This window comes from Canis lupus, chromosome 7, assembly GCF_048164855.1.
Source record: "Canis lupus baileyi chromosome 7, mCanLup2.hap1, whole genome shotgun sequence".
In the NCBI taxonomy this organism is placed as follows: domain Eukaryota; kingdom Metazoa; phylum Chordata; class Mammalia; order Carnivora; family Canidae; genus Canis; species Canis lupus.
Window position 1 is genome coordinate 70,404,848 of NC_132844.1, and position 64,970 is coordinate 70,469,817.

The 64,970-nt window shown below is 39.5% G+C and overlaps 2 protein-coding genes, 1 long non-coding RNA gene and 1 pseudogene across 4 annotated transcripts; 1 reads left to right on the forward strand and 3 right to left on the reverse strand.

Annotated features, from left to right (window-relative positions):
* Positions 1-5,646: 5,646 nt before the first annotated feature.
* LOC140637253 (uncharacterized) lies at positions 5,647-17,127 on the reverse strand. The gene is made up of 3 exons (XR_012034483.1): positions 16,356-17,127; positions 9,641-9,833; positions 5,647-6,640 (listed from the first exon to the last, which is right to left on the reverse strand). It is a non-coding gene; the product is annotated as an uncharacterized lncRNA (long non-coding RNA).
* On the forward strand, positions 10,154-22,869 carry LOC140637252 (DLA class II histocompatibility antigen, DR-1 beta chain). Its single transcript, XM_072833548.1, has 6 exons — positions 10,154-10,354; positions 17,459-17,728; positions 20,388-20,669; positions 21,426-21,536; positions 22,002-22,025; positions 22,525-22,869. Exons 1-6 carry the CDS (start codon positions 10,255-10,257, stop codon positions 22,536-22,538), a joined length of 801 nt encoding a protein of 266 aa, XP_072689649.1. The 5' UTR covers positions 10,154-10,254; the 3' UTR covers positions 22,539-22,869.
* On the reverse strand, positions 14,081-16,365 carry LOC140637251 (large ribosomal subunit protein eL8 pseudogene; annotated as a pseudogene).
* A 13,520-nt stretch (positions 22,870-36,389) lies between the features above and the next one.
* LOC140637254 (HLA class II histocompatibility antigen, DR alpha chain) lies at positions 36,390-41,182 on the reverse strand. 2 transcript variants are annotated; one of them, XM_072833550.1, is made up of 5 exons: positions 41,002-41,182; positions 38,728-38,973; positions 37,986-38,267; positions 37,520-37,685; positions 36,390-36,887 (listed from the first exon to the last, which is right to left on the reverse strand). In XM_072833550.1, the coding sequence occupies exons 1-4, from the start codon at positions 41,081-41,083 to the stop codon at positions 37,531-37,533; spliced, it is 765 nt and encodes a 254-aa protein (XP_072689651.1). In that variant the 5' UTR covers positions 41,084-41,182; the 3' UTR covers positions 36,390-36,887; positions 37,520-37,530. The 2 variants fall into 2 exon arrangements, with proteins under 2 accessions (XP_072689651.1, XP_072689650.1); XM_072833549.1 differs by having other exon boundaries at positions 36,390-36,784; positions 41,002-41,181.
* Between the last annotated feature and the right edge of the window lie 23,788 nt (positions 41,183-64,970).

Sequence of the window (64,970 nt, forward strand, 5' to 3'; positions counted from 1 at the left end):
GAGAGAGAGAGAGAGAGCACATAAATAGAGGGAGGGGCAGAGAAACAAAGACCAACAGACTGCCCACTGAGCAGGGAGCTTAACTTGGAGCTCCATCCCAGGACCCTGAGATCATGACCTGAGCCAAAGGCAGATGCTTAACCAGCTGAGCCTTGCAGGCACCCCAAATACTAGTTTCTAATGCATGCCTGGGAATAAAAAAAAAGCACGGTATCCTTTTAAAACATTTTTTAAAGATCTTATTTATTTATTCATGAGAGACACAGAAAGAGGCAGAGAATTAGGCAGAGGGAGAAGCAGGCTCCCTAAGGGAAGCCAAACGTGGGACTTGATCCCAGGACTCTGGGATCACGACCTGAGCCAAAGGCAGATGCCCAACCACTGAGTCACCAAGCTGCCCCAAAATGCATGGTATTCGTATTGGCCATTCCTATAGATCCATTCCTATTGTTATCATGCTAATCTCTATGCCCAATCCCTTGACTTTGGCTCAGACCATGATCTTAGAGTTGTAAGATCAAGCTCTGAGTCAGGCTCCGCACTGGGCATGGAGCCTGTTTAAAATTCTCTCTCTTTCTCTGCCCCATCTCTCTCTCTAAAGAAAAAAGAAGAGAGTCCTGTAGTAATCAGTAATCTTATTTCAATACTTTCTCATTTTTACATTATTCACTAACTTTATTCAATATTGCTACTGAATTATTACTTTATTTTTTGACTAGACTTTGATAACTGGCCTAGGGCACCATTTTGGTTTATTCTCCATATATTATGGTACTTCTATGATTCACGCATGCTACTTCCCATGAACCATGAACGTTCCTTTTTTTTTTTTTTTTTATGATAGGCACACAGTGAGAGAGAGAGAGAGAGAGAGGCAGAAACACAGGCAGAGGGAGAAGCAGGCTCCATGCACCGGGAGCCCGACGTGGGATTCGATCCCGGGTCTCCAGGATCACGCCCTGGGCCAAAGGCAGGCGCTAAACCGCTGCGCCACCCAGGGATCCCCCCATGAACGTTCTTTATCATAGAACACCATGCTCAGCTTCTCCCCCAGCTCCCACCCCCTCTCTCCAACATTTATACGCAAGGAAATATTTCTTTCCTACCTCCCTTTTCCACACTTACCTTCTTTTATCTGCTCCAATATCCACAAAAATATTCCCAGTTCTCCAAGGCCTTTTATTTAAAAATACTGTTTTATTTTTATGCATTTAAAATTTTTTATATATGTTTAGTACTTTATACATAATTGAGAAAATGTCAGGTTGGTGCCACTTTTGAATGCCAGTTCTCAATTTGGTGACAGTCTGAAACAGGGTGGCAGCAGTGAACAGAGTATTGATGGCACAGCTGTGAACAGATATATGTTCTGTACATGTCTCACCTGAGCTGTGCCTCTAGAAGTTATTTGAGAGTTTGTCTTCATTCTCCATACATTTGAGAGTTTCTTCCCTGCTTGATTTCTAATAACTTTGAATTTTTCACTGATGATGAGCCTTGCACCCATTCTCTTACCAGCCATACCACAGATAACATTCTTTATCATAAATAAAGATATGATATTCAATCACCTTTAAAATGGATTCTTGGTATTAAATTAAATCTTCAGGAAAAAAAAGAGTCCAGTGTGTGACTCCAGAGCACCATTACAAACGAAGATGTTAAAAAAAAAATTAAATATATATTGATACCCAGAAAGAGTGCCAGAGAGTTCCTGTTTTGATTTCCTTATTTGGAATTAAATACATTTTTGTTTAATACAGTAGTAGAATTTCTTCATAATATTTGGAATATTTCTTATTACAATATGACTTGGATACAGTTTATTAATATTAAATTAATTGAATTTTTATTATACTTTTCAAAAGGTTACTCTAAGGAGGAAAGGAAAGTTTAAGAGTTTGGGATTTGCTTACTCTTTTGTTCCAAATATCTCTCATTGGCTAGAATTACCAGTGCAATACTTACTGCTACTGGTACTAGTTTGTACATTCTTGCTTCATGATTTGAACAGGATTGATCCCAGGAATCCACATATTATATTCCATTAGTTACTCACTATTGAAAGCAAGAGAGAGACTGAGCCTAGGCCTACATTGTTAAGTGTGATTTGGTGTTAGTATTTTTCATCTAAATAAATAAAATCAGCCTCTTCTCTGCTCTGGAAGACATGATAGCTGATATGGATAATAATTATTTCTGTTTTGAAAAAAAAGAAGAAAACCAATACAAAGATGTTGAAGTGATTTAACACTTTATACTCTCTCTCAATTTACATATTCTTATTTAAATTACATATTATTTTAAAACTCCACAGGATAATTAGTTTGATTTTATAAATTGAGATATGTTAGCATGGCTCATATATTTACTAACTGTCTTTGTTCTTCATTTCATTCCAGACTTTGTATCTGGGATTACCTTCCTTCTGCATGAAGTACATATTTTTATAATTTTCTTCATTAAAATATGTGAGGGCAAATGATCTTGATTTTTGTTCATCTGAAAATGCTTTCCTCATTCTTGAAAAATAGAGTCACCAAGTATAAAATTCATAGGTGGGCAGTTATTTTTATTAAACATCATGAAAACATCACTGTACTATTTTTGGTTTCCATTTTTGCTGATGAAAAGTCAGCAATTAGTCTAATTTCTTCTTTTTGAAGATAAACTGCATTCCTCCCACTTCTGATGCTTTAAAATTTCTTTGTGTTAGGTATCCTATGGTTTTACTAGAGTATGTCTAATATGTTTTCTTTTTTATTTATATTGCTTGGTAGATTTTGAGTTTCTTAAACATAAAAATCAGTGTTTCATTGGTTCTGGAAGCTATTTTCAGAAGAGGTAAGCATCATCATCAGTGCTCATGAAGCATTCTTCAACATCTTCAGGACCTGGTGCTAGTCTGGCTGGCTGGCTGTGGCACAGGTTCATTCAGCTTTTACTAGAGGGATTATTGACTTATTATCAGCTGATGGCTACCATGATTACCACGGTGGAATTGGCACCCTCTAACAAATGGTGATTTCATGTGGCTATAGGATATCTATGTATAGGCTTTTTAAGCCACTGAGCTGACTGATGGCACCTGTTTTGGGGGGTGATGCTGTGAAGAGTAGTGGAAACAAAATTGCCTTGCAAGTTAATAGCTGTTTCTTTCATGTTTGCCACATGTGCTATTTTGAAAATCAGGACACTGTGACCCTGTTGCTTTTGAGCATTATTATAATATAAACATTATCAAAATATATGATCTGCAATGCTCCCCATGTTTGAGATGGGGAAATGAATTGGAGATGATAATAAAAGACAACTCTCAACCTCAGACTTTCCATAGCAGCTGGGATCCAGAGACGCTTCTTTTGAGGAATTTTTATTCCTTTTGCATGAGGCTTCTTAATCTAGAGAAACTTTCATTAGTACCCTGCTGTCAATTTTAGAGATCATTTTTTGGTGGGTCTGGGGGTAATAATCAGACACAGTTAAGGATATTGTCATACTTACCAAGGATATTTTTCATCTTTCTGATCAGGGTGTTTGAAAAGCTGAAGTTTACTCTGTTGTCTGCAGATACCACTAGCACAGCAATCTGTGCAGCAATCTGCCTTCTATGGAACTCAATGTATCTCTGCCCAAAGGTTACAGGGTCACTAAGATATTTGAAGTTTATCATTTTAAGAATATTTTCACTGAACTCTTTGGAATCTATATTGGATTGCATTCTGGAAGGGTTCTGAGTTTCTCCCTGGCTGTAAACTTCAAATCTGGAGGCCCAATACAGAGAGGACTATCAATTTGTGCCCTTATGAAATCAGCCTAAATTTTGCCAATTTTCCCGATTTTTATAGTTGATTGAATGAAATTAAAATCATGGTCACAACTCTCAGCACTTCTTGTTTAGGAAAAGCTATGGAGAGTTTGATTATATCTCTTCACTTTCCCAAGAAGTTTTATATTTAGACTTCATAGGTGACATTTTAAGTGTGATCTGTCAGAGGTGTGCCAAAGATCACAGCATGCCACAAATTTCTGCCAACATTTAATGGCCTACTTGAACTTTCTTAAACACATCTAGAATTTTACAACTCACTTACTTAAATCTTTATCATGGTAGTGATTCTGTTTTTAACTAATAGAGAAACCAGATTCACCTTTAGAAACCTATCTATGGGGCAGCCCGGGTGGCTCAGCAGTTTAGCGCCGCCTTCAGTCCAGGGCCTGATCCTGGAGACCCTGGGTCAAGTCCCACGTGGGGCTCCCTGCATGGAGCCTCCTTCTCCCTCTGCCTGTGTGTCTCTGCCTCTCTCTCTCTCTCTCTCTCTCATTCTCTCTCTCTCATTCTGGGTCTCATGAATAAATAAATAGAATCTTAAAAAAAAAAAAAAGAAAGAAAGAAACCTATCTATGTAAACACTCCAGGGAATTGTCCACAAGGAGCTTGTTTCTGATAGTTTGAAGTCACATGGCTATAAAACTTCAGATTAAAAAGACCATGGTTAATATTAATGATATTGCAATTAAACCAGCAATAGCACTAAAGGATATGTTGACAGTTAAAATAATTTTGTGTTTAACTGCTGTTCTATATGGAAAATAAACCAACAGCTATGTATTTTGCTGCATGTCAGAATCGATTGCCTATAGGATTGATCCTTATTAATCCTTTTGTGGTTTTCATAGCTTAAAAATTGTAAAAGCAATAAGGATCCTCACTTCTGAAGAAGCTTAAACTTTCTAAGTGTCTTTATGTTATCTTCTGTTGTGGTTATTAGGAAACATTTTTCCTTGGTTAATATATATATATATTTTAAATTAAATTAAATTAAATTTGAATTAATATATATATTAATATATTTTTTAAAATTAAATTCCTTGGTTAATATATATATTTTTTAAATTAAATTCCCCTTGGATCCTATTTTAACAACTGACATAATTCATCTGAAAACTTTTTCTTTAAGGTCAGGTACTAAATTCTGAACTCTAAAAACTGAGAGGTTGTCATTGCACCCAAATCAGCTTTAGCATCTTTAGGTGGAAGTGTAATAGCACCAAGTTATGCTCCTTTTCTTGCTTGTATAAACTATGGAATGAACATATGACCAAAATATAGATGCCAGCGATAATTAGTGAGAGTCTTATGTTTTAATGTTCTCAAAATTGCTCTCCAGTATTGAAAGAGTTGGGGTTTTTTTTTTACAGGCATACCATGTAGGAAGAAATTATAATTACTAATAAATTTACTTTCTCAGGGTGGAAACTTGCTTGTTTATAAGGAGATAGGCTGCTGAACTATTAGTCAAATAGCTAAAAGATTTTATTAGTTTTGAACAAAACAGACAACATTCCAGGCACACAACAAGAATCAATGGGCAGTTGACTAATGAAACAACAAAGCAGAATTTTGAAAAATAATATGGCCAGTATTTGCACCAGATAAGAGATAAGTATTTTGCCATAGTACAATTAAAACATGGCCTAGAACAAAAAGAAAGTAAACTAAAATTCTTCCTACATATGATATTAATGACAGGCCTATGAGTACAATTAAAACATGGCCTAGAACAAAAAGAAAGTAAACTAAAATTCTTCCTACATATGATATTAATGACAGGTCTATGAGTACAATTAAAACATGGCCTAGAACAAAAAGAAAGTAAACTAAAATTCTTCCTACATATGATATTAATGACAGGCCTATGAGTACAATTAAAACATGGCCTAGAACAAAAAGAAAGTAAACTAAAATTCTTCCTACATATGATATTAATGACAGGTCTATGAGAATTCTAGTTGTTCTTTCTGTGACTAGTCAATAGCAAACATTCTGGTTCTAAAAAAGAGTGCATGTTAACTATTATAAAACACAGAAAAATTGAGTCAAAAAATGACATTCAGAAGTTGGAGAAGCCCTGTCTATTGACTTAGGTAATGCCACAGTATAAAGACTGGCTTCATCCAAAGTTCCCCAATAGAAGACATCATTGATGAGATCTCACTGGAGAGGGTCCTATCAAGTCTGCTAAGTGCTAATATGACCTGTAAATGGGACAGTCTTCTGTCAAAGATACATGTCTTCCATGGTAGAAGAAATTGGCCGCATTTATCCACTTCTTATTGTTACTATTTTTTCTTAGATAAAGGGACTTCTGACCTGCTTCTCACTTCTCAGTTCCATATTCATGGTCATAGCTGTCTGAGAACTGCAGAGAATATTTTGAGACTACTTGGATAAATGATGGACATTCTGTGCTAACATTCTGTGGATTGCTGATTTCCCAGATATATTGCAACTTTTCAGGCTTACCACAAATGAGTCCCATTCTGTGATAACTGGTAGGACTCAAGACATTTTGTGATGCTGCAAATTTCCACCTGCCTGTGTTCAACAAAAGCTTGTGCTTCTGATGTCTTTTGTTAGTTCCCAAAAGTGTTTTGATTTATTATCAATGAAAACAAACCTATCACTTCATGTATCAAGAACAGAAACTGTAGAACTTGTGTATTGATAACCACTCTTCTAGAAACCGATTTAACCATCTCTTCTTCAGGAAATAAAGTCTTACTTGACACTCCTTATACACAGCAGAAGTTGAGAACTGCTCCTTTTGCTTCACGGGAAGAAGTTCAGCTTAGACACCTGTAGGATTGGTGGTTTGGTAAAAGTTGTTATATTCTTTTACCTGAATTTTCCTTATACTGAAATAATGTTGAAGAAAAGTATGAAATATATAATATTTAAAGCAACACATTTTGTTACTCATAAATGTATGCAACTACAGAATTTAGGTCATAGTTGCTGGCCTACTTTTTTCAAAAATAAATTTGTATGATTTGTAAATTGTCAAACTTATATGGGCAAGTTTTGATAGTATTCTCTTTGATATTTCAATATATTCAATATGTATGTTCTTGACACACAATTACTTTTCTTTGCCATTCCTTTTATCCTATAATTTATGGTGAATTTAAGCTTGACTCTCCCAGATTGTCACTGGTACAGCTAGTTAATTTGGAGTAAATTATTATTTTAATTTCTAAAATTAAATATGGCATTCTCCTGGTTGCAACTGTACAACTTACAATAGAACTGAATTAAAACTGGGGTCTAGGAACATACTTTCTTCTGAAATCCAGGGACAACAATGACTTTTATCCCACTTGTACAAGATACTTTGAAGTTTCCTCATTAGCAGAAATACATTTTTCCAAACTATATGAGATAAAATTTATATCTATTCTTGACTTATTTAAATTTGTAATAAATCATGCTGAGAAATTTGAAATTATGATTGAGAACAATAGATTTTATTTAGTAATTTGGAGCCACTGTTATTTTTAATAAGAAGGACATTTGCAGGAGCTTTGGGAGTCATTGCATAAGATAAACGCATGGTTTGTCATTTTCACAAGATGTTTATGATAGTGATGAGAGGAATCTTTGGGAGGAACTACAATTACCACAGAGGAATTGCCTCAATTTATATAAAGTTCTGTATTCATTAAAAGGAGTAGTCACATAGACATCCATAACCATGAATTAAAGTGACAATAATAGTTTTAACATAATGGTCACTATTCTCATCATAAATTAAATGTGAGGTGGTAAGGTGTAATGGTTGGACGTGTGGGATTTAGACTCACATATAACTTGGCTCAATCTGGAATACACCATTTACTTGCCTTGTGTCCTTGCCAAAGCTTTTTTATTTTTTAAAGATTTTTTTATTTAATTATTCATGAGAGACACAGACAGAGAGAGAGGCAGAGACACAGGCAGAGGGAGGAGCAGGCTTCATGCAGGGAGTCTGACATGGGACTTGATCCCGGGTCTCCAGGATCACATCCTGGGCTGAACGTCGTACTAAACCGCTGAGCCATCCGGGCTGCCCTTGCCAAAGCTTTTTAATGTCATTTATCATTTTATTCTTTCCATCCATAAGGATGCAAAGGGTACTCAAATCACTGAGGTGATGTGAGAATTAAATATAAATATGATGTATAAATAGCCCTTTTATAATCTGGGTGCAAAGCAAAATGCTCAAAATTTGCTTAGTAAATATTAGTCATGTTATTGCAACATGGTATCCATAGTTTGTCACTAGTCCATAAAGGACTTTTTATCAGACTGTGGTAGAATGTGAATTAATGCAGAAGTTTAGATAGATAGTTGTCTTTTAAAGTCCATTCTGGGGGCACCTGGGTGACTCAGTTGGCTAAACATTGGTTCAGGTCATGACCTCAGGGTTCTGAGATCTAGCCCTGCATTGGATTCTCTGTTCAGCAGGGACTTGTTTCTTCCTCTTCCTCTGCCCTTTCCTCCTCTGCTTGTGTTCTTATAAATAAATAAATAAATAAATAAATAAATAAAATCTTTTAAAAAGTCCATTCTGAATCTGAGATATTACATTTATATTAATATAACGTATAATAATTTTCTAAAAGTGGAAATATATGTTTAAAATTATATGGTTATATCAAAGGATATAATTCATAATATTTCCATTGTGTTCTATTTCCTGAACATTCTATAATGTATTCATTAGCACCAGCTTCTTATATGTCTCCTTAAAACAAAGCAAGAGAAGATGCACACTAAAAACATATATCCAGTAAAATGAGGAAAACAGAATGGGATCCAGGAGTATGGATTGAACATATCTGCCACATATATATTAATTATCCGAAAGCAGAGCTGTTTCGCTAGAAGCTGACTTTGAGTCCTTTATCAATCTCTTAGTTCCCTGTAAGTGTAGATTTGGGCAGTTGGCCTTATCACTTTGTTAGGTTAAGTGCTATATGAAGGAACTTTTAAGACCCTCTATTCCACATAGATCATGTTCTAAGCCCTTTCCTTATGCATATTCTGGAGATGCCTCCAAACTCAATGATAGTAATGAATTTTTGGAATATAGGTGAGGTCTGGAACCAATGACCAAGAAAGAATTCTTGAGACGTCTTTGGTGCAAAATTGTGGTTTTATTAAAGCAGGGGGACAGGACCCGTGGGCAGGAAGAGCTGCTGTCCTGGCCCGTGAAGGTGGCTTATTATATACCTGGGAGTTGGGAGGTGGTTAGGGATAGGGTAAGTGTCTAAGGGATTTTGGAAGCAAGGTTTCCAGGACCTTGCTTGGACCTTGCTGGGGGCTAGTTATTGTTGGGAAAAGGTCACTTATTACCGTCTAATAAAACCTGAGTCATGAGACCCTTCAGATGTGTATGGGTGGGCCATGTGCTTGGGGGATGATTGCCAACATGTATCTTTGGGGTTTAGAGATAAAGGAACTCTCTAAAGGAATTTTATGTTAAAGTAGACTTACAGGATCCTGGGGGTCTGGCTAAGATTCCCTTTTCTCCTTAGCAAAGTATGAACATCGAGGCAGTTGAGTTCGTAGAGGAATGTCTCTCTGCCTGTTTCAAGGGCTTGTCAATGTGCTGCCCTGCGCTCCTCTTTGTCCTCAGCCAGTCCTCTGTTCCCCCATCAATTGTATCAGGAAATAAACTTGAAGGACCTTTTAACTCAGGTTAAGTTAATGACTGAATTTCAATTCCTTTAGCTTTACCAGAGACTTCCCTACATATAAGGAGGTAATACTGTACTCTCCAATCAATAGCCATAATTCTTTTATATCATCAGTTACCAGGAGATGCTGCTCCTTGGGCTGTCCAGAGAATCACATCACTTTCCATATCGAAGTACCAGAAAGATTGCAGTGCCTTCATTTCAAGGTTAAGGTTAAATATTTTCCTCAAATCTACAACACTAAGTGATGGTGCAGCAAGGTCCAGAGCAAAGGGTTCTTGACTTGCAATCACTCTCCATGTCCTCAGCTCCTAAAAACATATTACATGGATCAAAACAATTCTGTCTTCAAGAGAGACATGAATACTCTTAGAAGGCTCGAACTTTCGTGCACATCACTGCCCAGCACAGAACTGGCTCACAATAGGGGTCCAATAAAATGTTTCATATACACCTGGATCAAATCTTTAAAGTATTAAGTTAAAACAATCCTTTCAATGAACAAAATCAAAGTTTCAGAAGAGGCTCTTCATACTGAATCTCTGACCAGCAACTGATGATGCAATATATTGCTGTTGCTGATTGGTTCTTATCACCAAGATTATCCAATCCAGGGACAATGAAATGAATTCTTTGGTTAGTGTTATTTAGGATGTGGCCAAAGTAGGGTCCCAGTCTTCACTGAGTGACACCTGACTGCTCCCCTGCACCCTGTCCTTTCTGTTTTCCAGCATGGTGTGTCTGTGTTTTCTTGGAGGCTCCTGGATGACAGCTCTGATGCTGATACTGATGGTGCTGAACTCTCCCTTGGCTTGGGCCAGGGACACCCCACGTAAGTGCACACTTTGGGTGGTAAGATATTGTGGGTTGGAGGGAAGAAAGAAATTAGTTTTGCCACTGTGTCCAGGCTATGTCCCTTAGAAAATTGTGATATTTTCTTCAATAACCACCAATTTTTATTATATATAGACCCCCAATTCTATTGAGAACAAAAGGAGTTCACCGGCTTGCCCTCTACAAGAGTTGCTTAAGGGGTCTTTCATATATATAGGCCATTTCTTCTCAACTCTCCTCCAATAAAGCTTTTCAGGCTTGCATCTCATTCCATCAGGGTCTTGAGAAGACTTAGAAATAATGACTCCAAATTAATTCCCATCAAGTAGTTCCCTTTATTATGTTGAGTTATGCTAGAAAATAGGAAAGCTTCTCTGAAAATTTTATGGAGAATGAAAAAGAATTAGAAAGTTCTCTCTGAGAAGACCCTGTTTTATGTCTTCATTGGATCAGTTATGTTGGTGTCTCTTTCTAATATGTGAGGATGTATCAAGAGGTTTCTCCCATGATCTCCTTTCCTTTCTCCTGAGCCCCAAAGTTTATAAGGCCTTTATCCTATACTGGAGGTTCTCTGAAAAAAGTTGGGGTTAATTTTTATCTCTATATCTCACCCTGGAGCTACAGCAGTGATCTTTAGTACTTGAAATAATACAGTAAATAAGAAGCACATATTGGGTGTTCTTTGGTGTCTTAAAGAACTTAATATCTCTTCCAAGAACTTGGCACAGGTTAATTTTCATTATGAATCTATTTCGAACCTTTCTATAGAGTCACTTTCTCCTGCATATTCCCATTTTGCCCTGAGCCCACAGGAAGGGGTTCAACTAGTATTGGAGAAATTATATGAAATTATGTTTTTGAAAGCCAAAATTAGTCAAATATCAGGAATTTCATGTATTCGAACTGCAAACCCTGAGCAAGGTACAGAAAGGGTGAAGGTTATTTACATTTTATAGGACTGAAAGCCAAGAGCAAAAACTGAACTTACTACCTTACTGAGGTCTTGGTCTCAAATTGCATAGATTCATTCATCATGTTTTCTTTTTCCTTAAATAGCCGTATTTGGTTGCTTCCACTTCCAGTTTGTCACTATTCTTTCCTAACTCTGTCATCACCATTACTGAGAATGCCCAGTGTTCGCACAGACCTTCAGCATTATCACAAACAGAATGAGCTGAAACCTAATGAAATTTTCCTTTTTTAAAAAAATGTTGTGTATTTTTTTTAAAGATTTTATTTATTTATTCATGAGAGACACACACACACACAGAGACAGAGAGAGAGAGAGAAAGAGAGGCAGAGACACAGGCAGAGGGAGAAACAGGCTCCATGCAGGGAGCCTGATGTGGGACTTGATCCTGGGTCTCCAGGATCACACCCTGGGCTGAAGGCAATGCTAAACTGCTGAGCCACCCAGGCTGCCTGAAATTTTCTTTTCTTTTTCTTAAAGCCAACTTTTCTTTATCCGTGATATTTTTTAGAACAGTAGGAGAAAGAGGAAGTTTGTTTGATTTTCACCCAGGAAGTAGAAGGGAAATAATATATCATAAAAATAAAGGAGTGTTGAAGCTTAAAGCCTCTTTTTACTTCCCAGGATCCTTACAGTGACTGATTCTCAGAACACTGAGTTTATTTGTTTAAATCACAGATATTTTTCTGAGCACCTATTTTGTAATGGGTTCTGTTCTAGGCTCAGTGAACTCTATTTGAATAAGATAAAATCACTACCATCATAAGTGGTAGTGTACTGACAGAGTAGAAAGCCCAAAAAACATTTAAAGAAGAAAAAATTTCAGAGAGCAATCAGTGCTCTGAGAAAAACACACCAGGTTTGTGAAATAGAGAGAACTGGATTCACCTGACTACATTGCAAGTGGCTAGGGAGCTCCCCCTGAGAAAGTGACATTTAGTTGAGACATGACTGATGAAGAAAAGTCCACCATGTGAAGAATTTGAGGGAAGAGAGAACAGGACAGAGGCCAAAGTGTGGGAAGATGTTTGCTGAGTTTAAAAGACAGAGGAAGGCTAGAGGGGCACCTGGGTGACTCAGTCCATTAAGCATCTGACTGGATTTCGGCTCAGGTCATGAGATTGAGCCTCTTGTCAGACACTGGGCTCCATGCTCAGGGCATTCTGCTCTATATTCTCTTTCTTCTTTCTCCCTCTGCCTCTGCCTGTCCCCCTGCTCATGCATGCACTTTCTCTCTCTTAAATAAATAAATAAATAAATAAATAAATAAATAAATAAATAAATAAACAAACTTGAAGAAAAAAAGAAAAGGAAGACTAGAGAGGCTGGATTGTAGGGAGGAAGCTGGGGAGTGCTGTTTGTCACCACTACCAAGTTTCCAGCACTCAGGGAATGCCCAACATGGCCTCATTGTCAGTGCTCAGTGTTTTTTGATGTTATTTAGATTTTTATCTCATTAACTCTAGCTTATATTGAAGTTTTGATGTGATTTTTTTTCATTAATGACATGACAGTTTTCAAAATCTTCATCTGCTAGTTCATGCACAAATGAACGTAACCTAAAGGCTGTGCCAAACATTTGTTAAAGTTGTTTAATTAATTCTTAGCTTCATAATAAGCACTAGCGTGCTCGCTTCGGCAGCACATATACATAATAGGCACTAGTAACTGATTGCTCTCAGAAAGCCATGGATTTGTAGGCTTCTCTGTAAACTGCAATAAGAATGGGGGATCCCTGGGTGGCGCAGCGGTTTAGCGCCTGCCTTTGGCCCAGGGCGCAATCCTGGAGACCCAGGATCAAATCCCACGTTGGGCTCCCGGTGCATGGAGCCTGCTTCTCCCTCTGCCTGTGTCTCTGCCTCTCTCTTTCTCTCTGTGTGACTATCATAAATAAATAAAAATTAAAAAAAAAAAGATGGAGTTTAAAAAAAAAAAGAATGGAATTTGAAAATTGTTTATACCTGCTCTTGAAGAGATAAAAATGCCTTGGTCACAATATTTCAACACAGACATCATACTGGGGGAAATTCAGGGCCAAAAGCTTTAGTTTTTACAAGAAGTTCAGAGGAGCCATATGTGGCACAATTATCCAGAAATAATGACATTCCAGGTTTCTCACAGTCCAGCGTGGCCATCAGGAATGTAAGTCACTGATGCAAAGTAGTGATTGAGCCAGTTAGAAAATCTGTATCTGATTATCTGTATTGCCTTGTTTGAAAATAATGCACAGGTAAAATAGTTACAGCTTTTAGGAGTGCCTGGATTTTAGTTTTCAATCACCATTCACTTTGTTCTGGGTGAGCCTGATGCATGAGCACAGCCAAGAACAATCATCTTTATGTTAGACTTCTTAGCAGCTTTTTGATACTCTCTTATTAGGCCTTATGAATGGTTTTTAGGAATCTGATCCCAGCACTGAGCTATTTTATAGCAAAATACATTCCCTTGGGATAAGCTTTTTATCAGATATGATATTGGCAAATTTTTCAATGTAATACTCAGCTGTTCCATAATTAGCATCAGTTTTTTCACCGCATATATTTCAGTTAATATAACAGTGGTTCTTATGCAGGAATTGTTTTGCTACCCCCTCCCCAGAGAATATAGCAATGTCTGGAGCCCCTGTTTGGTTTTTTAAGCTGAGGTTTCATCTGACATTGAGTGGGTAGAGGCTAGTGATGCTGATAGACATCCTACAATGTACAGAACAGGCTTCCCAACATTATCTTGTCCAAACTGTCAACTGCTGTGATTATCTATTGTATTATTTTCTCTTCCATTTTTCATTTCAGGTTTTGAGGCTTCTCTCTTTTTTTTTTCTTAGTTAATGTAGATAAAGCATTGGAAACTTTATTTTTTGGGAAAACTAGTCATTACTTTCAATGTTATTCTGGTCTCTTATTTATTTATTTATTTTTTTACAAAGCTTAGCCTTTCTTTTTTTAATTTTTTTTTTATTATTTATTTATGATAGTCACAGAGAGAGAGAGAGAGGCAGAGACATAGGCAGAGGGAGAAGCAGGCTCCATGCACCGGGAGCCTGATGTGGGATTTGATCCCGGGTCTCCAGGATCGCGCCCTGGGCCAAAGGCAGGCGCCAAACCGCTGCACCACCCAGGGATCCCCTCTGGTCTCTTATTTATCTCTGATTTTTCTTTGTTACTTCCTTCCTCTCCTAAATTTCCCCCATGTTTCTTCTTTTTCTAGTTCCTTGTGGTGTGATGTTGTTTGTTTGAACTTTTTTTTCCTTGACACTGGCTGAAAGAGTACTTTTTATTGCTTTTATGTACAGAAAATTCAACACTACACCCATAGTCCAGTTTGGTGGTCAGTTCTTTAGCCTTTGCCTTTTCCAGCTTGGCAATGCCAGCCACTGACTTTGAACCCAGGATGTTGCCTCCCCAGGGACAGTGGGTCTCATCATGTCTGTCATTGTAACTGGTCCTAATTGCTTCCACCAGCTTAACCAGAGCTTCTTTGTCTTCTGAGTTAACCTGTATAAAGGTGACAGTGGGGCAGGTCTTCTCGTGGACCAGATGCCCCAGTCTGGCCTTCCCCTTGATGATGCAGTAGAAAACCCCTATCTTATGATACAGGGCAGGCAGGAAGACAACCAGCTCAATGGAATCCACATCATGTGCAGTCACTACCAGCTAGTCTTCTTGTTTTCCACCAAGGTGGTGACAGTATTAACCCTAGCTTGAGGGACAGGGAGCCTCTTAGTGGGGATATCCGTTTGCTGGCAACTTTCTTCTCAGCCCGGGCCAGCAATCTCTGCTTCTTCTCTTGCTTTGCCTCCGGTCTGTATCCACGGGCCAGTTTAAGCAGGTGAGTAGCTGTTTGGCCTTCCAAGGCTTGGGTGAACTAGTTAATCGTGAGAGGCACTTTTAGACGTTTATAGAGAATAGCCCTTTGCCACTGCCACCAAATGTAGCAGGGGCATTTGACAAAGAGGGTAAGGTGCCTTTTGGGTTGGATGTCCTGTCAGATGCCAAAATTCTTGGGCCTTTTCTCAAACAGGATATTGACCACCTTGTTGGCCTCCTACTTCTTCACAACATCAGAGGCTCGGGCCACCTTCTTCCCCTTAGCCTCCTTTCCTTTCAGCATCTTGTGTGGCTGGAGAAGAAAGCTGAGATTTCTTTCTTAATACAAGCATTTATAGCATAAATTTCACTTATGTTTTCTTTTTCTTTTGCTTTAAGACATATTTTGATTTGCCATTTGATTTTTTTTGGCCCATTGCTAGTATAGTAATGTGTTGTTTAATATTTACAAATAAATATTTAATATTAACATTATAGATTTTCCAGTTTTGTTTTATTTTCTTTGGTTGTGTACCATTGTGGTTGGAAAATATACAGGGTATGATTTCAAACAAAGAATCAGACAAAAACTCTAAAATGTTAACTCTAAATGTTAATGCTGAGATCAAAAACACTGATTTATATACTGTGGGGCTTCTAAAAATTCTTGACTCACACTTTATACACACATTCACCTTCCAATTCAGGCCTTTGTGGTTTATTTTAGTTTGTTTAAATACAGAAGTAATAAAGTATAAAATTGTGTAAATTCACCAATTTCTTGTTGAGCCGATTCAATCAATGCAAGCCAAGATTTTTGTTTTTTATTTTTTGCCTTATGCAACGTTTTTCAGTATTTCATGATTTCTTGATCAGCCCCATCTCTGTCATAAATTGTGACTGCCACAAATATTTTTTTAGTAAAATATGTCAAACTTTTGTACTAATTCTACAATCTACTCTATTAATAATGTCAGATGCTCTCTTTTATTTGTCTCCCTTTTAAACAGTTATTTTTTTCATATTTTAAAAATTTTCATGTTAATTATACTTGAATAAAACACTTGTCTTAATTTAATTAAACGTAAAACATAAATATCAAAATATATACATACATGTTTGCATATATATATATACATGAATTATGATGTGTGTGTGTTTACATATATTGAAACTACAGAAGCACACGTGACTGACCAGTAAGAGCTCTGACCGACACTTACCTCATCAGATTAGATTTACCAACGGGTTCTGCATCAAAATTCTTAGAAAGATCTGGTTTTCTGAGATTTCTGAATTTGGAAACGTAGGTAAAGGATTGAGAACTGTATTGCGATCATGGTTTTAATCTCGTTAAAACTTCAGTCATATCCCATTGAATTTAGTATAAAAGTCAAAAGCTGTCACCACCCACGGGCTTTTCTTGTGGGCTCCATTTGATGACTCCAGTCGAAACTGCCCTCTCCTTCCTCTCACTGTGTTTCCATCAACTGTTTCCTCTGGGTGCTTGAGGAAATTCATCAGTTCTTTCAGGCTCTTGCACAGTCACATTTACCTTGACCTGAATGGTGCCTCCCTTTGTCCCCAAACTCTTCTCTCTCTCTCTCTCTCTCTCTCTCTCTCTCTCTCTCTCGGCGCATCTACTTCATCCTTCATGTCACATCTCACGTCACCCTTGAACTACTTCTCTGGCACTCAGGTAATTCAGACCACCCAACTATTCTCAGTTCTAGAACTTCATCCCTCTAACATTCCTCACCTCTGTACAAAGTCTTGCCACTTTGGGTTTGGTCCGTCACTTTCCCTCCATTTTGAGCTCCCCGAGCGGAGGGGACGTGTGTCTTCCCTTCTCTGGATTCACAGGGGCGGCTCAGCCCAAACCAGGGGGAAGCAGCAGGGACGTGTTTGAGGACAGGTAAAGGGCTGCGGGAGGCGAGGGGCGAGGAGCGAGGAGCCAGGGGCGAGGGCGAGGAGCCAGGGGCGAGGGCGAGGAGCCAGGGGCGAGGGCGAGGAGCGAGGAGCCAGGGGCGAGGGCGAGGAGCCAGGGGCTGTCTGTCCCGGGGAGGCGTCCGGGAGGCGGCGGGGAGGGGTGAAGGCCGCGGCTGCTCGCGCTGGCGGGCGTCGGGTCACCCGAGCCGGGAGCCGAGTGGCCGCCAAAGGCCCCCTGAGCGGGGTCTCGTCCCCCCGGGCCGCCTCCCCTCCCCCGCCAGCGGAGGAAACACGAACCGTGGGTGCTGGTGGTTGGGGTGCGGGTGGAACCGCCGCGGGGTGCCGCCGTCGGTGTCTTCCAGGAGCCTCGGGTGACCGGATCCCCCCGTCCCCACAGCACATTTCTTGGAGATGTTAAAGTTCGAGTGCCATTTCACCAACGGGACGGAGCGGGTGCGGTATCTGGTGAGAGACATCTATAACCGGGAGGAGCACGTGCGCTTCGACAGCGACGTGGGGGAGTACCGGGCGGTCACGGAGCTCGGGCGGCCCGACGCTGAGTACTGGAACCGGCAGAAGGAGCTCTTGGAGCGGAGGCGGGCCGAGGTGGACACGGTGTGCAGACACAACTACCGGGTGGGCGAGAGCTTCACGGTGCAGCGGCGAGGTGAGCGCAGCGGGCGCCTGGTGCTGAGGTGTGTGACACACACACACACAGACAGACAGAGGCTGTCCCGGAGGGGCACTGTCTCGAGCCGGTACAAGTGAGGAGGGTCCCTCTGAGAGCCCGGTTTCAGGAGTGTCACTGTGCCTGTGTGACCGTGGAGACTGCGTAGCCGTGTCCCTGTGTGACTGTGGGGAGGGGAGGGGTATGCTGTGAAGTGAGGGGGACAGAGAATGGGTGTGGGGGGCTGTGGGCAGGATGTGGGGGATGGGTTGGAAGAGTGGGTGCGGGGGGGGGGGGGACAGGAGGGGACAGCTGGCATGGTGGGTGGTCCTGAGGGAGAGGGGAGGGGGCTCAGAGCTCCAGTTGGAGGGAACACCAGGCAGGTGGTTGGAGACCTGGGAGGGGAAGTGGCAGGTGTCCAGGCTGGGGTGCAGGTTTAGGGGAGGGGGCAGGGCAGATTAAAGACTGGGGAGAGAGTGAGGAGACCACTCACCTCTGTGCTTGGCGCACACCCTTCTTAACCCTGAACCCCCTGAAGTAGGTCTGCCTGTGTCTGGGGGGGGGACCATTTCACTGAGAAAAAGTGTCCACTAAGTTTTGAGGGGGTAAGGGAACCTCGGAGGCCTCTCTGATCTTTCTGAGGCTTCCTCTGGGTCTCAGCTACTTGATTTGTATTTCCTAGTGTATGTATTCTTACATGAAATGATTGTGAAAGCTGGTGTTTTTTGTTTGTTTTAAAAAATATTTTATTTATTTATTCATGAGACACACACAGAGAGAGAGGTAGAGACACAGGCAGAGCTCCGCAGGGAGCCTGGGGGTGGGTGGGTGGGGGGAACACCTCCATCCCGGGACCCCAGGATCAGCCCTGAGGCAGAGGCAGAGGCTCAACCACTGGCCACTCAGGCGTCCACAAATCAGATTTTTTAATTATAACTTTCTTACTTAACATACCGATGTTCCTATTTTTATGATGATGAAAGTATTTAAGGAGTTGCATGTGATTTCTTTACATAGTCATAACAATTCACCTCACATTCCCCTTTGTTAGAACCTTTTTATCCATATTGCCAGACATTTATCTTTTTTATTTTTAATTTATATTTGTTTGATTTATATGGTTCTCGAACATTTATTTCACATATTTATTGGCTAATTGTTGTTGCTACTGTAAACATTATCTCTTGTCTATTATCTGTAGAGTTCTCATTTTTTCCTCAGTGATTTTGTGTCTCCATGCATAAGATTATTAAAGCTTTCCTGATATTTGATTCAACATTTTCCCTAGTTTGTGGTTTATATTTTGATTCTGTTTATTACTTTTCATGCTAGGAATGTAAACATTTTTATTGAATGAAATTTGCTACAAAATAGTTGGCAATGATTTGTCATCAATCTTAGATCTATAATTCTATGGTTTGTAAAAGGTTTTCCTTGTATTTCTCCTTTTACAAAAACGGAAATTGTATTTATGGAGGCTGTAGTGTCAGGGATTATCTTAGGCTCTAAGGATACCTTTTAATGAGTCTCAGACACTCCCCTGAATTCAAATGTCAGTTTATAATTAATAAATTAATGAAATGATGACAATTATAATAATGGATATTTTCGTATTGCAAAGAAGAAGGAGTAATCAGGCAAATGCAATTATAAGAACTTTTTTAAATAAATGAGTTCCTTTGCTCCTTTCCCTTTCAGGACTCATACTGTCCTTGGGACTCAGCTCCCAGACCTAGAGAAGCACCTCTGTCTTTCCTGCTTCCCAGGGTAGATCCATTTCCATGGTGTTCTAAGGTGTGAGTGTGGCTTTCCCAGGATGTCCTACTCTCTTCCCCCATCTATCTTAGGGTGTTCCCCACTTTAACAACACTTCTTCAAATCATATTTTCTCCCCAATTAAAAAGGATAATAAGGTAACATATATTGAAAGCTAAATTCCAGTTATTGTTTTATATACCTCGGGTGCATTAGTATCATGTAACCCTGAGAGCTAAGTTAGTATTACTATCCTCCTTGATAGGTTAAAAAGCTGGGGCACAGAAGAATGTAAAAATTCTCCCAGGATGAATCAGTAAAGTAATAGAGTCTGGACGTGAATTTAGTCAGCCTTCTCTAGAAATCATGCTTTTACTTAAATACATTATATGCCTTGCAAAATTTGTAAACACCTCAATTCAACAAGAAACTGTTTCACTCTATGAAAAACAAACCCCACAAATTTCTGCAACATCACTTAAATCTAATGGACTCATGCAGTCAGGATTAAATTCAAGAGTCACGATACTGGGGGCGCCTGAGTGGCTCAGTCAATTGAGTGTCTTCCTTGGCTCGCCTTATGATCCTGGGATCCGGGGATCAAGCCCCCGCATCAGGCTTCCGGCTCAGTGAAGAGTCTGCTTCTCCTTCTCTCCCCTACTTGTGCTCTCTCTCTCTCTCTCTCACTATTGCTTGCTCTCTCTCTCAAGTAAATAAATAAAATCTTAAAAAAAAAAAAAAAAGGCTCATGACACTGGCCCTTATTGGGCCACATGGTCAGTTTTGAGGGAAGCCTGCTTGAAATGCAGCCTGTGACCAGAGACTGGAGGCAGCAAGGCAGCCAACCAGGGAGACTTGCTTTGTCTGTCTTCCTCACTGAGTCCCTCTACCACTTCTCTTCTAGTCGAGCCTACAGTGACTGTGTATCCTACGAAGACTCAGACCTTGCAGCATCACAACCTCCTGGTCTGCTCTGTGAATGGTTTCTATCCAGGCCACATTGAAGTCAGGTGGCTCCGGAATGGCCAGGAAGAGGAAGCTGGGGTTGTGTCCACAGGCCTAATCCGTAATGGAGACTGGACCTTCCAGATCCTGGTGATGCTGGAGATAGTTCCTCAGAGCGGAGAGGTCTACACCTGCCAAGTGGAGCACCCAAGTTTGACAAGCCCTGTCACCGTGGAATGGAGTGAGAAGCTTCCTGACATAAGTTCCTCAACTACCAAAGAGGGGATTTGCTTATTTCTGAGTGTCAGGGTTCTCTCTCCTTATACCATATTTTCGTTTCCTCCGTATTCTCTTCTGTTTAGCACAGGTCCCTGGGGGTAGCTGAGTGATGTCCTCTGATAATTTAAGATATCCTGTGATTATTTCTACAGATCCTGCAGTCTTTGGGGAGGCAGTTAGATGTGGCAGGCAGAAAGGAGGTTATCCATGTTTTCAGATTTTCCATGGTTCACAGGTCAGAGTTCCATCTTGACACTGGGCACCAGTCCACTGCCTTTGGCTGGGCTTGTGCTTCTGGCACTGTTGCTCTGAGTTCTTCATTGTCATCTGAGAATCCTTTACATTGTAGGGACCTTTCTGACTTGAGGGGAATCCAATCTTGGATTCCTTTTATTAGCTCTGTCACCCTGCACAAGCTACTTGTACTTCACGGAGTCCCAGGCTCCTCATCCATAGATGTTGAAGTAGTGGATTTGTCAGAATTGTGATATTTAAAAAGGTCAATGCATAGACTTCGTATCTACTCAATGTGATTTTAGATTTCTTTTCCAGAAATTGCTAATTATTCTACTTCTTCCAAGGCAGCCTTCCTTCCTCATTCTCAAAGTTCTCAAACTGAGTGTCCATCAGTTTGGTGTAAAAATCACTAAAGTGACATTCTCAATCCCAGTGTCCATCAGTTTGATGTAAAAAGCACTAAAACTGCTTCTTCTTTCAGGGGCACAGTCTGATTCTGCACAGAGCAAGATGCTGAGTGGAATCGGGGGCTTTGTCCTGGGTCTGCTCTTCCTTGCAGTGGGGCTGTTCATCTACTTCAGAAATCAGAAGGGTAAGGCACCTGTTGGTAGCTGAGGCTCCCCAGAGACTATGTGGAGAGAAATACAGCTTTGATCAAAAGCTCTCTGTGTACCGATGGCCCTGTATAAAGCCATTCTTTCCCAATTTGACCTCAGATTCCCTAGAAATCCAGAAGTCAGCAGTCCATGGTTACTGTGTCACAGCCTAAGAGGTCATGTGTTCTGTAGAGCTAAGAAGGAGATTAACAAGCATGAGGATCTTGGGTTGAGATCCTGGGCCAAATGCAGGAAGAGAAGCTAAAGCTAATGAAACTGGATTTGTGTGACAGAGACTTCATGGGTCATATCTTTCACTTTCCACTCTCCCCTGGCATCATGCAATATGGGTTGGGCTGTTAGAGAAATCTAAGGAGGCAGGTCTGGGGCTGGAATCTTGTCTATGGGGCCAGATTTACCTCCATATCTGTTAAGTCTATGTCTTCCCTTCTCTTTTCCAGGACACTCTGGACTTCAGCCAACAGGTAATGCTCCTTCATCCCCTTTACAGATAGATTTGGTTATCCTGGAGCAGATAGTAAAGGTGAAAAGACAGAAATAATGGGCAAGACTTTGTTGTTGTTGTTGTTTAAAAAGATTTTATGTATTTATTCATGAGAGACACAGAGAGAGAGAGACAGAGACACAGGCAGAGGGAGAAGCAGGCTCCTTGTAGGGAGCCCAATGTGGGACTCGATCCTGGGACTCCAGGGTCATACCCTGAGCTGAAGGCAGATGCTCAACCACTGAGCCACCCAAGCATCCCAGTGGGAAAGACTTTGGATCTGACTTCTGATCTGGCAGTTTATACTGACGCTACCTCTCTCCACTTAGTGAAAGGCCTGCGCTGTAAAATAGCTCTGGCCCAAGGAGACCTAAAAATATGTAATTACTGCAGCGCTTTGACATGAGGCCTTGAGAGAGAGGAGAAGAAGCTGCTTATAGAGGTGGGTCTGGAACAATACTCTGCTCTGTCTTCTGCAGGACTCCTGAGCTGAAGTGGAGATGGTGACCCTCAAGAAAAAACCTTCCTTTCCAGCTTCTTCTCAGAGTCCAAAGGTTTCCAGCTTGGCTCTTATTCTTCTACAAATACAGCGCTTTCTCAGGATCTGGTTTGCCCTGGCTTCAGTGACCCTGCACAGCTTGTGTTCCCCAATGGCTCCCTCTGCCCTGTCCTTGACCTGGAACCCCCAGTGCTGACCGCAGTACCTTATCTGCATTCTCTCCTTCCTCTTCCTATGCAGCCCTTATGTTTCCCTTGCATGGGAACTCACCTTCTGCTCATGTTTCTTTATAAGCTTTTCTCAAATAAATGTAGATTGAAAATCATCTGCTTCATGTGTTTTCAAGGAAGAGAAGTAAAAAAAAAAAAAAAAAAAGAGGGAGAATGGGAGGATTCATCACAAAAAAATAATGGTTTTTATTTATATTCCTAAATTTTGTTCAGATATGCATCTGAAAGGTATCCTTGCTTCATTCTCTGTTTAATCATGGGCTCTATGCATTCTGTACTTAGGCATGTTTTCTGGAGCTAGGAGGAAGCCCTTGATGACCTATGTGACAGTGGTATCCTATATCTCTGTGTTCTCAAACACAAACACAAACATCCCTTTGCACCATGGGATGAGGAAAAGGAACAAAAAATATCCATGCAATGTCATACAAGTAACTTGTAAGGAAATGATGCCCTCAGAATTTTTATAATCACTGTCTTTTGCCTCAGTTTTTAAATTTTAATTTCATTTTATTTTTTACGTAGGCTCCATGCCTAATGCGGGAGGCTCACAATTCCCCCTTCTTGAGTTTTATAGGAAAGTATCTAAAACTGAGTAAACCCCTCTCATTATATTGATGGGGAGCTCTATCTACACTTCCATCTTTTTCTGTCTCTCAGATAAACATCCGTGGCATGCTGACACTTTGACTTGAGATGCATCCTTCCCCATAAATAGGTCTCAGACCATCAGGACAAAACCACAACTCTAGGGGAAAAGATGCATTTCTGAGACCTTTCATATTGTACATAAATTTACCATCTACAGGAACATCCCAGATAGATATTATCTTAGCAGAAATCAGAGGAAAACTGGGAAAGAAAGGGGAAATTAGCAGAAATCAGAGGAAAACTGGGAAAGAAAGGGGAAATTATGAATACTCTGATGTCCATGCAAACAATGAAATACCATGCAGCTGGATGAAAAAATAACCATCCTGAAATGGAATAATCTCCAAAAGGCATTTGCACAGGTACAGGAGAGTTTGTACATCACACAACGATTTGTTTAAAAGATAGAGTAAGAGAATAGGAATATATAGCTATATCACTTTATCTATAACATCCAGCTATAATTATCTCTCATCTATCTAATCTACTTACTTTTCTATATATGACAATGGAAGGATTTTTTAAAAACCATTGCCTCTTGGGCAAAATGAATGAGTAGGTTGAAGGGAACAGAGATGAGAGCTGGATCTTCTCAACATGTCTTAGTTAATAGTTTTAGTTTGAGGATCCTAAAAACATTTTATATAATAACTTAAAAAATTTAAAAAGTCAATATGTAAAAATTAAAACCAAACTGTAGTGATGAAGAAAATGTGACAAAAAGTACATAATGGAAACAAATTAGAAAAGTAAACCAAGTATTTTTGGAGCTTGGACACTGTGGAACTATAATTGTAAATCAGTATATAGTTCTAGATTCCATAGACTTCAATAATATAAAAAAGTTGGAAAGGTTTCAGAGAATACACCTAAATTGGTTAAGGAGATGATGAGTTCTGCTATCATAATCTGTCGACAAGTCATTTTGAAAAGTAAATCAAATCTAAAGAGTAGACAATAGATTCAGAAGTTCAATTCAAGTTAATAGCTATTTCAGCACAATTTCTCCACTATAAGAGACAACAGACCAATTCAAAGTTTATTTTACAAATATTATAGTTCTATTATGCATTAATGTGTGAAACAGGTTATCGTCCTGTGGGAATTTAATAAGCTAACAGTCATGTGTTCAATATTTATATGGTTTAATCAGATGCTGTTTGATCCCAGGGTTGCAACTTTACTTTTGTTGTGTTCTTTAAGATGCAGAAATGAGTTGTCTCATTTTATCTGAGATCTATGGTGTGACATTATAATGTAGAATTTAAAAGTATGGCAGGAATATTTCAGTGGCGATGCTTTCTATTGCTAGTGAGAAAAATCAATTTAATTGGCTTTATTTGACTTTAACTCCTTGTCTCACGTAGCAGATAGACCCTGGGTAGTTAACCTCCAAGCTGGTGAGTTCATCAGGCCAATGGTGTTGCTAGTGATCCTGGGACTTTGTATCTCTTCTCTTTATCATACACCACAAGTCAGTATTCCTGAAATGGTAGTAGGATGGCTGCAGTAGCTTTAGGCTTCATTTTCTTCATAACTTCCAAAGACAGGAAAAGGGAACAGTTTCTCCTCATACATTTTTATAAGGGAGAACTAAACCTTCTTCAAGTGTTCTCAGTAGACCTACTTCCTCCACACATTGAGAGGACCACAGAATGACAGTGGTAGTCTCAGACAAACTATGCTTCATGCTTTGTGGGGCCTGCCTCATTTGATGCATTGGAAAGATGGGAGCAAATAATCTTCAGAAAGAAAGAAAGAAATGTGAGAGCGGGTAGAAGAGAACAATTTTAGGTAAGGAAACTATAGTATCTGGAACTATTAGAGTGTTAGTATTTTTATTTCATCATGAAGGATGATAGGTTGAGGGGTGCATCAATAAAGGTTTTGAGGGTTTGTTTTTAACACGGAGTATTAAAATGCAGTTATAAACCCAATTATAATGAAAAAAACAGCAACTAAGCAAAAGGACTATTTGTTCTTAGAAGTTAACATGTTAATACTTAATTTTATAAGGAAAAATATATTTCCCAGAAAATTTTCAAAGACAATAAGTGTTAAGTTTGATAAAATGCTTAAACCTGTTATATATCAATTTTGCTTGACACTCTTTGGGATTGATTCCTTATTGGTTAAATACAGCAGTATAGCAGACTCCAGAAGTAGATTATGAACACTTGAGGTTTAAAGTAGAGCATTTCAAGAATATACAATGGGCTAGGAATAGTCTCTTTAATAAATGGTATTAGGAAAACTGGACAGCAACATGCAAATAAATGAAAATGGGTCATTATCTTACATTATACACAAAAACTAATCCAAAATAGATTAAAGCCTTGCATGTAAAACCTGAAATCATACGACTTGTGGGAGAAAACATAGGCAGTCTGCTCCTTGACATCTATCTTGGTGATGATTTTTTTTTGGAATGGACACGAAAGTCAAAGGCCATAAAAGTAAAAATGAAAAGTGGAATGACATCAAATTAAAAAGCTTTTGCACAGTAAAAGAAACCATCAACAAAATGAAAGGCAACCTACAAAATGGGAGAAAATATTTGCAAATCATATATCTGGTGAGGGGTTAATATCCAAAATATGTATAGAATTCATTCAACTAGTAGCAATAAAAAAAACCCAATCCAATTGAATTTGAGCAGAAGATCTGAATAGACATTTTCCCAAAGAAGACATACAGATGGCTAACAGGCACATGCAAAGATGCTCAACATCACTAATCATCAGGGAAAAAAGAAATCAAATCCACAATGATATATCACTTTATACCTGTTAGGATGGCTATTATCAAAAAGACAAAAATAACAAGGGTTGTTGGTAGGGATGTGGAGAAAACAAACCCTTGTGCACTGTTGGCATGAATTAAATTGGTGCAGTCACTATGGAAACAGTGTGGAAATTCTCCAAAACGATGAAAAATAGACCTATCATTTGATCCAGCAATCCATTTCTGGGTGATTAAATAAAGAAAATTAAAACACTAACTTGAAAAGATATTTGCATCCCCTTATTCATTGTAGCATTATTTACAATGGTGAAGATATGGAAATAATCTAAATGTCCATCAAGAGATGAATGAGTAAAGCAAGTATGGTATACATACATCAACAAATATTATTCCTGGGATGCCTGGGTGGCTCAGCGATTAGATGTCTGCCTTCGACTCAGGGCATGATCCTGGAGTCCTGGGATCGAGTCCCACATCAGGCTCCAGGGAGCCTGCTTTTCCCTCTGCCTATGTCTCTGCCTCTCTCTCTCTCTCTCATGAATAAATAAACAAAATCTTTTTTAAAAAGTATTATTCAGCCATAAGAAAGAATGAAGTTTTGCTATTTGTGACAACATGAATGGACCTTGAGGACGTTATGCTAAGTGAAATAGATCACAACAAGAAAGACAAATTAAAGTGATCTCACCTATATGTTGAACCCCCCCAAAAAAACAAAACAAAACAAAAAAAACCCCAAAAAACCCAAACCCAAAAATACAAAAAGCCTTGTTCACAGATACAGAAAACAGATGGGTGATTGCCAAAGGTAGGAAATTGGGGGTAATAAAATGAGTCTGATGTGTGTAGTAGGGTAGCTATTCTTTGTTAAATCAAGAAAATTCCCTTTTCATAAAATTTTTAAAATCTAGATATTGAAAACTTAAGTACAGGTGTTGAATTCTGTCCAATGATATTTTATTTTTCTATCAAGATGATTATATTTCTTGTCTCCTTCTTTAACTTAATATGGTAAATTGCATTAATTAATTCTCAAACGTTAAAAGAATCTTGCAATCCTGTAATAAGTTCCGCTTAGCCATGATGTATCATGCTTTCTGAATGTCACTGGATTCAATCTGATAATTTTTTCATAAGATTTTTGGCATCTGTCTTTATGAAAGTGATGAGTCTGTATATTTCTTTTTGTTACAGCATCAGGTTTTGAAAAAAAGATTATCCTGGTCTCATAGGAAGTATTTGCAAGTGTTTTCTCTCTTTTCACTTTTTTGGAAGTTCGTATAAATTAGGATGGCTTCTTTCTTAAATACTTTTAAGAATTTACTGGAGAGCTAAACTTGGGGTTTTGTTGTGGAAAAGTTTTGCATAATGGACTTATTTTCTTCATTCGATGTGGAACTCTTAATTTTATATACTGTTTGTGAGCTTTGATACATTGCACATTTTGAGTAATTTATCCACTACATACAAATTTATTTTTGTAAACTTGCTCATAATATTTATTATTACTTCATGTAGGAGAATTTGTGGAACTACAAATAAAGATAAAATATTTGTGCTATTCAAGAAGGAGATGAAAAGGAAGTGATACTGAAAAACTTTTTGATGGAAACTTGACTGAATATTCCAAAATTTGGCAAAAGTCATGCACCTAAAGATTCAGGAGCTGTGTACACTCAAAACAAATGATACAATGTCCAACATAAGTGCTCATATATTAATAATTGCATTAAATGTAAATGATCTAAAAACATCAGTTAACAGACAAACACCAGACTGGAGAAAAATGATCCAATTGTGTGCTGTCTACAACAAGCTCACTTCAAATTTAATAATATGGGAAGACTGAAATAGAGGAATGGAAAAAGATAAGCATAGAAAACAATTAACAAAAAAATAGAAATGGTTATATGAGTTAAAGTAGGACTCAGATCAAAGAAGACCTGCCCTATGACCCAGCAATTGCACTGTTGTGGATTTACCCCAAAGATACAGATGCAATGAAATGCTGGGACACCTGCACCCCGATGTTTATAGCAGCGATGTCCACAATAGCCAAACTGTGGAAGGAGCCTTGGTGTCCATCGAAAGATGAACAGATAAAGAAGCTGTGGTCTATGTATACAATGGAATATTACTCAGCCATTAGAAACGACAAATACCCACCATTTGCTTCAATGTGGATGGAACTGGAGGGTATTATGCTGAGTGAAATGAGTGAATTGGAGAAGGACAAATATTATATGTTCTCATTCATTTGGAGAATATAAACGATAGTGAAAGGGAATATAAGGGAAGGGAGAAGAAATGGGTAGGAAATATCAGAAAGGGAGACAGAACGTAAAGACTCCTAACTCTGGGAAACGAACTAGGGGTGGTGGAAGGGGAGGTGGGTGGGGGGTGGGGGTGACTGGGTGAGGGGCACTGAGGTGGGCACTTGACGGGATGAGCACTGGGTGTTATTCTATATGTTGACAAATTGAACACAAATAAAATATAAATTTATTAAAAAAGTAATTGTCTTTCTCTGACTTATTTTACTTAGCAAAATACTCTAGTTCCATTCACATTGTTGCAATTGGCAATATTTCATTTTCTGATGGCCGAGTAATATTCCATTGTATATGTATATTACATCTTCTCTATCCATGCATCTGTTGATGGACATCTGGGCTATTCCCATAGTTTGACTATTGTGGACATTGCTACAAACATTGGGGTGTAGGTATCCCTACGGATCACTACATTTATATCTTTGGGGTAAATACCTAGAAGTACATTGCTGAGCCATAGGGTAGCTCTATTTTTTTTAACTTTTTGAGGAACCTCCACACTGTTTTCCAGAGTGGCTGTACCAGCTTGCATTCCCATCAACAATGTGAGAGAGTTCCCCTTTCTCTGCATCCTTGTCAACATCTGTTGTTTGGTGACTTGTAAATTTTAAAAAGCCTAATTCTTATAAATACCTGTCATCACACCAACTGTAAAAAGCTATTTTACAAACTAATTTTATCAATATCCAGTGATAGAGCAATCTCATATTTATAACATATATATAAACACAGATAGTAAAGATTTGTATGTATCCTTGACAAGTAATCTTCTGGAAACTGGGTTAGATTTGGAGCAAGAGTGTTTTTCTAGCCAGTTGAATTTTAAGAAGCTTCCACAGAACCCCCACACCACCCCATCCCCTACATGCCACCCCTTTTTTCTTCAGGCTTAGGAACAGAGAATGGTCTAGATAAGAGTTCCTAGAGAACCTGAAGGACTTTGAATTCCTTCTGGGCCTATATTTCATGTTTAGCAATGATGTTTTCTTTTTTAGGGTAACTGTTGTTTTCAATCTCTCAGGGAATTGGGTGGTCACTTAAAAGACATCATCGGTTGATCTATCCATCTGATCACTTTGCCTTCAATTTGCTTCTTCCTCTCTGGGTACATTGTCCTAATTTGTTCTTAATGGAGAAGGCCTTCAAGAATTCCTATCAGCCTCTTAATATCAGCTTCTACTCTAGCCAGCTCTTGACCTCAGAACTTTCATTGCCTTAGCATGGTGAGGAGAAGGAGGATTTTGATTTTAATGCCTCAATCCCTGGTATCTCATTTACAGGATAAGAAGAAGGTAGAGAAGTAGGAAGTATGAAGGAGTTGATTATTATTTTTTTTTTTTTAGTATATGTGCTGCCGAAGCGAGCACAGGAGTTGATATTTTTGAGCTCAATTTTGTCAGTATTTCACTCGGGTTGTTTAGTTTAATGAGCAGCTTTCTCAATTTGGGTGTGCAAATAGATTGATTAGGTAAGGCTTTCCTTTGCCCATTTAAAATCATCCTCAGTATTATCCTATTAAAACCTTTCTTCTGACTTCCTTCAGTGAGGATTTTTAGCCTACTTTGAGAAGCATCAATCCCCTGGAGCATTTACTAAAGTGTTTGTTGTCTCAAAACACCTCATTTGAGCACTCCTTCAATCCTTGCCATCAATAAGACAGAAGGGACTAATTACTGTGGCAAAGCCTTTAAAGGGCCGCCGAAAGCATAACCATGAGTGCCCACACTTAGACCAGGTATCTTTCCTCAACCTGGAAGGAAAGACTTCACTCAGCTACTTCTGAGTCTGAAAAGCTACAGTCCACCTGTTCCTCAACCTAAGGGCTTCAGTTCCCTTGCCTGCCCATAGAACTATTCAAAAAAAATAACATCCAGTTGTGGGAACCCGGAGGCACCTCATCTTCTTGTTCCTACAAAGCTTGCCTCTCAGCCCTGATGATTCCCTGTGTTCCCGAATGCAAACTTCATGGGCCCCTATATAGAATTTAGTGTCCTTCTCTCTCAGGCTGTGAGTACATGTAACAGCTGTTAATCTCATCTGTCCATGTCAATCTCATAAACCATCTCATCTTCTTTAGGGTGGGGAACCCCCCATCATCAACAAGATGAATAGGAGGTATTCAGAACAAAGGCACATCAGAAAGGAAGAAATAAAACTATATTTACACTAATTTGATGTGATGATAGTTTCCATAAAATATCCCAAGGAATTGCTCCCCCACCACACAAATAAAACCAAAAAAAAAAAAAAAAAAAACTAATAAGAAGGCAGGATTAAAGATCAGCAGAAAAAAATCTATTGTTTTTCTATATATAGTAAGGAAGATGTAAAACAAAAATTAAAAATACAATACTATTAAAATCACTCAAAAAAAAAAAAGTAAGGAAAAGCACAGAAAAACTAAAGAAGAATTCCAACAGAGTGTGCACAGGACTTCTATCTGAAATGCTGATGAAAGAAATCGAAGGTCTAAATAAATGAAGATATTTACCATATTCATCAGTTGAAAAACTGAACAGAGTAAAGATGTCAATTCTCACTCAAATTGATATCCCCATTTAATGCAATTAATATTAATATCCGTATCTCGGCTAAATTTTTAATGGTTGTAGATAGTTATTCTAAATTCTAATAGTTATCTTAAATATCTTAAATATCTTAAAATATATATGAAAAAGCAATGAAATTAGGAATGAGATGAAGCTAAATTTGATAAAGAAAAATAAAGTTGAATAATTGAATAATTGTGCCAGCCAGATTTAAAACCTTTATATACATACTTATGATATCAAGACTAATGGGTATTATGGAGGGACAGGCACATAGACTGATGGAAGAGTATAGGCAGTCCAGAAATAGACCCACACCAACTCACTATTGACAAGGGTGCAGTGCAAATCAATGGAGTATGCATAATCTTTTCAAACAATGGTGTTGGAACACATTTCATATCCATAGACAAAATAGATATCCATAGACAAAAACAAAGCAAACAAGCAAAATCAAAGGGAAAAGAAAACAAAAGAAAAGGAAAAAATTATCATTATTTTTTTTTAAAGATTTTATTTTATTTATTTATTCAAGAGAGCTTGACATGGGAGTGTAAAATTTTCAGAAGAAAACAGCAGGAAATTTTTGGGCTGGTGAAGACTACTTAGACATAACATCAAAGGCATGATCCATAAAGGAGAAACATCAATGAATTGGGCCTTATAAAAATTAAATACTTTTATTCTGAAAAATATCCTATTGGGGTACTTGGGTGGCTCAGTTGGTTAAGTGTCTACCTTTAGCTCAAATTGTGATCCTGGAGTCCAGGGATCAAGCCCTGCATTAGGCTCCCTGCTGAGCAGGAAACCTGCTTCTCCCTATGCTTCTGCTTCTCCCTCTGCCTCTCTTCCACCTAATGTTCTCTCTCTCACTCACTCACTCACTCACTCGCTCTCCCTCTCAAATAAATAAAATTATTAAAAAATAATTTTGAGAAAAAAAATCCTTTTGAGAGACTGAAAAGGTTAGATATAGACAAAGACAAAATATCTAAACATCCAAAATATAACAAAGAGCAAATTTAACAAACATAACAAATATGTCTAGAATCAATAAAGAACTCCCAAGTCTCCACAGTAAAGATACACACACACACACACACACACACCTACTCTAATTACAAAATGGGAGAAAGACACAAAGAGACATTTATCAGAGAGAATATTCATATGGAAAATAAGCTCATTGAATGATGTTCAACATCACTAGCTATTAGGAAAATGCAAATTAAGACCATGCTGATACATCGCTATACACCTATTGAAGCACTTAAAATATGAAATAATGACAAAGTCAAATGATGATGAGAATGCAGAGAAGCTGGATGTCTCCTGCACTGATGGGGATGTGAAATGGAAGATAGTTTGGGGCAATCTCTTAAAAACTAAACATACACTTACCTCCTGTCCCAGGAGTCACATTTCATGGCCTTTATGTCAGAAAAATGAAAACTCATGTTCACACAAAACTGTACACTAATTTGCATAGCAGCTTTAAATGTCATTGCCCTAAACTAGGAACAACCAAAAGGCCCTGCAACAAGTGTGTCCATATCATGGAAGCCTCTCAGCAATAAAAAGGAAAAATTGTGGGTACATTCAACAACTTAGATAGATCTAAAGGGCATTATGCTAATTGAAAGAGGCCAAGCTCAGAAAGCCACATACTGAATGATTCCATCTATTTGACATTCTCAAAATAACAAATTATAGAGATGGAGAGCAAATTAGCGGTTGTTAGGTGATGGGGTCTGAAGAGAAGTGATTGTGAATACAAAGGGCAGCATGAGGGAGAACTCTCTGGTAATGGAATAGTTCTGTGCCTGACTATGGTGGTGGTCACACAGATGTACTCATGGGAGGAAACAGGCACATTTACCAATATGTTTCCTGGTTTTGATATGGTATTATAATTTTTAATATATAATCATTTGGAGAAACTAGATAAGACGTACATAGGGTCTATCTATACTGTCTTTGCAAGTTCTGGTGAATCTATAATTATTTCAAATTAAAAAAAATTTTTAAGGTGGAATTCTGGGTAAAATCAAGAACCCTCACAACACCAAATGCTAGCAAGCCAGAATGCAGTACAATAGGGGATCTCATTCCTTGCTGATGGTAATGCAAAATGTTACAATTATTTTGGAAGAAACACTGTGGTGATTTCTTACAAAGCTAAACATGCTCCTATATTACAGTCCAGCAATGTTTTCCTTGGTATTTACTCAATGAGTTGAAAATATATGTCCCCACAAAAACTGGCACAGGAATGTTTATAGCAGCTTTGTGAAACTTGGAAACAACCAAGATGTCCTTTGACAGGTGGATTGATAAACTGTGGAACGTCCATACAATGAAGTATTATTCAGCAATTTGAAAAAAGCTATTAAGCTTTGAAAAGACATGGTGACCTTAAATGCATATTGCTACATGAAAGAATCATGTTAGACTAAAAAGCTCTCACTGTATGATTTCAACTATATGACATTCTGGAAAAGGCAAACTATAGAGATTTATATCATACAAAGAACGAACCCTATTCTAAACTATAGACATCTGTAAATAATAATGTATCAATGTTGATTCATCAGTGTGGTAAGATCAAATGTACCACCCTGCTGCCAAGTGTCAATAATGGGAGAAACTGTATGGAGCAGGGAGGGGGAAAGATGGGGATATTCAGGAACTCTTGTATTTTGTGCCCAATTTTTCTGTGAACCTAAAACTGCTCATTAAAGGTAAAGTATTCAAAAAATGTCTTTTTATATGGGAGGTTGTAGATGTTTTCTTTTTTATGCCACATATGTCTGAGTTTTAGTGTATTCTCTATTGCCACCTATTTATGGTAAAAAATGGGAGTTACATAAAAGAAACACCTGTGACTATTTTCAAATTTCTAAAGATGTGCCTTGATTCTTTAAGCCACAGAATACAGAAACTTGCTAGTTTTTAGTAAGTCCTTTAAGGTGTTAGATAAACTAAGGCATAAGACAATTTCTAAGTGTTTACTTGAGAACATGATTCAAGTCTGGCTGTGCCAACCTGAAAATGGTGAAGAGTTCTGTGACAAGAGCTGGAGGAATAGGCTTTGGTAGAACAGGTGCAGAGGCAAAGCACAGAAATTGCTTTACCAATTCCCTGATTGGCTATATTCTCTTCAGTTGCCTTACCTGGAAAAGCCCATTTGGCTATTGGTGAATTTGCTGGCATACGAGTGCTTACAGGGATTGACTCTAGTTTAGGTTTCACTTTGCTTATGTAAGTTGTTACCAAGCTGTTAGAGCCATCTCAGTTTAATGGCCTCCTAGTAAAATTACCCAAAAATTATCCCCTTTTGGTTATCCTTGTACACATAAGAGGTGGACCAAAAATTTGATATTAGTATCACTCTAGGCACTATCAGGGTTAAGTGGTTCTTGTTTCCCTGTGAAACTCATAGGTTATAAAGTAAGGTTTGTGAAAGGTGTTTGCACCTCACTGTTCATGTCATTTCTGTTTCTCCAAATGCAGTGAGACCATCTGATATACTGCTGATGGCTCTGAGCATGTGTTTGAGACCCTTGAAGGAACACAGCTTCATGATGACTATCAGGACGAGAATACCAAGGGAGGGAAGTATGCTTTTTGTCAGGACCTCCATGAACCAGACCAGTAGGTATCAATGTGTTTTAGCCAAAAGGCTTGTTAATTTCTTGTACTGACTTTCTATAATATCAGAGGTATTGATCCAGGAGCAGCAGGAGGTATTTGCTATGGCATTGACTCCTTCTTCAGCTAACAAGCAATCTACAGCAATTTTATTACCTCAAACGCCTTATCACCTCAAAATAAGCCTTATGCCAGAGTGGCATATTTTGAGATGAGTTATTCTGCTACCCTTCAAAGTGATCTTGCTTTGATTTGTGCATTTCTGGGATTTTTATCATCAGGTTATAAACATTTTGAGAAAAAATAATGGAATTTATAATTTTTTGCAATCACTAAGCATGAGACATAATTACTTTTCTTGCATTTGTCCTTTAATTCCTTTTTTAAAAAATTATTTTATTTATTTCTGACTGCTAGAGAGAGAGGCAGAGAGAGGCAGAGGGAGAAGCAGCCTCCCTGCAGGGATCCTGATGTGGGACTCTATTCCAGGACCCCAGGATCATGCCCCCAGCCAAAGGCAGATGTTCAACCACGGAGCCACCCAGGTGTTCTGCATTTGTCCTTTAATATTATAATAACTCAGTGTGTAAAAATCGCCATCAGTATTTTCATGAAACAAATCAAGTAAGTTGAGTTAAGCAAGGTATCAGTGAATACACAGCTAGTAAATGTAGAGTAAGATGAAGCCCAAGTTGACGTCAATTCAACATCTGGTATTTGCTACTCTATCAAACTGTCAGGATAATTGATCTTTATGGTTTGGGGTAGGCTCTGGTAACTAGTTAGAAATAAATTTCAAGTAATAGTTTCACAGAGAAGTAAGCAAGAGCTCACTGTATCTCAAACATTTTTTCACTCTATTTTAATGTCATGTTTTCCCCCAACTTTCCACTTTTTACTTGATTTTTCTGCATGGGGATACATATCCAATACAAGATTGTTTCAGGAATAAGTCAGACCATTTATCTAGTAATGACACAGGCATCAAAGACCATGTTAATAAAATGGGTAATGCTGATCCACAGTGTCCTATCCTATTTTCCGTTAAACCTGGAGTGTCATTGATATGTAAATCCTGTAACATGTAAATCCTCCTCTGTTTTCCACTCCACTCTCATCTGCTCCCCATCATCAGTCTTGCCTATTAGCTGCGGCTAAACCCTATGCTTTAACATTCATTCTACTAAAGATCCACATGTATCACTGACTTGGAAATCAGGAACCAAAACTAGATTCTGAAATCATTCCTAAGCAGAGATCTCTCAACAAACAAACTCTACTCTAGAGTTTTCCATAGAGGGACTGGACCATAGCAACTGGATTACTTGCAGATGCTGTGAATGAGACATGGTCATAATGAACCTGGATATTCCTTTTTATTTTAAGATTATTTATTTATTTACTTATTGTTTAGAAAGCATGAACAGGGGGAGGGGCAGAGGGAGTGAGAGAATCTCAAACAGACACTGTCCTGCATGCGGAGCCCAGGACGTTGAGATCATGACTTGAGTCAAAATCAAGAGTCAAACACTTAAATGACTGAGACACCCATGCCCCAAACCTAGATATTTCTGACTGCTTATAGAACTTATCACATACATTCAACATTCACAAATTTCAGGATGAAAGGATCACATATATTCCTTTGTCCCTGTGAAGAACTGGCTTAGACATAAAAACTTCATCTCAGATCCATCAAATAGTTTATTGTGTTAAAAAAAAATCACAATCACAATTTGAAGAAACCAAAGCACTAAGTGTAGAAGAGATATCTGTTTCGAACATTCACAAGGTTCCGTAGTAGAGAAAAGATCCTATGGGGTCTATTCCAGAGGCATTGCATGGTGATATTAAAATGATGGTAGAAAATGGAGGAAAACGGATCCAAGAAGGGTCAGCAAAGAGAGAATAACTAGATATCAGATCAGGAAGACATCATTTTTCTTAGAATATCTAAAAGTCTGGAAAATGCAAAAAAATGGTTGTCCTCAGTGAGGTGAACAGTTGGAGTATTGCCAGGTTTATAAAGCTATTGAAGCATAAATTTCTTCACTGATCTTCTCTCTAGGAAACTCCATTGCCTGTAGCAGGACACGCATAGTTACTAAAGAGTTAAGATTATTATTTTAAGCTCTTTTTTCAGATTCATTCATCTTCTCCCTTAAACCTTTGACTTTGGAACCCCTTTAGAAAAAAAAGAAAAAGAAAAATCCTTTGACTTTGGAAGTGTCTCTAAATATTCACTTGACCTCTATCTAGTAAATAGAAACTTTCTAGCATGAATTGCATCTCCCACTCTCCAAGTGAACATAAATGAGCAGACCAGAGCTTCCAGAGCTTACGCTTTCTTAGAAGTTTCAACACCACTTTTCAGATTGGAGAAGAAAAAACAGACATTGGCCTTAAGGAGATTTTTATTTATGCAGTGAATTTATCCTAACCCCCAAAGAGCCAAGCTCTGGAAATATTTCTGAGCTGAGGTACTGTTTCAGAAAATATATACCAGAAAGTACTCAAAGCTTTCCTAGATCATTGATTCATTAGTATTATGTGAAACAATAGTATTGGGTAGTGGAGATAATTTCTAAGACTGAGATTGTGGTATAGGTGCACATGTATCGGAGAGAATATGGGGTCTTAAAGTTTTGGGATACCAGATGGTGTCAATGTCTGATTCTGTTCTCGCAAAGATAAATTAAGAGTCATGACTTTCCTATCATTTTCCTTTAAAGATATCACATATCCTTCTCCCCACTCTGTTTCCTTCTTTTGGATAATTCTTTCTATATATATGCCTTCCTCTACATCAAACCCACCTGAAAGTGCCTCAAAGAGGCCCTCGGCGTTCACCAGCTTTGACCTTGCGCATGCCCTTGATGATGAAAATGGTCCCAGTAATGATGCCCACCAGACCCACGATCAGGCCCAGGGCACACACCACATTCTCTGTTGTCTCTGGGAGGGGGGTTGGTGGTTCAAACTCTGGGGAAAATAAAACAGAGTACAGTACAGAGGTAATGACTGTGTATGGCGTAGCAATTAGAATCAAAGGTAGGGTATTCAGTCAAAAAAATAATTATCAATCAATTAAATAAGAGGAAGACAGAATGATGTATGAAGGAAATGCATATTAAAAGGTGGGTGAAACTGAATAATGGGAGAAGACAAGGAATAGGAGTCATAGCAATTGTTATGGATGAGTTAGGGAACATCCCAAAGCACCAGACATATGCATCACCGGGGAAAATCATAAAAGAAAGGAGATGGAAGGATGGTCCATACCCCAGTGCTTGAGAAGAGGTTCATCCAAACCCCAGTGCTCCACCTTGCAGTCATAAACGTCCTCGGCTGAGGGCAGGAAGGGGAGATAGTGGAATTTGCGGAAAAGGTGGTCTTCTCTGGGCAAAAAGATTGTCTCTGACACTCCTGTGGTGACAGGGTTTCCATTTCGAAGCCACGTGACATTGATCACTGGTGGGGAGAACTTGTCGATGAAACAGATGAGGATGTTGGGCTCTCCCAGTTCCACAGGGGTGTTTGAGAGCACAGTCACCTCTGGAGGTACTGAGGACACAGGACAGAAATTAGCCTTCCCTGCTTGGGCTAGTCCTTCTCCCTCCCACTGAAACAGAATAAGCAGTTGAAACTCTGCCCTGAGGATCTGTACTACAGTCTCAGATACCTATCTCTGATACTCTCCTCCATGAACTGGAACCAGTGCTGTGGTGTAAGATATACAGGATATTTTAGGCACTGGAGATAATTTCATTCCTGCCCACCCTCCCCAGCATAGATTTGGGGCAATGGCTCTATAAGTGACTGTGGATGGTAAGGATGAGATATGAGCACATCAGGAAAGGAACAAACTCATATGAAATTCTTGGGCCTGTGGCATGAGAAGTAGGGACTTGTTTATGGCCACACTAGGCCCCTGGGAGGGAAAGTCAGTCACAATAATGTAACACATAAGCTGAAGCATCTATTTCAAAGTTATGATCCCCATGTCTAGGAGTGCAGCACGTACCATTGGTGTTCGGGGTGTGGTTGGAGCGCTTTATCATTGTGTCAAGGTTAGCTTTGTCCACAGCTATGTTGGCCAAGGCACCCTGGGCCTCAAAGCTGGCAAAACGTCCAAATTCTTCAAGGCGCCACACCGTCTCCTTCTTTTCCATATCCACGTGGAAAATCTCATCACCATCGAAGTCAAACATGAACTCGCCTGATGGGTCAGGGGTCAGATAGAACTCAGCCTGGATGATTACGTGCTCCTCTGAAAAGGCAGGGAAGAGAGTTAGGGTGGAAACCAGGAGCAGGAGAAGAAGTAGAACCCAGGATGTGAGACAAACATGTGGGTGTGGGCAGTGGAAGGGATTGGCCATGTGGAATGGAGGAATGATAGAGAGCAGAAATGAGCTGGAAGATGAGGCTCAGGTGCAGGACATCCATGTTGAACAGAACTAGGAGGGGAGAAATGAAGGGCAGAGGTAGGGTGCATTGAAGGAAATGAAGGCTGAAAATCCTAGATTCTTGTGAAGCTGCTGTTAGGTTCCATGCTAGTAGCTGAGAAATGATTCCCTTTTTGGAAATCTAGCAGCAATTCCTAAAATAGAATCACTCACTGTATTTTCCCAGGCATTAAATACAATTAAACAAGAGTTCTAGGGCCTCTCTCAGAGCACTGGATTATTAAGAAGAGGGAAACACTGTTTAAAAGGACACTTGGGTGGCTCAGTGACTGAGCATCTGCCTTCAGCTCAGGTCATGATCCTGGAGTCTTGGGATTGAGTCCCACATCAGGCTCCCCAGAGGGAGCATGCTTCTCCGTCTACCTATATCTCTGTTCTCTCTCCCTGTCTCTCAAGAATAGATAAATAAAATCTTTAAAAATAAATAAATAAGAGTCTAGGTTCTGAACTCTGGATCTAATTAAATCTTTAATTCTTATTCAGGTATTTACTTATCTAGTGGTTTAAATGGATTATTTTATCTACTTCTTTGCAGTTTTCCTATTATATTCTCTTATGGTTTTGCTTCTAACTTGAATTTGTCCTTAGAATTAAATGAGAGGCGCCCGTGTGGCTTAGTCAGTTAAGTTATCTGACTGTTGGTTTCGGCTCAGGTCATAATCTCAGGGTACTGAGATCGAGCCCCAAATTGGGATCTGCGCTGAGTATGGAGACTGCCTAAGATTCTTTCCCTCTTTCTCTCTTTGTCTCTCCCCACCCGGTTTGTGCAATCACATACTCTCTCAAAAAAAAAAAAAAATAGTAATAAAAAGAATTAGATGAGGTAAGTAATTTCTTAGTACATCAACAGGCTTATAACAAGCATTTTAGGTTCAAAACTGCTTTATACTTAAGGAACAGAGACACCTCTAGCTTCCTCTTCCATCCCAAGGGAAGAGCCTCTATTTTATCACATATGCATCTCCATTTGTGGCCCTTTCAAGGCAATAGAAACATACAGTTTCTATCATGGGTCTTGGAACTGGATGATTATATTACTTATTTCCAGCGTACTGCCATCCTTTCTGGGGTTTAGTCTGGGTAAAGGTTACTTTTTCACAATACATCTTCATAGCAGTAAACATTTGCTTTGCAGATGGCAGAGAATAATAAAAGAATTTCCATATCTTTTTTCATTGTTCTACTCTTTTGAGAAAATCACTAAGTAGCTGTGATCATAGATCATAGATCCACTGAAGTGGTGAAGGCGCCATCCTTCTCCTAAGAGGAAGTAAATTAAGAGCAATTGGTATAAGCATACCTGCCCTTGCTCTTCCTTGGGTAGATTGTTGCTTTTGGTAACTTCCTTTTCTGGTGATCTTCAATGCAATATCTGTGCTTAAAATATTCTGACAGGATTCACTTGCCAAAAAAAATATCATATATTTGTCTAAGAAACAGTTGCAAGAACTTCTCATATTTTTTCTCATTTAATCCCCACAAAATGATGTGAGATTTCAAAATCTACTAATTTTCCAGAAAAAGAAATTAAAGCCCAGAGGATAGCTTGTTAATACCTCTCAGAAAAGATTTTCACTTCAAGTCAGCCTTATCTCAAAGTCAATGGTATTAATCCATACCATTTTTTGTTCCTCTCAACTAAATGTGACTGACTTCAATTTATAAGATCAGAACTCCTCCAAACTACAATTTTTTAATACTTTCAGATTTAGACCACACGATGCCTGCCACACTTTTCCTTCACTTCAAAGACAGTCTTGCAAATATTTACAATTTATCTCTCCAATGCTCTCAGAATTTCTATCCCAAGTTTTGTTTCTCTCAGCACTTACCTTTGACAGCCCATGATTCCTGAGGACCCATCAGGAAAGCCATGATGAAAAATCCTAGCACTGGGACTCCACTTATGGTCATTTTCTTCTGTGATTTGTTGGGAGGTCAGTAGAGCTAAAGAGTAGGGTATAACTGACACGGATTTAAAAAAAAAGAGAGAATGTATGGTATGATAGAGTTTGACTGATTGAAATTTAAATAAGTTGAGCTGAAGCCAATCAGAAAAACTTTTGAGATGATACATCTGTTGCTAAGGGAAGAGCTCTTGTCAAAGGGTCAGGTAAACAAGTAAAGCTCTTAATAAAAAAAAAAAAAAAAAAAGAAAAGAAAAGAAAAGAAAAAGAAAAAACACCTCATACATATAATCAAATAAAAATAGCAAAATAAACAAATGTTCAAGAATCACATTCACCCATAGACTGTTTCTTCCTAATCCAAGTTCTAGAAAGGGATGTACTTGAAGCACATTAGTGAGAATAAAATCAATGGAAACACCCTACATGGCAGTTAGTGAAAGATTATTCTTCTGTGCTGTGACAGCTGGGGAGTTTGTTTAAGGGACAACAAAGCATCTGAGAAAGAAGGTAGGTTGTCATGCTATGGAGAATGCCTGATTCTTGGCAGTAGTGGGTGACAGAGCTTCACTTAAGTAACTTCAGGAGCTTTTGCGTCAGGATTCTCCTTCAGTACTCTAGACTCCCAGATGGCCAACTCAGCCCAACTCAGCTAGGCATCCCTGGCACTGTACGATATTGAGAGAATATCAGAAGAGAAACTCTGAGTGTCAACATTCCCCTAGCTAGAGAGGGATGGTAGACACACCATAGATAGTGGCTATAAGAAACAGTGGACTGTAATCTCTACCATCTTAAATATGATCAAACATTGCGGTAGACTGCTGGGGACACTCCTCATTTGAGGAACTTAGATCAATGAATAGGGTGGAATAAATATGGCAGAGCTTATTCTACTGGGAGAAATAGAGATAATAACCTGCAGGAGAGCTTTCCCGTAACGTCCCTCAGGTAATAACATTCTGAAAGCTCTCTTCATGTCATAAATTATTGAAGTTCTGATCCCAAGAATTTGTTTTGATATTCACCACTGAAAAAACTGAAAGTTAAATCATTCTGACCTTCATGTTTCTGACCATACAGTACAATATAAAGGAAAATTAAACCACATGTAGAAAGGCTTGGAATCTGAATACTTCCAATGAAGGGAGAGAGCCCTGACAGTGAGGCAGCTCCTCAGATGGTGAGTTTGCTGTTTAATATCAGTCATGACACATATGCTCCTGGTGGATTTTCTATACTGTTGTGCTGAGATATTATCCTGCTCCACAGCCACCATCACAAATCATGAGGTTTTTTCCCTACACATTACCGATTATTTGATCGGATCTAAGGACTTTGAACACCCTCTCACATTGACTTCTAGATCATGTGGAAGAGACTCACAGCACAGTTTTGCCCTAAGATTGTTAAGGAATACACTTTCTGGATGCAAAGGAATGGGCCAGATGAGAGCTTTATAGTATCAATCTCCGCTGAGAGTCTGGTCCTATGATTTAGGCTTGTCATCTCCTCTCTCAGAGGAAAAAACAAGTATAATGTCTGTATGCCTGCCCTTTGCTAGCTATCATACTGACTGGTTCTTATAAGCAGCTCAATGAGTATATGGTAAACTCAGAGACACTTTACAGAAAAATGTTTTACTTGTCATAACAGCAACTTCAACCTAAGGTGTTGCTCAGCAACTTATGATATGGCTTAATTTAAAATACTGATTGGTTCTTCTCATGAGATTACCAAATTTGGGAGACTTTAGAAAATACTTTCAGTTCCCTTTCTCCATGCTAGGAGAGAAGTTTCTATCTGGACACTACCCATGGTCTCCTGTTCTTTTCCCATATTCTAGCTTCCTATGTCTGAGGGGATTTCTGAAGGCACCTCAGTGAGGTATGAAAAGTGACATCAAATGGTGGGAGGAGCTACTGTACTAGTCATAGTTCAGTCTGAAAATAGAAGGCCTTGTAAGACACTCTAAATAGAATTGTTTGTTACAATTCTTCTGTATTAGAGGGAATTATAACTTTAAAGTGTTTAGGAAGCCTGAAAGAGCAAAGGTCAGTGCAGACTCCTAACTCCAAGATCAGGAACCTATGGGAAGCTGCTGCGGACATCACAGCTCCTCTACAGCTCCAGGGAAAGGAAAGTCTTGGCAATACAAGGCTGTTCCCAAGAGTCCTGTCCGTGAAGCCCTTGTGTCCACTGCATCAGATGGCTTCAACCTACTTGTCACCTTCCAAATCTCATAATACTAACTTTCACTGACAGCCTGTTGGCCACATCCAGATCCTGGGCAAGAGAGCCTGGGAAATGTAATACTCTTACTTTTATTTCCTGTGATACAGATGACACATAAAAGCTAATGGGAATTTTTGAAATTATTAAATGCAAATATGTATACCTCTCTCTTGTTCCTCCCACAGTACCAAACCTAGAACCAGAGGGTATTTAGGGGTAATAGGTTATGGCTTGGAAATGAGATAACTTTCACACAGAACCTAAGGCCACAAGTGTACATGTGTGTATATGTGTGTGTTGGGGCGGGGGGAAATTAGTAATTTGGAATCCACATTTCAGAATATTTCCCTGAAAGCCAACCACAGGTTCTGTTGTTATGATTTGAACATCTATAGTCAGGTTGTTTTATAATTCCCAAGTTTTTTTGTGGGTTCTAAAAGGCACAAGCTGAATTCAATAACTGAGAGATTGTGAAGGGACAGATTAGGTTGAAAAATCACTACAGAAGCCTAAGACTGGTTGCCTCCAAAAGCTGCCCCCATATTGCCAATAAATCGTTTGACTCACTCACTTAGTACCAGCTCCTGTATTTTACACATTCTGGCAGCTTGTTTTCAGAGTCACCTACAACTCCACATATCATCTGTGCTGTTACAAATCCAGCACAAATCCCAGAAATACAGGGCATTCTATTTGCAATGAAATGCTGTTTTGCATTGTTTTGCAACGCAAGGTTGTTTCCATTTTGTCCTGAAAATGTGCCGCCCTCACCTGTGAATCCTCTTTTCAGCTATTCTCCTGGGAATAGGAAGTGACCTGACTCCACTGTCCATGTAAGAGAGAGTCAAGAAATGGTATTCTTAAATATTATGCTCTATTGCATGACATTGAAAATGTAGAATCTCATCTAGGTCTGAATGATTTTATAGAATGTAGATGTGTGTGTTTGGGGTAAGGAGAGCTGGAAAAGTCTCCATTTTCATTCAATCACATTTATATAATTTTTGGTTAACAATTAATTCTTGAAGATGTTTTATTAATGAATTTGGTCAGCAATTGTAGCCAAGGAGCTGGGTTCTAAACATGCAAAACACTCACAGAGAATTTAAGAGGGCAGAGAGTGTGAAGATGAGATGTTAAGAAATATGAAGAGTGAATCATTAGGCCCCTTGATGGACTGGTTTAGGGGAAGGTGATAGAAAAATGACAAAACAAAACAAAACAAAACAAAACACCAAAAAACAACAAAAATGACAAAAAAAAAAACCCACCAAAAAACAACTTGGAACAAAAGTTTCAAGTCTAAATATTGTGAATGAATGAAGGAAATTTTTTTAAAAGATTTTATTTATTTATTCATAGAGACACATAGAGAGAGAGAGAGAGAGGCAGAGACACAGGCAGAGGGAGAAGCAGGCTCCATGCAGGGAGCCTGACGTGGACTCGATCCCGGGTCTCCAGGATCATACCCCAGGCCAAAGGCGGTACTAAACCACTGAGCCACCCGGGCTGCCCAATGAAGGAAATTTTTTTATACAAAAATAGATGTCATGCGAAGGAGGTGGCTTCTGTTTGCGCTGAATGTGGCATGGGTCCAGCATGGAGAACAATGGGAAATGTTAGTGAACATAATAGGATGGGAGAGCTAGAGTGGATGAATGGCATCTCAAGAACATATCATTTTAAGAGTTAAATAGGGTAATACATGAGAGGTGGTTAATGCTGAATAAGCTTTTAGAAAAACTAAGAGGGATGATAGTGAATAACTTATATTTTGTATTTCTGAGATTACTTTTGAACTTTGAAATTTTTAAGGTAAAAGAAAGGAGAGATCCAGGCCAGAGGATTCTTCATGATTTTACTGAAATAAGTATTTCCTTATTAATTGAAAATACTACTAATAATAGCTATCATGTTAAACCTTACTATTTTATTCACTAGATAATAATTTTATTTCCAATTTACTCTGAGAAACCTGGGTTCTAAAGAAAAGTCCCACTTAGGAAGTAAACACAGTGGTATTGAACCCAGGATTTGGTTGGATCCAAAGTACACATTCCATAGTGATATGTCTCCTAAAAATGGATTAATTAAAGATAAAAATTAAATGTGCAAAAAAAATATATCAAGTCTCTAATTGTGTAGCCAGTAACATGTGGAGCCAAGAACAAGTGTATTCAAAATACTAAAGCCACTTCAACCACCAATGCAGTCTCGAAAGGGGATGACGATTGTTTTCTCCTGTACACTGTACTTACGGATGAATATTTTAAAAGTTTCTCAGGAAAAAAGTTTCTCTTTCCCCCGCTTTTCTAATCCCTGGTAAAAATGGTACAAGGCTTCCCTCTTGTGGTCAATAGCATGTAATTCTTCATAAATGTTGGCATTGAGTATTCAGGCAGTTTTTGAAAGGTCAAAGATTTGGGATGCTTTAGTTTATTCCTCATGTACACTTCCCGAGTGTGTTTAATCTAATTAGATTGCTTAAATACAATTTAAAAACATTTAAGGGGAGGAGGGGCACGATGGCGGAAGAGTAGGGTCCCCAAGTCACCCGTCCCCACCAAATTACCTAGATCACCTTCAAATCATCCTGAAAATCTACGAATTCGGCCTGAGATTTAAAGAGCGACCAGCTGGAACGCTACAGTGAGAAGAGTTCGCGCTTCTATCAAGGTAGGAAGACGCGGGAAAAAGGAATAAAGAAACAAAAGCCTCCAAGGGGGAGGGGCCCCGCGAGGAGCCCGGCTGAGGCCGGGGCGAGTGTCCCCAGGACAGGAGAGCCCCGTCCCGGAGGAGCAGGAGCTGCACCGACCTTCCCTGGCGGAAATGGGCCCACGGGGAGGTGGAGCAGGACCCAGGAGGGCGGGGATGCCCTCGGGCTCCGGGGACGCTAACAGGCACCTGCGCCCCGGGAGAGTGCGCCGAGCTCCCTAAGGGCTGCAGCGCGCACTGCGGGACCCAGGTCAGCTCGGGGGGGGGGGGGGGGGGGGGGGGGGGGGGGGGCTCGGGGGCGGCTCCGCGGAGGGGGCTGCAGGGCGGGAGCAGCTCGGGGGGGCTCGGGGGCGGCTCCGCGGAGGGGGCTGCGGGGCGGGGGCACCTCGGAGGGGCTCGGGGGCGGCTCCGCGGAGGGGGCTGTGGGGCGGGAGCAGCTCGGAGGGGCTCGGGGGCGGCTCCGCGGAGGGGGCTGCGGGGCGGGAGCAGCTCAGGGGGCTCGGGGGCGGCTCCGCTGAGGGGGCTGCGGGGTGGGAGCGCGAATCCAACAGTGCAGGCCCCGGGAGCACAGGGCGCCGGGACACAGCCCAGGATCCAGCCTCCCCCCGGGACAGGCAGAGGCCGGGAGGGCCCAGGACAGCGAGGACGCTCCTGCCCCGAGCTGAGCAGAGCAGCGGCCCTGCCCCGGAGCCTCCAGGCCCTGCAGACGGGGAGCTCAGTAGTTACTGCGGGAGCTGACTCCAGGGCTCCAGAGCTGGCCCCGCCACTGCGGTTGTTCCTCCTGTGGCCTCATGGGGTGAACAACCCCCACTGAGCCCTGCACCAGGCAGGGGCAGAGCAGCTCCCCCAAGTGCTCACACCTGAAAATCAGCACAACAGGCCCCTCCCCCAGAAGACCAGCTAGACCGACAAGTTCCAGGGGAAGTCAAGGGACTTAAATATACAGAATCAGAAGATACTCCCCCGTGTTTGTTTGTTTTTGCTTTTTGATTTCTTTGCTTCCCCCTCCCTTTTTTCCCTTTCTTTCTTTTTCTTTCTCGTTTTCTTCTCTTTTTCCTTTTTTCTTCCTTCTTTCTTTTTTCTTTTTCTCTTTTCTTTCCTTCTTTCTCTCCTTTTTCTCCTTTTCCCAATACAACTTGCTTTTGGCCACTCTGCACTAAGCAAAATGACTAGAAGGAAAACCTCACCTCAAAAGAAAGAATCAGAAACAGTCCTCTCTTCCACAGAGTTACAAAATCTGGATTACAATTCAATGTCAGAAAGCCAATTCAGAAGCACTATTATACAGCTACTGGTGGCTCTAGAAGAAAGCATAAAGGACTCAAGAGACTTCATGACTGCAGAATTTAGATCCAATCAGGCAGAAATTAAAAATCAATTGAATGAGATGCAATCCAAACTAGAAGTCCTAACGACGAGGGTTAACGAGTTGGAAGAACGAGTGAGTGACATAGAAGACAAGTTGATGGCAAAGAGGGAAACTGAGGAAAAAAGAGACAGACAATTAAAAGACGATGAAGACAGATTAAGGGAAATAAACGACAGCCTGAGGAAGAAAAACCTACTTTTAATTGGGGTTCCCGAGGGCGCCAAAAGGGACAGAGGGCCAGAATATGTATTTGAACAAATCCTAGCTGAAAACTTTCCTAATCTGGAAAGGGAAACAGGCATTCAGATCGAGGAAATCGAGAGATCCCCCCCTAAAATCAATAAAAACCGTTCAACACCTCGACATTTAATAGTGAAGCTTGCAAATTCCAAAGATAAAGATAATTCCAAAGATAAATTCCTTAAAGCAGCAAGAGACAAGAAATCCCTGACTTTTATGGGGAGGAATATTAGGGTAACAGCAGACCTCTCCACAGAGACCTGGCAGGCCAGAAAGGGCTGGCAGGATATATTCAGGGTCCTAAATGAGAAGAACATGCAACCAAGAATACTTTATCCAGCAAGACTCTCATTCAAAATGGAAGGAGAGATAAAGAACTTACAAGACAGGCAGGAACTGAAAGAATATGTGACCTCCAAACCAGCTCTGCAAGAAATTTTAAGGGGGACTCTTAAAAGTCCCCTTTAAGAAGAAGTTCAGTGGAACAATCCACAAAAACAAGGACTGAATAGATATCATGGTGACACTAAACTCATATCTTTCGATAGTAACTCTGAATGTGAACGGGCTTAATGACCCCATCAAAAGGCGCAGGGTTTCAGACTGGATAAAAAAGCAGGACCCATCTATTTTCTGTCTACAAGAGACTCATTTTAGACAGAAGGACACCTACAGCCTGAAAATAAAAGGTTGGAGAACCATTTACCATTCAAATGGTCCTCAAAAGAAAGCAGGGGTAGCCATCCTTATATCAGATAAACTAAAATTTACCCCGAAGACTGTAGTGAGAGATGAAGAGGGACACTATATCATACTTAAAGGATCTATCCAACAAGAGGACTTAACAATCCTCAATATATATGCTCCGAATGTGGGAGCTGCCAAATATATCAATCAATTAATAACCAAACTGAAGAAATATTTAGATAATAATACACTTATACTTGGTGACTTCAATCTAGCTCTTTCTATACTCGATAGGTCTTCTAAGCACATCTCCAAAGAAACGAGAGCTTTAAATGATACACTGGACCAGATGGATTTCACAGGTATCTACAGAACTTTACATCCAAACTCAACTGAATACATTCTTCTCAAGTGCACATGGAACTTTCTCCAGAATAGACCACATACTGGGTCACAAATCGGGTCTGAACTGATACCAAAAGATTGGGATCGTCCCCTGCATATTCTCAGACCATAATGCCTTGAAATTACAACTAAATCACAACAAGAAGTTTGGAAGGACCTCAAACACGTGGAGGTTAAGGACCATCCTGCTAAAAGATGAAAGGGTCAACCAGGAAATTAAGGAAGAATTAAAAAGATTCATGGAAACTAATGAGAATGAAGATACAACCGTTCAAAATCTTTGGGAGGCAGCAAAAGCAGTCCTAAGGGGGAAATATATCGCAATTCAAGCATCCATTCAAAAACTGGAAAGAACTCAAATACAAAAGCTAACCTTACACATAAAGGAGATAGAGAAAAAACAGCAAATAGATCATACACCCAGCAGAAGAAGAGAGTTAATTAAAATTCGAGCAGAACTCAACGAAATTGAGACCAGAAGAACTGTGGAACAGATCAACAGAACCAGGAGTTGGTTCTTTGAGAGAATTAATAAGATAGATAAACCATTAGCCAGCCTTATTAAAAAGAAGAGAGAGAAGACTCAAATTAATAAAATCATGAATGAGAAAGGAGATATCACTACCGACACCAAGGAAATACAAACGATTTTAAAAACATATTATGAACAGCTATACGCCAATAAATTAGGCAATCTAGAAGAAATGGACGCATTCCTGGAAAGCCACAAACTACCAAAACTGGAACAGGAAGAAATAGAAAACCTGAACAGGCCAATAACCAGGGAGGAAATTGAAGCAGTCATCAAAAACCTCCCAAGACACAAAAGTCCAGGGCCAGATGGCTTCCCAGGGGAATTCTATCAAACGTTTAAAGAAGAAACCGTACCTATTCTACTAAAGCTGTTTGGAAAGATAGAAAGAGATGGAGTACTTCCAAACTCGTTCTATGAGGCCAGCATTACCTTAATTCCAAAACCAGATAAAGACCCCACCAAAAAGGAGAATTACAGACCAATATTCCTGATGAACATGGATGCCAAAATTCTCAACAAGATACCAGCCAATAGGATCCAACAGTACATTAAGAAAATTATTCACCATGACCAAGTAGGATTTATCCCCGGGACACAAGGCTAGTTCAACACTCGTAAAACAATCAATGTGATTCATCATATCAGCAAGAGAAAAACCAAGAACCATATGATCCCCTCATTAGATGCAGAGAAAGCATTTGACAAAATACAGCATCCATTCCTGATCAAAACTCTTCAGAGTGTAGGGATAGAGGGAACTTTCCTCAACATCTTAAAAGCCATCTACAAAAAGCCCACAGCAAATATCATTCTCAATGGGGAAGCACTGGGAGCCTTTCCCCTAAGATCAGGAACAAGACAGGGATGTCCACTCTCACCACTGCTATTCCACATAGTACTAGAAGTCCTAGCCTCAGCAATCAGACAACAAAAAGACATTAAAGGCATTCAAATTGGCAAAGAAGAAGTCAAACTCTCCCTCTTCGCCGATGACATGATACTCTACATAGAAAACCCAAAAGCCTCCACCCCAAGATTGCTAGAACTCATACAGCAATTTGGTAGCGTAGCAGGATACAAAATCAATGCCCAGAAATCAGTGGCATTTCTATACACTAACAATGAGACTGAAGAAAGAGAAATTAAGGAGTCAATCCCATTTACAATTGCACCCAAAAGCATAAGATTCCTAGGAATAAACCTAACCAAATAGGTAAAGGATCTATACCCTAAAAACTATAGAACACTTCTGAAAGAAATTGAGGAAGACACAAAGAGATGGAAAAATATTCCATGCTCATGGATTGGCAGCATTAATATTGTGAAAATGTCAATGTTACCCAGGGCAATATACACGTTTAATGCAATCCCTATCAAAATACCATGGACTTTCTTCAGAGAGTTAGAACAAAATTATTTTAAGATTTGTGTGGAATCAGAAAAGACCCTGAATAGCCAGGGGAATTTTAAAAAAGAAAACCATAGCTGGGGGCATCACAATGCCAGATTTCAGGTTGTACTACAAAGCTGTGATCATCAAGACAGCGTGGTACTGGCACAAAAACAGACACATAGATCAATGGAACAGAATAGAGAACCCAAAAGTGGACTCTGAACTTTATGGTCAACTAATATTCGATAAAGGAGGAAAGACTATCCATTGGAAGAAAGACAGTCTCTTCAATAGATGGTGCTGGGAAAATTGGACATCCATATGCAGAAGAATGAAACTAGACCACTCTCTTTCACCATACACAAAGATAAACTCAAAATGGATGTAAGATCTTAATGTGAGACAAGATTCCATCAAAATCCTAGAGGAGAACACTGGCAACACCCTTTTTGAACTCAGCCACAGTAACTCTTGCAAGATACATCCACGAAGTCAAAAGAAACAAAAGAAAAAATGAACTATTGGGACTTCATCAAGATAAGAAGCTTTTACACAGCAAAGGATACAGTCAACAAAACTAAAAGACAACCTACAGAATGGGAGAAGATATTTGCAAATGAGGTATCAGATAAAGGGCTAGTTTCCAAGATCTATAAAGAACTTATTAAACTCAACACCAAAGAAACAAACAACCCAATCATGAAATGGGCAAAAGACATGAACAGAAATCTCACAGAGGAAGACATTGATATGGCCAACATGCACATGAGAAAATGCTCTGCATCACTGGCCATCAGGGAAATACAAATCAAAACCACAATGAGATACCACCTCACACCAGTGAGAATGGGGACAATTAACAAGGCAGGAAACCACAAATGTTGGGGAGGATGTGGAGAAAGGGGAACCCTCTTGCACTGTTGGTTGGGAATGTGAACTGGTGCAGCCACTCTGGAAAACTGTGTGGAGGTTCCTCAAAGAGTTAAAAATAGACCTGCCCTACGACCCAGCAACTGCACTGTTGGGGATTTACCCCAAAGATACAGATGCAATGAAACGCCGGGACACCTGCACCCCGATGTTTCTAGCAGCAATGTCCACAATAGCCAAACTGTGGAAGGAGCCTCGGTGTCCATCGAAAGATGAATGGATAAAGAAGATGTGGTTTATGTGTACAATGGAATATTACTCAGCCATTAGAAATGACAAATACCCACCATTTGCTTCAACGTGGATGGAACTGGAGGGTATTATGCTGAGTTAAGTAAGTCAATCGGAGAAGGACAAACATTATATGTTCTCATTCATTTGGGGAATATAAATATAAATAATAGTGAAAGGGAATATAAGGGAAGGGAGAAGAAGTGTGTGAGATATCAGAAAGGGAGAAAGAACGTAAAGACTGCTAACTCTGGGAAACGAACTAGGGGTGGTGGAAGGAGAGGATGGCGGGGGGGTGGGGGTGAATGGGTGACGGGCACTGAGGGGGGCACTTAACGGGATGAGCACTGGGTGTTATTCTGTAAGTTGGCAAATTGAACACCAATAAAAAATAAATTTATTAAAAATAAAAATAAAAAAAAAATAAAAACATTTAAAATCTGTTTATACTAATTTTTACCATGTCTTTTTAAAAAATAAGCATACAAAATATGGAATGTGCTTCTTTTAAATAATTTGAAAAATGAAATGATGTCTAAAAAAGAAAAAGTTAACTGTAAATCACATTGATTCTTGTGGGTATATGTTAAAAACTTCTCCATGACAAATTTAATCTCAGGCTAGTTTTGTAGCTATTTTCTGGAAATCTGATAAAGAATGAATGTCAGCTGAATTTATAGACAAACTTGCCTATGGTCTTGCCTGGGAGGAAAATGTGGTTAATTATAGCAAATGGTGGGAGCTCACAATTTGAGCATCACTGAATGCAGAGACCCTTGTATTGGGCATGCCATGTCCTTGCAGGGGGACTGAAAGTTATGTCCATGGAGGTGTTATTAGAAGTACTGGCTCCAAGGCAGATGAAGATGCTCAGCCAGGGCAGACTCCACTCTCATAGGTGTAAATTCGTCTCCTTGCACCTAAACTGTAACTTCGGGGTGGGTTGGGCAGAGACTAGCACCTGGACTGTATTATGGACTTTTTCAATAAATTTCCCACTGAAGAGAAACATCTGATGCTGTCCCCTTAGCATGCTTTGATTCCTGTCATTCTACTGAGTGAATCTGAGAGCCAAGCATAGTCTAGGATAATAATGAGATCTGAATAGTCAGTGTAAGATCCCTGAGTCTTGATAATAGATAGTTTTGAGTTTATTTTTTATACACATGTGTGTATGTGACATGGCATCCATGGAAAATGTATATATATAATATATAAGTTGTGTTATAAATATATATAAATATAAATAAATATATATATAATTTCCTGTGATCTTTTTGAAAAAATATGCATATTTTCATAGTTTGCTATTACATAATTAATCTCACACCTGCTATTTTATTTTAGCTTTATTTTTGTTACTAAACAATTCAAATTAAATAAACATATCATAATTATCTAGGTATAAGTGCACAGAATTTTGATCTATGTTTTAAGATATCAAAATTTTATGGTGAGGGATTTTTGGTTTTAGGACAAGATGGAGTAGATAACAATTCTTCCCATTTTTAAATTAAGTACAGGTAAAGACAAGCAAAAGGAGACTCTGAAAGGTGGAGAAAAGAAGGCAGATTCACTCCAGTCCCTGGGACTGAGGAATGACATATGGTGAGTTCCTTGGATTTTCCTTTTTTGCCTAATGTATTCAGGAAGAAGTGTTGGAGAAACTGGAAACTAAGAAACACCAGTAGGCACAGACAAAAATATCCTAAGGAAATGATCTTTTTCTACCTCAAAAACACAGGAAAGGGCAGCCTAGCAAGGCAGAACATGTAGGCATAATCATACTACTCTACTACAGAAAAATCTGTGTCCCCTCCCTCCACTCCCATTTCAGGTAGTAAAGGCTGAGTGGGGAGCCTAGACTACCACCCACCCTGGCCATAGAAAGGCACCCTCTAAACCCATTAGGACTGTTCCAGAGGAAGCCTACTCAGGATCCAGGACTTTCACCACTGCTCTATCAGTAATAGGCCACCTCCACACTGTGGCATTAGTGAAGTCTCTATAGGGGGCCTGGACTTCTACCTAACCCAGTGGTAACGAGGCAGCCCTTGCCTTCTCTGCCAGGTTATTGTCACAAGAAGCCAAGTGGAAATCTCATACTTTTACCACTACCCTTACAAGATGCTCCTCATCTGCCAGTCTGGGTAGTATAAGCAGAGGCCTCATGGGGAGTCTGAATTTTTTTTTTAAGATTTATTTATTTATTTATTTATTTATTTATTTATTTATTTATGATACACAGAGAGAGAGAGAAAGAGAGAGAGGCAGAGACACAGGAGGAGGGAGAAGCAGGCTCCATGCCACGAGCCCGACGTGGAACTCCATCTCAGGACTCCAGGATCATGCCCTGGGCCAAAGGCAGGCGCTAAACCACTGAGCCACCCAGGGATCCCGGAGAGTCTGAATTTTTACACCAACCATGATGTCACAAAGTCACTCCTACCATCTCAGGAGTCATTGGAGCCAAATGGAGAACCTGGAATTTCACACCTATCTGCCAGTAATGAGATGGTATCCCTTCTCCTCCTGGCCTAATATCTGGGGAGTCTGGGTAAAAGGAGATTTAAATAAGATCCAGAGTATTTTAAAATAATCGAAATGTCCAAGACATGTTAAAAAAAAAAAGCATTCATCATGTCAAGAACCAGACATATCTTAACAAAAATAGGAAAAGACAATCAACAGACAGCAATGCTAAGATGACATGTGTGTCAAAATCATTTTACAAAGATTTTAAAGCTATCATCACAAAAATGTTTGGATTAGTAATTTTTAAAAATTTTAAAATTTTAAGAATTGGTAAAACTAGAAAGTCAAGCAAAGAATTAGAAGATACAGAGACCAAATGGAAAATTTTGAATTTAATGATTAAAAATGAAAATCTCACTGAATGGTTTAAACAGCTAGGTGAAGATAAGAAAGTATCAGTGAATTTGGAGACTGAACAACAGAAATCAACCAATCTGAACAACAGAGAGAAAATGGACTGTCATGGAATCCATCAAGTTAATACTTGTTAAGCAGAGCTCCAGGTGCCATGTTTGGAGTCTAGGTTAGGTGTTTGTCTAGTCTAAATGAGACTCATGGTGTTGAAGGGAATTAACACAAAAGGCTCATCACTAGGAAGAGCTGCAGCATAATGACACATGGCTGTAAGTCAGTCCCCTTGTTGTGATAGCCCTAGCATTGTTTTACTTTCAAGGCCTGGGCTGCTATCTTGGGGGTTTGTATGAATATATTTGTCAAGTTGGCTGTGGCCCACTTGGATTGTGTTGGAAGGGGCTTATGGATAAGATGTAGAGAGAAACGCAGTGACAATTTCAGGTATAGAGGAGGTGGTGGTGGAAACAAAAAGAGGAGTTGAGTATGTTGTGGAGGTGTTAGGTGAAAAGCAAAGCTGTAACTAGTACATTGAGCAGTGAAAACAGCATGGAGAGGTCACTGATCATGAAATTGAGTAGATCAAGCTAGGGGTGTTATGAAGAAGTACTTACATAACTAATGTGGTTTAAAATACATTGTTTGGCTTCATTGCCATCAGGGTGAAATGATCTCTAGTCCTGCCAGACAGATGGTAGGAGACTTATGGTTTATAAGCATTTTGCTAAAGGTTAGCTTTCTGAGGCAAATGTTTAGCTCTTTTGGAAAAACAACAACAACAAATAGTGCTCTCTAGGGTCCTCCTTGTCAATCATTTGGAGGTATGTTTGCCAATCAGCATCCAGGTTGAAAATCAATACAGTCCTTTCCTTCCTGGAGACAATCTGGACAATCTTAGGGGAAAAAATCCCAATGTCCCATGAGGTTGGGGCATGTTGTCTTCTTTGTTGTTCTCTTGGGTTGTGGTGTCACCATCTGAGGTAAAATCATCTCTAACAGTAAGCTGTCAGGCTAATGTGGACCTGGTGTATTTGGGGTGGTGAAGGCCAACCTAGGGATAGTGGCCTTTCCATGAAGAGATCAATGAAGAATATGAGTGTCTGGCTGGTGTTTAATTCTTAGTATGTGTGCTAGAGGCATGTCTCAGGTTGGAACTACAAGTATAGGGTATACCACTAGGTGAGCAGTCTCAGTGAGCTCCATCAGATCATGAGGAGTGCACCTTGCAAACGAGTACATAGTGTCCATAACCAAGCTTTGTGGGGACTCCACTAATAATGCATATAGATTGTGAACCACTAATAGACTAATTGCAGAGACATCTATGGATACTAGCTTCATGATCCAGACATTACTCATTAAAATCATAGTAAGAACATTAGAGCACAAACCAACCAGCCAGATGGATCTGATCTGGTCACATTGGGAGAGCCTTTCTGTGTGGGATCTAATTTGAGATTGGTATAAAGACAAAGTGATTCATTTGAGCATCAATTCTGTTGAACCATTTAATGTAGAGGGAGGTCAACTCTTGGCCAGAATTCATGACCAGTGGCATACTGGCCGAGATCTTTCTAACCGAGCCCATGAGTGCCTGGTGCTCAGTCATCCTGTGGTGCAGTTGTGTCCCTGGCTGAATTTGTTCTAGCACATCTCCTAAGACAGCCTGTGGCCCAAGGGATCTACTAGCAATCTTATTATCCTGCACTACACAATAAGAGTAATAACCATGACCAAAGAGTGTACTTGCATTTCAGTAGCCTGTGGGGGCCTCCTTCAGGGTGAGCAATGTGGATACTGAGTGAGGGCAAGGTAAATCTCCTTTGGAGCAAGAGCTCCTTTACCTCTTCCTTGAAGGAGTTATCAGGGCCTGGCCCTCCTCTGCTGAGAGCAGCTGCTAAATCCCAAGGTTCTTATATGAAGTTCACTTTCCAATGTGGCTGGCATGCACTAGGTGCTTCGTTTCCTATGTCTGAGACCCACACAGTTCCACTAGTGGGTCCTAGAACTATCATTTCAATCTGCAAAATTTCCAATTAATTTGGTTTAATTAACCAGCCTTTATAACCTGAATAGTGAGACAAACCCAGTGGCCTTAGCTTCATTGCTGGCACTGGGCCATCATCTGGGCCAATAAATCTGTATAATCATGATCTCCAACAAATTTGGTGAGGCTTTGTGCTTGTGGTATCTCTATTATAAGAGGGTCATACTGCACAATCCATCCTTGATCAGATAGCTAGGATGTGGAAGATGGCAAATGATCAGGCAACAAAAGGTAAAGGACACATTCACCTGGTGAGCAGATATGAATGATATTATTTTTGACCATAGAACTGGGTATCTACAAGGAACTGGTATAATTTTATATTGTGTATAAAATAGGCCCCATTGTAAGAATTTTTTGGAAATTATTAAACATGAGAATTGTTTTATTTGTTCCCCATTCCCTTTTGTTCTCCTTTTGACTCCTTTTACTTTTCCTCCCTTCCTCCCTCCTTCCCCTCCTTTCCTTCTTCCTTCCTTCCTTTTCTTCCTTCCATCCTTTCTTCCTTCCCTCCTTCTTCCCTTCCTTTCTTCCTTCCTTCCTTCTTTCCTTTCCACTTTCCTTCCTCTCTACATCCCTTCTTTCTTTCACTTCATACATTCTTTTTTATACCTGCTTCATTTTTTAAAATTAAAAGTCTTGTCCAGATGAGCATTTCGGAAGCCAGGGGGGATATACATGATGCCTAGAAACTAGTCAGTGAAAACAATACCCATCAATTCAGAGTGGGAAGAAAAAGGGAAGCAGCCAGCCTAAATTCAGAACAACTTGCTATAAAAAGTGAATATTCCCTCTAGAGGTTGGTGACCTCTTTATTTCATAACCTCCTTTTTCTAAAACCTCCATCTCTTTCATTCACTACCTATAAATAAATAGCAGATAGAAAATACTGTGGATGACACAATTCACACAGGATGAATTTTTGTAACTATAATTAAAACTCAACCATACAAATTTGTTTGTCATCATGGAATGGAAAATTTTTCTACAGAAAAGAAAAGTTTATAGCTCACTTTCCAGGCAGGGCTCAGATCCAGCAGCTGACTCTTGTCATGGACTCATGCATGGCAGCCTGGGGATGGCACCAACTGTGCATAGATCAACACGTGGGTCACATCTGGGGATTGTCTACAGGCTACTCTCCCCGACCTCAACTGGCCAGCAGAGAATTAAAATGGCCAAAAATGGATAGTGCAGACTGTGAAGTAAAGTTCTTAGGCCTATGGAAGAGAGAATCATCCTTAAATTGCCTTAGTATCAGAAGGAACAGGAAAGAGAGGGGGAGGGGTGGAGGCATGAAGTAGGGTATGGAACAAACAGAAAATTTCAGCTAAACAGGGGGGAAAGACTGATCTTAAACAAGTTAGAAGTGTTTTGACTGAAGGGGAACTGGAAGAGGTCTCAGAAATGACCATGTTACTCTCATATTTCTAGAGCAGAAATGCCTGATTTACTTCAGGGCTTTCCCCAAAATCTATTTATTGCTTCAACAAACAGTAAATGTCATTTTCTATGTCACCATCTAATCCTAACGGAAACTTTTTCTCCAGTATTTGTTTCTATACTCGGATATTAAGAGATACTCACTGGGCAGTTCTCAGTTCCAGAAGCATCCCCTCTCAGGCAATCATTATGTGCAGGGAACAGTGCTCAGGATCTAAGCTCAGGGGCTCCAGAGCTATGATGGTCATGTCAGCTGGAGGGATATGACTTTTGTTCAAGCTGTAAATCCCCATCCTGCCATCCTTCAGTGATTTCAACCATCCAAATTATTTCCCCTTGCAAGCACTAATAAAAGAAAATTAGTAACATCTGAGGCCAGTGGTATAAGAAGTCCCTTGCTGCCCTTAGTGGAGGAGTTGCAAGTACTGTGACACCCAAGTCTGTCTCCAGCTCTAAACTTCTCCTGTGCTCTCTCTGAATGGATTGGCTCTGTCATTACTTTCAAATAGCTACTTGTCTCACTATCTTGATTGTCAGTGTTATCAAAAGTCTCCCTAAAATGTCTATTTCCACATTTATACAAATAAAGGGTTTACTAATGTTTCTCCTTGCTTTGACCACTTTTTCTTCACTCTCCTGTAGTGAGATCATAGCCCAAGCCAAGTCTCATCACCACCATTTGGTGTATGATCAAAGTGGAAGTAAGTTTAGGGGTGGGTAGTTTCCTCATATGTTCATAATTAAGTCCAATAAGCAATGAGTTTAACTTCCATGTGACATTTAATATTTGCATTTCTTTTGATTTATCTCAATCTCTATCACACAATATAACAAAAGAAAGAAAAACGAAAGAAAGAAGAAAAAAGAAAGAATAAATGAACTAGTTTTAAAAATCAGTGTTTGAATGTTCTTAGGGTGATGTTTCTAGTCTTTAAATTCTTTAATGAATTTTATTTCTCTGCTGAAAGTCACTCCTACTGGCTATCAATGTTACTTTTGGAATCAAGAAATCCTACCACTTTGCTTTGCTCCTATCTGGATGGATAATTGAGGTTTTCAATATATGTGGATTGCAAGAAACATTGATTATCTTTACTCTGTAAGTGTTCATAGCACCTGTTCTTCTGGTGCTATCCTGTCTGCAATGTTTTGATGCCCAGTGCCAGGGAGATGAGCTGCTGTAGCCTCTTACCCTAGTACAAAGCTGTAAGTTTCCCTAAAGGGCCCTCTTGACCTCAGCAAGCAAGATATGGGCAAAAGGTACCTCCATCCCTTACATAGCTTGATCCTCACTTGGGCTCTGAGTCTATCCCTGAGATTCTGGGGAAAGAGGTGGGGGATACAGTGAGCAGGGAGTCTTCCATGCAAAAGTGAGAGAAGGGTTACCACATTAACCCTTTGGCATGTATTATCCATCATTTGGAGGATATAGTCTTGAGTAGGAGCTTCAGTAGCATCAGGAATCATTGTTGGTTGACCCCACATGAATAGTGGAGGCATGTTCCATTGATTTCTACTGTATCATGCCACACAAGGATCATGCACAAGTGTACTCACTAAACAACCAGCACATCATTAAATAATCAGGCACTGGATGATGACACTGTGGCACTCCTTTCTTGTTGCAGTTGGGTAGAATTTCTGTCAGTTTTCTGTGAAATTGATGTCATGTGTGGGAAAATAAGTCAACATATCCATCTACAGCACTATATTTTGCCATAGATGAGACAGCAAAGCAATGGATGGTCACGGCCAGCAGCTAGAAACCACTTATGCAGAGCTTTGTACGTGTGTCTGGAGACCAAAAGGAAACCCAAAAGTGATAAGCAGGTACTTAATCAAACTGCAGAGTCAGAGTATCTGCTTTATGCTGGCTCCCATCTAATGAAGGTGTGAAGATAAGGTTTCAGGATGAATGTGCTGTGGCTGGTGGCAAGATTAGGATGGAGGGGAGGTGATAGGTTTGCTGATGGCTCCCATCTCTACCCAGGCTATTCAGAACTCAAATCTGAAATTTTAAGGATGGGTGTCACCAGAGGTCCAGTACCACAGTGCAAGAGACACTGGAGAAGAGGTAGGAGACTCAGATATACATTCTTTCTTTCTTTTGTGAAGGATTTGGTACCTTGTGGTGCATTTCCCTGAGAGGCCTGTTCTTTGGATAGTATCCAAGTTCTAGAGGCATCTCTCACACTTGAAAATCTGAGAAGAAAAGTGGCACTACCCACATGCTCAGCAAATCTTAAGGTGAATGGCTTTGGCAAGTTAGAGCAATACTGGTGCAGAAGTTCAGTCCATAAATCCATTTTAAAAAATGGCTTTTTTTTTTTGGATTTCAACATGATTTAAAGTTAATTGTATGCTGACTTTTGAAAATTAAATGCATTTTGACAACAACAACAAAAAAATTAGACCTAAGTTTGGCTCCAATGTGCTAGGGTACATGCCAGGGCTCAAAGGGGGCTCCAATACTTTCTTAAAGGTTTCTGCCATGCTTCTTCCTTATTTTGTTTTATTGCTTCTCAGGCTACCACAGTGAAAGTTGCCCAAGGCCCATCTGGAGCTATTCGTGCAAAATTATGTACAATAAGAAAAGACTGAAAACAAAATCCAGATGCTCTTTAAAAGTGACTGGTTGAACAAATGGAGTACAGCCACACAATGCAGCACAGTGCACCTGTTAAAAGTAACCAATGAGGGAAGGGAGGTGAAACAGAGAGGTCTTCAAATAGAGGACTTTAAAGCCAGGCTTTGCAGCTACTGGTAACTGGAGCAGCAGAAGCTGCAACAGAAGTCAGAAGCTAGAACTGGTTCCAGAAAAAAAGTGTACCTGAACACTGGAGGAAAATATCTCTTACTATGGAGAGCTGTCTAATTTCTCCAACTATTCTTGGATTTCTCTCCATTGCTAATCTTTGCTTACAGAGATGTTTCTTCATGATTCCCATCCTCATCTCCAAGTGGTTCAGTCACCTATTCTGCTAAGGTCCTGAGGAGACCGAAGCATACTGGACCGCAGTAATTTTCCTATACTTGCCCCATTCTCCACAATTTATGAAAAGAAGAGGTTGAAAGTTAAGATCTGGGACGTTTTAGGATACAACTCAGTCTGAAGGCATGGTGCCTACTTAAAACTCAGTGGACAAGCCTGTCATCTACTGGCCACATGAGGAACTACAGTAACCCTCTTGGATGTGGTGTAGAGAGTGGAAAATGAGTATAGAAGTTTGGCAGGGCAAGAACCTAGAAGTTTGGCAGGGCAAGCAGGTGCAAATGCAAGGGGTTCGGTAGGATGATGTGCTTCTCTTAACACTCTTTCTCTTAGCATTCAGAAGATTCTCCTCTTTCCAGTGCAAGACATGCCTAACTATCTCTGTGAGTGCACTCTCTCGGGTCCTAGGAAGAATGGAAAGGCATTAACAGCATTTGCAATTTTTCTAATTCCCCAAGTGAGGCATCAATGCTGGTTTGCTAGTCAACTAGTGCGAGCTTCATTGGTGCTTGTATCTCTTCTCAGGATTTGACTCCTACAGGCACCCACAGTGGAATTCATTTATTTTAATTTTGCCATTTTCAAAAAATCATGGTTGATATTAGTGATTGTTTTTAAACTTTTATAGTTTTTTCATAAAAGTAAATTTAAAAGTAAAATAAGTAAAAATTTAATTTTAAAAATACACTAATTTTTTTTTTTTTTTAATTTGAGAGGAATGGGATTGTCACATAGGTTTTGGATTCTGAGACAGTGTGGATCTGATAGTACAAAGACCTCTTCCTTTCAGACTGTAGGTCTGTCAGAACCAGGATATAGCTCAGTTCCCCATGCCTAGATGTTTGGGTATTTCAAGTACCACTCTGCAGAAGTTCTATTGCCTTTTTAAAAAATTTAACTGACTTCTCAAATAAAAATGAAAACACAGCAGTTCAAAACCTTTGGGATGCAGCAAAGGTGGGCCTAAGAGGGAAGTATATAGCAATACAGGCCTTCCTCAAGAAGCAAGAAAAGTCTCCAGTACATAACCTAACCTTGCATCTAAAGGAACTAGAAAAAGAACAGCAAATATAGTCTCAATTCAGTATGAGAAGAGAAATAATAAAGATTAGAGCAGAAATCGATCAGATCAACAAAGAGATCAACAGATCAACAAAACTAGGAGTGGGTTTTTTGAAAGAATTAATGAGATTGATAAACCCTTAGCCAGACTTATCAAAAAGAAAGGAAGTTAATAAATAAAGTTGTGAACGAAATAAGAGAGATCACAAACAACCCTGAAGAAATACAATTCTGGAAGGAGTGAATAAATTCCTAGAAACATATAAACTACCAAAACTGAAACAAGAAGAAATAGAAAAGCTGGAGAGACACATAACCAGAAAAGAAATTGAACCAGTAATCAAACATCTCCCAATAAACAAGGGTCCAAGGCTGGATGGCTTCCCAGACGGATTCTACCAAACATTTAAAGAAGAATTAATACCATTCCTCTGAAACTGTTCCAAAAAATGGAAATGGAAGGAAAACTTCCAAGCCCATTGCATGAGGCCAGATACCAAGCCCATACCTTGATCCCAAAACCAGACAAAGACCCCACCAATAAGAAGTACTGACCAATATCCCTGATGAACATGGATGCAAAAATTCTCACCAAGACACTAGCTATTCAAATCCAACAGTACATTAAAAGGATTATTCACGACCAAGTGGGATTTATTCCTGGGCTGCAGGAGTGGTTCAACATCTGCAAATCAATCAATGTGATACACCACGTTAACAAAAGAAAGGACAAGAACCATATAATCCTCTCAGTAGATGCAGAAAAAGTATTTGACAAAATACAGCATTATTTTTTGATAAAAACTCTCCACCGTGTAGGGATAGAGGGAACAGACCTTAAGACATAAGACATACATGAAAGACCCATAGTGAATATCATCCTTGATTGGGAAAAACTGAGAGCTTGTCTCCTAAAGTAAGGAACAAAACAGGGATGTCCACTCTCACTACAATTGTTCAATAACACTGGAAGTCCTAGCCTCAGCAATCAGACAACAACAACAACAAAAGTCATCCAACTCAGCAAAGAAATCAAACTTTCACTCTTTGCAATGATGTGATACTCTATAAAGAAAACCCAAAAGACTCTGCCAAAAAAAAAAAAATTGCTAAAACAGATGAAATTCAGCAAAGTCGCAGGATATAATATTAATGCACAGTAGTCAGTTGCATTTCTATACACCAACAATGAAGCAGAGGAAAGGGAAATCAAGGAATCGATCGCATTTATAATTACACTGAAAACCATAAAATACCTAGGAACAAACCTAACAAAAGAGGTAAAGGATCTGTATTCTGAAGACTATAGAACACTTAGGAAAGAAATTGAGGAAGACACAAAGCAATGGAAAAACATTTCATGCTCATGAATTGGAAGAACAAATATTATTAAAATGTCTTTGCTACCCAAAGCAGTCTACACATTCAATGCAATCCCTATCAAAATACCCATCAGCATTTTCCACAGAGCTGGAACAAACAATCCTAAAATTTGTATGGAACCAGAAAAGACCCTGAATAGCCACAGGAATGTTGAAAAAGAAACCAACGCTGGAAGCATCACAATTCTGGACTTCAAGCTGTAGTACAAAGTTGTAATCATCAATATAGTATTGTACTGGCACAAAAACAGACACATAGATCACTAGAACAGAATAGAGAATCCAGAAAGGGACCCTCAATTCTATGGTCAACTAATCTTTGACAAAGCAGGAAAGAATATCCACTGGAAAAAAGACAATCTCTTCAACAAATGGTGTTGGGAAAATTGGAGAGCCACATACAAAAGGATGAAACTGGGCCACTTTCTTACACCAGACAAAAATAAACTCAAAATATATGAAGACATAAATGTGAGACAGGAATCCATCAGTATCCTAGAGAAGAATGCTAGCAGCACCCACTTCTACCTCAGCCACAGCAACTTCTTGCTAGACACGTCTCCAAAGGCATGAGAAATAAAAGCAAAAATGAACTATTGGGACTTCATAAGGATAAAAAGCTCTTATATTGCAAAGGTAACAATCAACAAAACTAAAATGCAACCTATGGAATGGGAGAAGATACTTACAAATGACATATCAGATAAAGGGTTAGTATCCAATATCTATAAAGAACTTATCAAACTCAATACCCTAAACCCAAAAAAAATTGAATCAGGAAGTGGGCAGAAGACATGAACATTTTTCCAAAGAAGGCCAACCAATAGTCAACAGACACATGAAAAAATGCTCCACATCACTCAGCATCAGGGAAATACAAGTCAAAACCACAATGAGATACCATCTCACATCAGTCAGAATGACTAAAATGAACAACTCAGGAAATGAAAGATGTGGGTGAGGATTCGGAGAACGGGGAACCCTCTTACACTGTTGGTAGGAATGTAGACTTGGTGCAGTCATTCTAGGAAACAGTATGGAGGTTCCTCAAAAAGTTAAAAATAGAACTACCCCATGACCCAGCAATTGCACTATTAGGTATGTATCCAAAGGATACAAACATAGTGATTTGGAGGGGCACATGCACTTCAATATTTATAGCAGCAATGTCACAATAGCCAAAACATGAAAAGAGCCCAGATGTTCATTGACAAATGAATGGGTAAAGAGGATGTTATATATGTATAATGGTTGGCCATCACCTGAATTTCTCCAAATTATTAGCAGGGCTCCTGACTCCTCTTGCATTAGTCTTTTCTTGCCATTTCCTATCTACTCTATT

Bases quoted from the DNA above. Each gene is read 5' to 3' on its own strand.
- LOC140637252 (XM_072833548.1), top strand. From the start codon at position 10,255: ATGGTGTGTCTGTGTTTTCTTGGAGGCTCCTGGATGACAGCTCTGATG. The intron at 17,729-20,387 runs GTGAGCGCAGCG...CTTCTCTTCTAG, and splicing joins CTTCACGGTGCAGCGGCGAG to TCGAGCCTACAGTGACTGTG. The intron at 21,537-22,001 runs GTAAGGCACCTG...TCTCTTTTCCAG, and splicing joins CTACTTCAGAAATCAGAAGG to GACACTCTGGACTTCAGCCA.
- LOC140637254 (XM_072833550.1), bottom strand. From the start codon at position 41,083: ATGACCATAAGTGGAGTCCCAGTGCTAGGATTTTTCATCATGGCTTTC. The intron at 38,974-41,001 runs GTAAGTGCTGAG...CTGCCTTTTCAG, and splicing joins GGAATCATGGGCTGTCAAAG to AGGAGCACGTAATCATCCAG. The intron at 37,686-37,985 runs GTATGGACCATC...TATTTTCCCCAG, and splicing joins ACCTCTTCTCAAGCACTGGG to AGTTTGAACCACCAACCCCC.